This window comes from Musca domestica, unplaced genomic scaffold (assembly GCF_030504385.1).
Source record: "Musca domestica strain aabys unplaced genomic scaffold, Musca_domestica.polishedcontigs.V.1.1 22, whole genome shotgun sequence".
In the NCBI taxonomy this organism is placed as follows: Eukaryota; Metazoa; Arthropoda; class Insecta; order Diptera; family Muscidae; genus Musca; species Musca domestica.
This window is the reverse complement of record NW_026712262.1, coordinates 8,050,874-8,122,962: the sequence shown is the minus strand read 5'-3', so window position 1 is coordinate 8,122,962 and position 72,089 is coordinate 8,050,874.

Here is a 72,089-nt window from a genome sequence, read left to right as displayed (position 1 = left end):
ACATATGGTCCATCCGTATCCGGTACCGGTGTCAACAAGATACAATTCGATACTAATACGAAATCCTTCAAAAGGATTATAAGCTCTAAAGGCTGAACCACTTTACTCAGTGTCGTATCCTTTACTAACCGCACAAACAATCGTTTGTAGTCGGCTGGCACACAAGCTTTCCAGCCACTAGCTAATGGTCAAATGACAACAGAAAGAAATTACGAACTCTTTGCTGAGTGGGAAGACCAGAAACGTCGTTGCCACTTCGTGAATTCACGACCAACATCCTGCTCTTAATTCCATGAGTCGTCCCAGCATTCCAATTGAATTCTCTCATTCTCTCATGTGCATTTTCTCTCGAAAGCTTCCTTCGCTCGTTGCTGTTTGTGCACGTCTACTCTCACACTCTCTAAATTGTTTCACTTCCATCCCGTTTCAAAGGCGCCGAATAGAATTTAGTTTGTGTGGGTCAGGTTACTGGTTTACCCGCAATTATTCGTCGGAGGGCAAGCACGTGGTAAATGATGCAGCGGTAGTAGTAAACTGTCCCTCTTTTTATGGGATTTCCGCGATGAAAGACCTTTAATTAATTTTTATGTGTTATTGTTTATTATTAAGTTAATACAATTTGACCTCGGCCTTTGAAAGTTGTTTTGTTTATATTCCTTATGTACACAAACATATGTGCGTTTGTTTGAATGTGCGTGTGTAACAATTTGCATACACACACTTGTTATTCGTGATTTTTCTTAATTGTACACACATCCATACCTACATGTAAAAATATATGTAGGTGGTTATAATGAATTAAATCGGGAAAATAACAATCATTAAGGTTTTTTTTCAGAATTATTTAATATGTTATTATTAACTGTGCTTTTGAGCTACGAATTTTCTCATTTTCAATGGAATACATATAAACAAGTTACACATAGAATTTGAGTCCCTAATGGGATATAATTAGGTTGATACAGTACATTAACAATAAAATTAAACTAGTCATTATTATTAAAAAGAGAGCACACATTTTTTTCAAATGACTCCTAAAAGATATGTTTATGCCTGCAACTCACAGAATTAACCATTTTTTGTAGGTGTATTGCAAAAATGACCGGTACGGAATGATATAATTAGTTTTTATGCAGATACGGAATTTTACAATCAGAGACACGTTAAATACAAAAATGTGATTCCACCTCGACCTTTGTGAGATCCCCCAAAAACGCAGATTAATTCATGAAAGAATTTTATCCGAAATTTTGCTAAGACATTTATATTACTCCTAGAATGTTTGGTATTAAACATGGGACATATCGATCCACGTTTCGATACAGTCCGCACATAGCTTTACTTCCTGATTTTCGCTATTTTAAATGTTTTAACCACAATTATAAACCAAATCATTTGTAAATAGACATTTAAAGTTCTGAGTAAAAATTTTCCAGATTTCTCCAGTATTTGGTATAGGACCTACCTCCTAATTTTCGGCATTTTGAGGATCTCGGGCACAATTTCAATCCCAATTATGAGTAACTTGACATTTTAAGTTCTGAGCTGGCAAAACCTCTTCCTGCTAAATATGGTGACGATAAATTCACTATAATGTATTGATATTTTTATGAGAAAGGGGCCGACTTTATGATACCCTACTCCACTTTGCCAATTTAGTAGAGCTCCACATAACAATAAAAAGTTTTTATGGGAGAATTTAATCATTCACGCTATGATTGTAATTATAATTTAAAGTTTAAAGGACTAAATATGCCGAAAAATTTATATCTTTTAAATTCGGACTTGTATTGCCCATTTGGTGCAAAATTAATTTGAAATCAGATAAAGATATATATGGGAGCTATATCCAAATCTGAACCGAACTCGATAAAATTTGGCTAAGATATTTCTGAGCTGTATTTGATATATTTTCTTGAATATCGTTGTTACGGAGTGCATATTACGGCTGTGGGTAACAAATACAACAAATTGGATGAACAATATATATGGGAGCTATAGCTATATCTGAACCTGATTAGGTCGTATGTGCCGGATTCCATCCCATTTGGGCAAATATTAGACGTTTGGTGCACAGTAAAAGGTAAATCGGACGAAGTTATATATGGAAGCTATATCCAATTCTGAACCGATTTCGATAAAATTTAGCAAAGGTATTTCTGAGCTGCATTTGATATATTTCCCCGAAATATTGTAGTTACAAAGTGCATATTACGGCTGCGGAGGACAAAAATAACTAATCGGATGAATAATATATCTGAGGGCTATAGCTAGAACTAAATCCAAATCGGACGAAGATATATATGGGAGCTATATGTAAATTTTCACCGATTATCTCCGATTTCAATAGGGTTCGTCCTTGGGCCAAACAAATGTTGTTTGCAAAATTTCATACCAATCGGATAATAAATGCGACCAGCATTTTGTTCAGAAGAATACATGGACAGACGGAGTGACGTGCATAAATTAACTCAGAAAATGATTCTATGGAGATCCTCAAAAGTAACTTTGGATCTATCTCGCTTCCTTCTCCATGATACAAACAAATGCACAAAGACATAATACCCTTACCACTATGTGGTGTAGGGTATAAAACAAAGAAAAGAAAGAACTAGATCAAAGTACATTCACCGCAAAATCAGTTGACTATCTTCACCATATAATTTTCCGCGAAAAAGGGTATTTTAGTGGTTGCATTGTAATGGGTTATTATGCAAATAATTTACCTGTTATTTTGTGGTACCGAAAAATCAATGATTGTATGTATCGCCAGATTTAGATCAAATTTTTTAAACGAATTGTTAGAAATTCGGTAATTTGCAAGTGGAACTACCTCCTGTGGCACAACATTGTCTATATAGGTTTACGTTTAAAATTCGGTACTTAGGTTTTGTAATGAGTTCTGTCTTCTGTGTAGTGTTTCAGTACTTTCCGATATTCGGTATTTTGATTATATTTTTCAGTAGAATCGTTTAAAATTCGGTGTGCAGAGTTTGTAATGGGTTCTGCCTTTTGTGGCAGAAGACTGCTGAAATTGGCTCATTATTTCTTAAATCACTCATAAAGCGGTACCTCGGAAAATTTGGTACTTTGGCGATTTAAACTACATTTGTAGCAGATTTGTTAATTTGATATTGAAACTCGCAATAGGTACCATCGATTTTACGGCATTTTTTAGATTTCTATCAACCGATTACTCTGGCCGATTCTTTTATTTGTAAAGATTTTCTTTACATCATTGTGAAGGGTAGTAAAAATTCGGCCCGTATTTTATATTCTAATTGTTAAATTTATTTTACTATAAGTGAAATGTCTTCAATGTAATTTATAAGATCCTAATCTTATTTTAGTCCTAAATTAGAACCGATCGCGATTTGGCAAACATATTACTAAGTTGTTTCTAATATCTTGTACAGAATATCATTGTTATGGAATATATAGTACGTCTTTGGGGGACATAAATATATCTTGGCAAGGACATAACTCCTTTATTCGGCCTAACCCAGTCTATCAAATTCTTACAAACCCTTTTCGAGATACTTTTGATAGTGCAATGTTTCGGATGCTATCGCATTAATTTTATTTTTATACCCTCCACCATATATTAACTTTGTCATTCCGTTTGTAATTTCTCGAAATACTCATGTCAGACCCAACAAAGTAGATATATTCTTGATCAGCGTAAAATTCTAAGTCGATTTAGCTGTTGTAATCACGCTATCTTTCTTTTGCACACATGTTTGTTTTTCCAACAGGCAGTTTAAGTTCGTAAATGGGCCATCTAGGTCCAAGTTTTAATGTAGCCCCCATATTGTTTCAAATTTGGAAAATATTGTTTCAGGCCCCATATTCGGGTTGCCATATTCGACGGACCTTTGGGCCCTTTGGGCAACATTCTTTGCGTCAATTGAATTTTGTACGGGAACAGATGCAAATCAATGCGAATAATCCGTTGTAAAGTGGACCGAGCCATGCCCAACTGCTGAGAACGGCGTTTTTGGGATGTTCTTGGGGACCTCTCAACACTGGCTCGTACGGCGGCGATATTCTCGGCCGATCGCCTTGGTCGACTTTTATATGGCCTCTTCGGATTAGAAAGAGCCTTACCAGTCGAAAATTTTTCGTATAAACGCTTAATGGTGTTCTTAGAAGGCGCACTTCTCACATTTTTTAATGTCTTAAAAGCACGTTGAGTTTTCACAATTGACTTCTTCTGTTGAATGTAAATTTCAACTATTTCAGAGCGCTCGCGTGGCGTGTATTGGTTCATGGCAAAAATCTGCTTGGACTGACGCTTCAAACGCGGTATGTCATTAAACGATGTGACATCTCTGTCAAAAGTTATGGCGTTGCCAGATGGGTCCGTCGAATATGGACAACCCTGTACCAGTGCCTCCCTATTTTGACGGGTTTAGGTACTATATCCACCGAAATTGTTTGAGATGTCGTATTTGATGTTCGTACAGCCTATGACAGTCTATGCTGGTCCAGGTCTTCGCACAGCTCCGATATAACGGTACCTCCCTATACACGATATTTTTATGATTTTAGCTACATTATTCACCGTTTATTTCAAGTTCCGAATTTCAACAACAAAAACAAACAATGCCTATATAGGTCCACGTCGTAAAGACACCAATATAACGGCTATATTCGGTATTTTTAAAAATTTAACAGATTTTTTTAAGGATTTTATTTCTAAATTCGTTCCAAATGGTGGAGGGTATTCAAAGTTTGGCCCGGCCATACTTACTGCATTTTAACTTTAAAAATACATCAAGAGAAGTGCCAGAGGTTATGTGTTAGTGGCCAATGATAAGTTTTAATAATAAGTAGACAAATTATGGGGAATATTTTTTCTTTTTATACCCTCCACCATACTATGGAGGGTATATTAACTTTGTCATTCCGTTTGTAACTCCTCGAAATACTCATATCAGACCCAACAAAGTATATATATTCTTGATCAGCGTAAAATTCTAAGTCGATTTAGCGATGTCCGTCTGTCTGTCCGTCTGTCTGTCTGTTGTAATCACGCTATCTTTCGAATGAATTGAGATAGGTGGCTAAAATTTTGCACACATGTTTATTTTTCCAGTAGGCAGGTTAAGTTCGTAAATGGGCCATGTAGGTCCACGTTTTCATATAGCCCCCATATAACGGTACTTCCCTATATTCGGTATTTTGATGATTTTAGCGACATTATGTACGGGAATTGTTTCAAATTTGGTATTTGAAGTTCAAAATGGATACTACACCCTAAGACGGAAAATTATCCGTGCAGGTCCACGTCTTCGTATAGCCCCCATATAACGGCACCTCCCGATATTCGGTATTTTGATGATTTTAGCGACATTATTCACGGGAATTGTTTCAAATTTGGTATTTGAAGTTCAAAATGGATACTACACCCTAAGACAGAAAATTGTCTGTGCAGGTCCACGTCTTCATATAGCCCCCCATATAGCGGTACCTCCCTATATTCGGTATTTTGATGATTTTAGCGACATTATTCACCGGAATTGTTTTAAAATTGGTATTTGAAGTTCGTTATGGGAACTACAGTCTGTGATAGAAATTTGTCTGTGTGGGTCCAGGTCTTCGTATAGCCCCCATATAACGGTACCTCCCTATATTCGGTATTTTGATGATTTTAGCTACATTATTCACCGTTTATTTCAAGTTTCGAATTTGAATATGGTAATGGCTTATGACAAACAATGCCTATGTATGTCCACGCCGTATAGACCCCAAAATAACGGCTATATTCGGTATTTTTAAAATTTTAACAGAATTTTCTAAGGATTTTATTTTTTGAAAATTTCCAAATTCGTTGCAAATGGTGGAGGGTATTAAAAGTTCGGCCCGGCCGAACTTACTGCTTTTTAACTTGTTTTGTTTTAAGCCTACGACCCTCGTCGTTCAACGGTCAATCCAAATGTTAATACATCTTTATTAAACCATCATTCATTGAGATCTGGATCCCAGCGCGGACAAACAACACTGATGTCCAATGTTGAGTTGTGGTGATGAAGCCAATAGAACACCACCAACAACAACAGCAGCTACAACTCTCCGAACATTATGCCAACCACGTTTTGTAAAACAATTTTCAAAGTTTTATTGAAATTAGCGTTGGTGGCTTGCGCCAACTCGGTTAGTTTAGGTGTTATTCGCACATCAACGAAAAACAAACAAAATTAAATGAAATCACGTTTGTGCATGAAAAACCTCTTTGTTTTTAATTAGTAAAACCAAAAGTTATTTTAATTTTCGGTTTTGATTGAAAAACAATTTCAATCGAAATCAAATTGGAGGATACATTGCAACCGAACCTGTAGCCCATTTACCTCCCGCCACACCAGAAAAAAAACCCAACTTTAAAAAAGTAGCCCAAAAAAAAAAACAATAAATATAAAAATGAAATTTGTGCATATGTTTCAATTAAATTCAATTTGCAAACCATTATTTGCCGCATGTGAAGACACACACACACACAGTCGCCATATAAATACATGTGCCATACATACATATATAAATGAATGGAACTGAAGTCATGTACATACACATGTATGCATGTACATATGTACGTACATACATGTTCGTTGTTATTTCTAAGTTCTAGATTGGTTTTGTTGTTGGTGTTGTTTTGGAATTTAATACGTTTTCTATTTGCCGAGGAGGGCAAAAAGGCAAAAGTAAATATTGAAACATTTCCATATGGTAATTCATTTTATATTTATTGTATGATTGTGTGAGAGTTATGTTTGATCATGTCCACACTTGCCCATACCCTTTCAATCTCTATAAAAATAATATATGTGTGTACGTATGTTTGAGTGCGTATGTGTGGGTAGCTATCATGATGGGATATTGAGAGAAAAATATATATTCTAGTCGGAAAAAGGTTCAGACCTACACACTCACACGCTCAGCGTCATAACGCAACGCTTGCATTTTAATGTTAACCATCACAATTTTCTCTTTAGATAAATACTACACAGAATGTGAAATGTATGAATGTAACTGGATGTGTGACACACACACACACACACACACACACACTGTAGCTACAACAGTGATGTTGGAAAATCCACACAACAGCATTTTGTTAAGAAAAATTGAATTGAATTGCATACATGACATTTCAAAATTTGAAAACCCAAATTGAGTTTTAACGCTTTTAATAGATCTACAATTAGATATAAATTGAAAATGGGTATTGAAAATGTTGCATCGTTTTGTTCATACACGTGCATATATATTTAACACTTTAATAAAACATCTTGCTAAATTCACATCGTGGTTCTAAATTGGGAAATTTTTGCGAGAATGGGTTCAAAATGGTAAGATTTCAAAGTAGACATTAGAAACAGACATATAACCTCAGAATACGGCATTTATGTACATTACTTAAAGAGTGGATGTACATATCCCGCTAGAACTAACATTCCACTGAGGTGCGAGAAGAAGTAAACAGACTTGTCAGACCTTCTCACGAAACCTATGCCCTGTTCCCCTGTAACCAACCTGCTATAATATACTATTATTGAAGCTTTAACCATATATTGTCCTATAAATTAGAAAAGATTTCCAGTAGTTACGGAAACAGAAACCTAATGTATATAAAATATTGGGATGTGAAAAGTTTGAAGAAAATCCGTTACTTACTACATATGTTATGATAAAATGTTTTCCATGTCGGCTCCTGACTTCATTTTGATACCATGTTCTAAGGTTGGAATATTTTGGAACTGTCCCACATTTATATGAAATGACAATTGTTTTTCTGTACATTTTGATTAATTTAATTGCTTTAATATAGACAAAAATATTGGGATGTGCGAAAAATGAAGAAAATCGATGAGATTAATGCTTTAAGTTCTTTATTCCATATGATTTTTGTGGAAGTGGTACCAGAGTTACCAATATTGCCCATCTAAGCACTCGACTTAAGTTCTATAATAATATTTTGATGTACCCAGTGTGGACAAATTCGGATACTTCCATAGAGAGTTATCGTGCCCACGATCCAAAAGAGAGAGAGAGAGACTCCGAGTGCGTTAAAACGGATTTCGTCCAAAGAGATCGAGAACGAGGCACACTCTGGCCATTGTTTTTGATAACGCTATATGGCTAATATGCCAGATAATAAATCTACTCTGAACATTTCCGGCAGAAGAATTTTGTTGAAAAGAAAAAAAAAATGTGGATGCAGCTATAAATTGTACACTAAAATGTAATATATTAAAGGGAAATGAGAAACAAGTGACAAGCTGTTGATTTTGGCTGGGCTGAATTTTTAATACCCTACACCCTTTTAAATATTTAGTAGAGCTCAAGTTCGGTTAGATTGAAAAGAGTGGCGAAGCGATCGCCACATGTCCTGGTGGACATACACTTTAGCCAGCATAGACCTCTTTTTCGCTCTAGACTAAGAGTTTGTTGAGAGAAGGCGGGCAGTTAACAGTCAATTATATCTGAAATTCATTTGCTCTAAAAAAATTCTTAATTAATTAAATGTCGTCGCTCCCTAAGAATTGGGATCTGATATTTGCAAACACTGGACATTGGTAGAGAAAATGTTGTAATATATTATCATCTTGCGATTGCCCTCCATATGCTGTTTAGTAGTGCTACCCATAACAAATAAACTTATTTATGTGGAACTTGTGAGAATTAAATCACACCAACTATGATTCTAGTTTTAATTTACAGTCGGAAGAAACTAATATATGGCAGGAATACCCTCCCTCCCATCAAAAATCATAATATTTTAGCTGACATTACATAGTTAGACACAATAAAAGGGAAATCGATGAAGATATATGTGTGAGAGCTATATCCAAATCTGAACCGATTTCTGTAAAAACAGCCAGAGGTACTGATATGCTGTAGCTGATAGCTGCCTCCAAATATCCTTGTTTGGAGAGTATCTATGGGTGTTAGGGACTTAAATACAAAATCGAATGAAACATAAACTTGGGACCTAACAGATTTTCACCAAATTTGATACACTTTCTTCCTGGCTGAATTTGTTTGTATGTGCCAATGCGGGCTTACATTAACTAATTGTTGACAATAAACTTTAAATCAAGTAAAGATATATATGGGAACTATATCCAAATCGGAACCGATCTTGACAAAATTTGGCAAAAATATTTCTTAGCTGCATTTGATATATTTCCCCGAATATCGTTGTTACGGGGTGCGTACTACGGATGTGCAGGACAAAACTAATAAATTGGGTGAACAATATATGTGGGAGCTATAGATATATAAGAACCGATTCCCACCAAATTTGACATACTTGTTTTTAGGCCTAATCCTACGTGCCATATTCATTCCAATTTGGGCTAATATTACTTACACGGCTACAGAAAGAAAATAGATTCAAAAAAGCTAAGGAGGAACTACATGTCTATCTCGCTGCCTTTTCTATGTTACAAACATATGCGCAAAGACATAATACCCTGACCACAGTGTGGTGTAGGGTATAAGCAGGGTTTTGCAATCACACTTTCTGTCCACTGGAAATACAAATTCAGTTTGGAAATATGACTTAAACCCCAAATTTACTTCAAATTAGACGATACCGTTCTATAGGGGATATGGTGGGTGGAAATTAAATAATTTCAGAATACTGATTTTAGTTGTTTAATTTTTCCAGCGCCTCAACCTTACCAAAATGATGTAAAAAGTATTTTGTAGGGTGAAATAAAAATTATTACAAAAGTCAGAATGCGTCTGTGAACAATTTAGCTAAACGCAATTATTATTTGGCATCTGGTTTTTGCAAAGGATTATATATTTACAACTACTCTTTTGTGCGATTTCTATATTCTTTAAAGCCAACAATCAATCAAAATTTCGTCAGTGTCATGCTTATTTGCTCCATATACGATTTCTGAGATACTCAAGATTCTGCGATATAAAACGCTTATAAATAAATATTGTAATAATTAATACTTTTTCTATTATGCACAGGAGAGAATAAATTATTGTCTATTTTTCCCGTAATCCCCAATCTTTTGCAATGGACCCAATCGCAAAATAAAGCAATTTGAAAAAAAAATTAACTCCTTATCACAATGTTATTCAAACAGATACACGTTTAAAATGTCTATTCTGAGTTTTCTAAGCAGCTGTAAGCAATTGCAATGCAAACTTTAAAATGTGGGTTTCTCAAAATATATAAAAAGTGCAGGGAAAAAAATAAATTGTAAAAAACATTCAACGAAGAAACAATTCAAAAAATGAAAAGATATAAATTAAGATATCCATTTGCGATTTTACAACTGTTTATCTACTTGAATCTTTTTAATTATCTGTCTTGTCAAAATTGAAAAAAGCGCATAGCTTCAAACTGACATTGACACTTTGCGTAAGTAAAGTTACAAGTCGACAAGCCTAACGCAGTTCCCAATTATTATATCACTTGATAGCTTTTGCCACCACTGTAGGTTACTAAACTGTGAAGTTTGAGGGAATGAATATGGGACACACACTCACATCATTGACTCACTTGCCAGCAAATGTACTCCTTCCAGCATTGAAGTTTCCGCTTGGTTGCATAGACTGAGTAACAAACGAGCATGGGTATGCATGTTCACAACCATGCACAGTATTTGAAACGAGCAACGAAGTTGGTTTGCGATTCAAAATATTTATATACCCTCCACAATGGAAAGGTAGATGAGGTGGATGTTGAAATTTCGATACAGATAATTTGACTAGGAGTTTTAAAATTTTGCAGAAAAGATTGTGTTGTATCTGGGATGGCTATTTAAAAATGACCACCAGTTTACAACCGTTGTCAAAATATTTTCCATATTGGTCCTCGATTTAAATTTTGGTATTGTATAGATAATAATCCTGGTAGTAAAAGCAAGTAAGCAAAGGCTTTAGTCGTGCGAGGCCGACGATGTGATACCCTACAACACTATAATACTTTGGAAGCCTCCTTAGGTCCAAAACCATTTATCAGATTTCATTTTTAAAATAATGTTACGTTTGTTTTTTGACCGGGGGAACTTGCCCTATATATACGCACTCTGTCGTGCTGATAGGCATTCAAAACAATTTCACACGAAAGTTCATTGTTCATCCAAAATGTAGGACTTCTGCCCTGTCCTTAACTCTCTTCTCATGCAATGCAATCAGGAACATTTTTAATTTTTTGTTCCAGTTAAACCCTTAAATGTGCTTCTTTAAAAACAATATGCTTCAGTTCGACTCTAACCCTACTCCTATCCAAAATTTCGTGACGATCGGACGATAATTGTGACCTGTATGTGACCTCACCACATAGTGTTGTAGAATGTAAAAAAATTTAACAACATTTCCAATTCAAAATTGTAAGTCAATTTTAAAAAGTAGCATGCGATAAAAAATATGACAAAAAATGAGAAATGTAACAAAGATTCCCTTTTTATTGTCATATTTTTGCGCGATTTTGTTTGATTTTATCCTTTTTGCCAAGAGGCCATTCCGAATTGATGAGAAATGAGAATTGTGAAAATCAGTCCCACGGTTCTTGACTTATAAGCAGAATAACAAAAATCCATTTCTCTTACATATATATTGTACCTATTTTGCTATATATCCGATGTCGCTATATATACTTCTGTCAGAAGTGACCTTTTCGTGTATTTTGGTTTCGCCGGTATTAAAAATAGTCGCAGTTAAATGGATATTTTAGCATTTTCTTACACAAAAGTTATGGTCTGTTTTACCAACTAAATACTGTCCGCTGACCGCTATTGGTTTATAGTTGTGGCCTGTAGAGCAACAGGAAGTTTTTTGGTCCATTTCTACGCCTAAATATTATGGATCATCTCCAAAAACAATAGGCTTCTATTCTGACCCTAACCCAACCTCCATTTTCAATTTCGTAAAGATCGTGCCCTAAGTGCGACCTGTAGCGTGATTAAAAATTAACAGAGACAGACTGACGGACGAACATACATAGCTGGGTAGACTCAGCTCGTCGAGATAGGAAGATCCATAGTTTCCTATGTCAGGGACCAATATTTCTAGGTGTTACATAATTTTTGGTGTTGTAGGGTATAAAAATTATATATATGTATATGTCTCCGTTCTTGTAGGGCCTCCTATAACGATTCCACCTACTTAATTATAGTCTACATTTTACAACCGATCTCACTGGTATTTGCAGTTTAAAGTAAAACACGTTTGTATACAGATACTTTACATTAATTTCGTTTTTACAAAATTGTAGAGGGTATTGGCCGGACCGAAATTAACATTTTTTAAGCCTACAACGCTTTTGACAATTTTGTATGAAATATAACTAAACGGGCTTTCATTGCTAAATTATCAAAATTATAATCAAAATCAAAATATTCAAAAATATCGTGAGATTTGACATTTTGATGAAAGTGTGTTTTTAACTATGAAAATGTATGGTAATATACTTAAATTAGACTTTAAATCCTTACCTTATAGTTCGTAATCTGGTTCGACCCTTAGGGACCGGTACGGTACAATCAAAAGTGTATGATGAAGTATGATCCATTTGGGAGAAAGAATCTGAATATATATATATATATATATATATATATATATATATATATATATATATATATATATATATATATATATATATATATATATATATATATATATATCTATATATATAAAAGAAAGTTGTGTTAGTTACTACGCTTATAACTTGAGAACCGCTGGACTGATTTTAACGATCCATACAAATTCGGAATTGTCTCCTCTCCGAAAAGGATAATATCCAAAAAAATCGCGTAAAAATGTGATATATTAACATTTTCATGTTGACTTTTGAAATGTACAATAGTAATGTTTTATTTTGCATGATTTTTTCTATGTTAACTTATTTTTTTCTAATGTACATTTGTAGTGTTTTTTATATTTATTTTTGAATTCGAATATTAATACCAATTTATTTAATTGACTTGATTTCTTGAGAACTGAAATTGATGGCGGGTTGCAGGGAAGTGTAGTACCGAATTATGTGGTGGCGAAACGGAATAGATGATGTCGAAATAATTTAACGCGATCACACCAAAGTTAAAAGATAATTACTTTTTCAAAATCGCAAAAAAAAAAAACACGAAAAAGAGATCTCATTGCAAAAATTCTCAAATCGGGAAAAAACCGAAAAGAATTTTCAATGGAATCGAATTTTAAATAATAGTACATTCTATTCTATTGACAAACTTTGTAAGGATCTTTAAATATTTGCTGTAAAAAATCAGCGAACAAGTTGAAGATTTTTTCCAATTTGTTATTCTTTTGTCAATTTTTTTTCAATTTGTATTATCATATTGAATTCAGTGGATAAGAATAAAGAATATTTTTTTAATATATACAATTTTTCACCAAAAAAAAAAAATAATAAAATAAAATAAAATAAGTGCGAAATACGATGTTAACTGACATCTACCATTCAACTCCAGAGCCTTATCGTAGTTCAGCTGGAAGATGCGAACACATTTAAACAAACAAAAATGACCGAAAAAGCCTAACGGGACTCATTTCAAAACGTGGACCTACTTCTTTCATGTGACAATAATCCGTCCAATGAGAGCTCAAAATGCAAAATTCTTTGGGATTACAATCAGTAAAATACCAAATTTAAAGGGTGTAAAATAGTAGAGCGAATGGAACTTTTAGTAAGAAAAGGATTTCTATCCTTCCAGAAATTCTTCCCGAACACTCAAGATACCTTAAATCGCTTTTGCAGGTCATGATATCGATCATAACTCACGGATAAGGGTACAACCCGATTTCATATTTTTATAACCATCGTAAGATTTAAGCTATTTTTGGGTTCTTGGCCACTTTTTTAATTTTTTTGCCCTTATTTGGAATCTTTGTTTCTAAGGGGGTAGAAAACCTCTTCGCAGAAAATTTGAAATTTTCAGAGTAGGGCTCATATTGGTCTTGACCACATTCATCAATTGATTTGGCTAAAAAATTGTATTTATGCTACCCATCATATAGATAATTGCCACATATAAATTTATTTAAGTAAAGTCCCCACATTGGAGTATCCCCAAGCCCACTTTCACATCTAATGTTGGGTCAGAAAAGAAAATTTTGTATTCTATTGAGTTTGTAACCCCCAAGAGAATATTGGTTAGAAACGTAGATTTGGGATAAACATGTATATGAAATAAATTGTTGAAACATAAACAAATTACAAATATAAGAAAGTAACACGGGACCGAATATTTGTTAAATCGTCATTGAATTATACTATGATGAAACATATGGACTTTAGGGGGTCTCCAACATACAATTTAAATGGCAAATAAAATTAATTCCCATCTTACGGTAATGGGTGTAAAATAGATATATTTTTGATTTGACCTCTATTTGTCATATTGGATTATAAGGGGTAGAAGAAAGTTTTCAATGTAGGTCGATGTTTCGGAGTAGTGCCCATTTAAAGGTACCCCCTGATTTTACCATATTTCAAAGGATTTGGCTAGAAATGTATTTAGGGGGACTTATGAGGACAGAAATGCACAATCTGAGGTGTTAATGAGTTTAAAAATGTAATTAACTTTGGCTATTCTTAAATCATTCAGTCCTCAATTATGAGGAGCACAAAACACTGCTCATTTGACGGGAAAATTTTGCTACGATTTTTACCATACTAAAATAATTTGATCACTTACATGCATATAACTACGGGCCGGCAACGCGGACCGGGCCAGCTAGTATCTATATATATAAAAGAAAGTTGTGTTAGTTACTACGCTTATAACTTAAGAACCGCTGGATTGATTTTAACGATTCATACAAATTCGGAATTGTCTCCTCTCCGAAAAGGATAATATCCAAAAAAATCGCGTAAAAATGTGATATATTAACATTTTCATTTTGACTTTTCAAATGTACAATAGTAATGTTTTATTTTGCATGATTTTTTTCCATTTTGACTTACTTTTTTCTAATGTACATTTGTAGTGTTTTTTATATTTTATTTTTGAATTCAAATATTAATACCAATTTATTTAATTGACTTGATTTTTTGAGAAATGAAATTGATGGCGAGTTACATGGAAGTGTAGTACCGAATTATGTGGTGGCGAAACGGAATAGATGATGTCGAAATAATTTAATGGAATCGAATTTTAAAATAGAAGTACATTCAATTGACAAACTATATAAGGATCTTTAAACATTTGCTGTAAAAAATCAGCGAACAGGTTGAAGATTTTTTCAATGTGTTATTCTTCTTTTGTATTTTTTTTTTTTTTTCAATTTGTATTATCTAATTGAATTCAGTAAATTTTTTGTGAACAAAATAAAGAATAATTTTTCACTATATATAAATGTTCACCAAAAAATGATATAAGTGGGAAGTACGATGTTAACTGACATCTACCTTTCAACTCCAGGGCCGACATTGTGGTTCAGTTCGAAGATGCGAACACATTTGAACAAACAAAAATTACGGAAAAAGCCTAATGGGGCTTATTTCAAAGCGTGGAACTACTTCTTTCCTGTCACAATAATCCGTCCAATGTACATTCAGAAGAATACCAAATATAAAGGGTGGAAAATAGTAGAGCGAATGGGACTCTTAGTAAGAAAAGAATTTCTATCCTTCCAGAAATTCTTCCCAAACATTCAAGATACCTTGAATCGCTTTTGCAGGTCATGATATCGATCATAACCCACGGATAAGGGTACAACCCGATTTCATATTTATAACCATCGTATGATTTAAGCTATTTTTGGTGTCTTGGTCACTTTATTAATATTTTTGCCATTATTTGGCATCTTTGTTTCTAAGGAGCTAGAGAACCTCTTCGCATAAAGTTTGAAATTTTCAGAGTAGGGCCCATTTTGGTCTTGACCACATTCATTAATTGATTTGGCTAAAAATTGTATTTATGCTACTCTGGGGTAGGGAACCATCATACAGATAATTGCCACATAAGAATTTATTTAAGTAAAGTCCCCACATTGGAATATCCCCAAGTCCGCTTTCACATCTAATTGGTGGTCAGAAAAGAAAATTTTGTTTTCTTTTGAATTTGTAACCCCCAAGAGAATATTGGTTGGGCCACGGTTTTGGTATAACCCTTATATAAATGTATCCCTGATTTCAGCTGTAACCGTGGTCTTGGCCACGTTTTTCAACTGATTGGCCATTATTTGCTGTATTTAGGCTACTTTGTGAGTAGAGAACCATCTTACAGAAAAATGTCAACATACGTAAATATTTTGGAACAGTCGCGAGGCCCGCCGATATATAGTGATGTTTACCGATTGGCGGACAACAACGCGGGTATTGTTTAATCGTCATTGAATTTTACTATGAACAAGAACATAGACTTTTTGGGGACTCTAATGCGCAATTTGAGGTGCTATGGTAATGGGTGTAAAAGCGTAATTAACTTTGACTATTCAGAAATTATTTTGCCTTCCTTCCATAGTTATTTATTTCTATTTAGTCGAATCAATATTTATATTAAAATTTGTTCACCTTTATGAGCTAGATTTGTGAAATATTATGCTAGGCAAAATTTGCATTTAAGACTAAAACTACGGGCCGGCAACGCGGACCGGGCCAGCTAGTATATATATATATATATATATGGAATTTTTTCACACACTTTCGATTACTGCAAAAATATTTTTATTTTAAGTATTGTTATGAGAAATTGCTTTGGTGGTTTAAATATATACGTCGGCGGTGGTAGTAGTAGTTGTAGAGGGTAGTTGAGTTTAAATGCTGGGCTCATAACCTTTTTCGCCGTTGCAACAATATCGACTCGATACACTGTTCCGAACATTTGATCAAATTGTAACCTCGAAGTACTTCTGGATGCAGGCTTATGTAAATATAGATGAGTAAACGAGTGTGCATACACGAACAAACGTACACTTATGTGTTTATACTCACGCCACCATTCAGTTCAGTTGTTGTAACAATTGGAATTGTGAATTTTGTGACTCACGTCGTATTACAAATTCAATTACATGCTTAGGTTCATTTTCAATAAAGCAAATTTCCCTTCATTTGGTGTGCATATTCATGTCTGTGTATGTGTATGTGTGTGTACGACTGCAAATAAGCCAAAAATACACTTGTGTGGAGCCACTGATATCACTGAAAATAAGTAAGATATTTTTCTTAAAACCCCACACAGCAAAACGACGACAATGATAATAATAAAATAATAATGTAATGGTAAAACAACAGAATGCCACTTCAATTTGAATGTGACTACATCCACATCTTTTCGACATGGCTCGGAATAATTGACTTGTTCTGAGGAAATACGCTTTGTCCTCAGTTCAGAATGATACATAAGTAGTGGTGTTTTATGCAAATAAAAACAAAACCGAAGACATATGAAATCTGAATTGAAATATTAATTTTGAAATAAATGTGGAGAGTGGACTGTAAGACTTAGTCACACATACATACTTTTTTAATACAAAATTTTTGAAAAGATTTAACCCTTAACCAGATTGATATATTAGTGACATTACTATTGACACAATTATGGAGTTGTGCCAATCTAGTTCGATGGAAGGAATTAGTTCCTTATCTAGTTCTGTAGGCTCCGGTCGTTTGTATGAAAACTCTGTGTATCAGTAATATGAAATTTATGATATCACTGGACAAGATTGCAATAACTCTATGTGTATATAACAGCACAAACATGTACTTGACAAAATTACGAGAGTAATATTTTGTAGTTTTAATAAAATTCTTATTATTCAACTATTTTATTTATTTTATTGATGCGAGATTTTATTCTACCTAATTGGGAAGAAAATCGGAAACTGTTATTCGAAATGTTTACTTTTGCTCTTTTCCCACTTTATTATTAATTACAATTTTTACCTTTTGTGGGTAATATACAGTGCCGACGTCTTATAGAGGGCTTAGATACAATTTTTTCCCAGATTTATCGACCACATTTAACATACAAAAATGGATCGTTTCACGACCATGATGAATCTACATACCAACGGAAAGCATCACTGGGTTTTTACATTAGTTCTGCGTACACTATAAAGTCGAGAATGTTTCCGTAATAGCGTTGTTTAGAATAAGTAAGAAACAATTTGAAATTCTACTTACTCATGATACATTAGATGATGCATGCGGATGGTCACCAATGTGAGTAAACACTTTATTTTCAATTCAAGCAATTGTACCCATAATAGCTTTTTCCCTATATAATTGTTAATTATTTTTTGCATTCTATAATAGTTCTGTGTGCATACCATAAACATATATCAGCACAGCAGCATTTATTCATCCAAAGGTTGTATCTAAACACACAAAATTTAACCACAAGATCTACCACATCCAGTGGGTTAGTCTTCCATAGTATAAATGCGCTACTATGTAAATATTACGATGTATCAAGCTTGATCGATATTGTGTGCTTCCATAGCATAATAGAGATTTGTACATTTTGAAATTTTGTGGGTAAGGTACCAGAAGTAGTGGACCGATATAGCCCATCTCTAAACTCGATGTAAGTTTGATAAAAATATTACGACGTTCCAAGTTTGAACCAAATCGGGTAAAAACAAACATATGTAGATCGACTTTAAATGTTCCAAAAAATATTTCGACCAAAGTGGTTGAGGGTCTAAAACCGTTATTTTGTTATATACCCTCTGTAGCCATATGACTGCGGCTATAGTTATATAATCACAAAATAGTTGGCGAAAGACTACTTGTTCATGATTCATTTCAAGCTTTGGTGTAACACCATATAACGGCGCACAGAGACAAGACAGTGTCCAAAAATGACCTAAACCAAATACCTTGTAGCACAAATTCATACAAAATATATAAATTAGAAGGAACATTAATTTTAGTATTTATATGCAAAGTAGCGTATCCTACATGAGTAATTAAATCGGACAATTGTAGATAATCTGCTTGTTTGTTCTTTTTTCCTAAAATTAATAAACTATATTATGGCCAAATATTTTAAGATTTAAGTCATCGGTCGCTACAAGTGTAATTTTTAAGCGGTCTTGGTATGTAATAAACTTGGCTCCACATTTATATAATGTAAATACTGATCACTTGGTGTTTACTGTAACCCAAACATATTCATCAGATTTTTGAAAATTTTATTTACAAGGGTATATCGAAAGATTTAGTTGTTTGAGTTCTATAAATTTTTTACTCCAAAAGCAAGTTCCAGCTGCTGAGGTTTGCGGAGGAACATGTTATTCATATTTTTCAGCAACCACCTCAATAAAAAATATCATATCATCCTGAAATGAAAATGGAGTAGTGGTGGATCGGAGAAAGTCACATGTTATAGCTACACTTACAAAGCTTGATATGCCAAAATGGAAAGGCGATTAACCGATAAATAGAAAAGAGACATTATAAACATTAATAGAAAATCGTCTAAAATTTGGGAAAAATCGTTACGTCACAGTTTAAGCGTTGTACTTTTTTTTAGCAAGTAAAGGGTGTCCCAACTAGAATGCAATCGTGAAATCGTAAATCGTTGTCGCGAATTGATAAGCAGAACGAGAGAACGATGGTAGTTTTCTCATGTCATTCATGTTTTTTATTTTTAGATGAATTTCCTCTTCGAATGTGACAACTTTCGTCAAATGGCTTAACTATAGACTTCGTTAATTTATTAAAAATGTTTGTGTCTAAGTCTTCTTTCCTTAGATATTCATAATTTTCTTTCATATCCCTTCTACACTTTGTCCAATTGGTTCAGATTATTTCGGAAACTTCCAATGTTAGTTTAAACCTTATATAGCGATGGTAAATTTTCATCAAACTTCATTACCGTTTTAAACCCTCAGCCATATTTCTACAGAGGGTATATATCATTTGATACCGTCAAAACGTGCCTAGTCGAAATAACGGTTTTATACCCTAGGTCTCTTTGGACCAAATCCGTTTCAGAACAACACAAGATCTGTTATAAAGATGGTAAAGATCAAACCATTTCTTTTGCTACCTGCTATACATAGGGTTCAAGATTTTGAAGAACAAAACGCTCAAAGAGAGCGAATTAAGAATCCAACTCTCTTCAAATTTCACACATACAAACATTTTTGCTAACACAATATCTGTTGTGAAGATGCTATATATCTGCGAACACCTTCTGGTACCCACAAAGGGATACAATTTTTAATACTTTTATCTGTCATAAATTGCGAAACAACCCAGCGATTCTTTACAACTTGCTATATCTAAATATATGTCTCTCCACCAGAATCCTGAGATGAATATGGAATTAAAGATTTCCCATAAATAAATATAAATGTTCGATTTTCTTATATAGCATTTTCAGATTAAATGAAACCTTTTGCAATTCAAATGAAACTTTTTGCAGCGGAAATGAAACCTTTTGCAGTGGAATTGAAACCTTTTGCAGTGGAAATGAAACCGTTTGCAGCGGAAATGAAACCTTTTGCAACCGAAATGAAACCTTTTGCAACCGAAATGAAACTTTTTGCAAATCAAATGAAACTTTTAAATTTATAGAAGGAAAAATAACAAAACATTTTTATTTTTAGTAGTTTTTAAATTAAATCAATTAATAATTAATAATAATATAACTAATATATTGACAAAGAGGATTTTTTATTGATTATAAATATCTACATTTATTTATATTATTTTTTTAATTTTCTATTATTGTAATAACAAATGGTTCTTTATTGATTTGATATAAAATGCTTCCATATTATTAAATTCCAAATGCTTAACGCTAAAAAGAGAAATTTAAACAAATTTTGCGCTTTATAGGTATGGCCAGGACTGAAATGTGAAATTAAGCTTTACCACAATTTTTTATAGTTATAGTATACTATTAATCTTACCTAATAAAGGATTACCGCTTCGCAGCTTTATTGATTATGGAGAAAGAGCAGTCGTGATTTCAATAGACAGATAAGTGAAAATCATTAAATCAGCTATGATCATGATTGTATATACTTTATGGGGTCTACGACGAATATTTAGAGGTGTTACGAACCGAATGACAAATTTAATATATCCTCCTTTACATGGAGGAGATTATAAAAAGATACCTAATTCGGGTCCTTTGAAAAAAATACCTTGAAAAACTTTTTTCAATCTTTCTGCATCTACTCTTGTGTTTTATGGAAGCTTTAAGAAAAAAAAATTATAAAAACATAAATATTAATAATCAATAAAAATTCCTCTTTAACTATATATTAGTTATAATTAGTTAATTTAATTTTAAACATACTAAAAATAAAAATATTTTGTTCTTTTTCCTTCTAAAAATCTAAAAGTTTCATTTGATTTGCAAAAAGTTTCATTTCGGTTGCAAAAGGTTTCATTTCGGTTGCAAAAGGTTTCATTCCCGCTGCAAAAGGTTTCATTTCCACTGCAAAAGGTTTCATTTCCACTGCAAAGGGTTTCAATTCCACTGCAAAAGGTTTCATTCCCGCTGCAAAAGGTTTCATTTCCACTGCAAAAGGTTTCATTTAATCTGAAAATGCTATATATTCATAATAGTATTTATATCATATTTATTTAGGTCCGATATGAAATGGGCAATATTGGCTCATTCTTTCAAAACCCACTCCATAGAGGGTCAAGAGTTTGAAAATTCATAACAGATGTCAAAATATTTTAAATAATCCAACATTGGCTGAAGGTATACATCTGTCGGCAAAACCAACCGATACTTTTTTTACTTGTTCTTTGGATTTTATTAACAGCTGCTGCAGTTCCGATATGGATGGTTGTGTCAAGGAATCGAAAGGTATATATTCCGAGGACAGGTAATTGTTTCAATTTCCCCCTTTTCCGTTCAGTTGCGTCCGGTGTGGACGACTCTGGGGAGAAAAGAGATAATGTACAGTTTGTCGGGCGGTTCCCCGTATTAGCAAACAAACATTGGTAATTTATAAGGTTTAGTCAAGAGACCTTGTTATGTACAGTTTTAGGCTCTTGAATTAATCGAATATGTAATATACATCACTCCTGGGGATCGATCTGGATGATCTGAATCATTGGACTTCCAGAAAACGGCCATCACCAATGGCAGTCACCAATGCTAGCACCTTCTCATTGGTGCTTGAACTCGCCATTAGCGTATTATGTGTGAAAGTTTTACGGAATTGATAATGGGATATATCGGTCGGCAATGGTTTAAAATTTAGTGTTTGGAGTTCGTAATGGGTACCACCTACTATGACCGAGAATTGTCTATACAGGTCCACGTTTTCGTGTAGACTCCTATAACTGCAACTCTTGATAATTAGTAATTTGATATCTTTTGCATTATTCTTCAACGGGTTAGTTAACATATGGATACTAGATCTTGGTGCTTATAGATCTCGGTGATACTTTTTATCTCGTGGAGAGTATTAAAAAATCGGCCCGCCTGAACATAACTGCTTTTCGACCAGCTCCTTCTACAAAAAACATTCATTGGGCACACTGTTTGGCAGCATGTCAACTGCAGTTAAATGCTGACTGGATATTTTTCTGAAATCTACGTGCTTTTATTATGAGATTATATTGACATATGTGTGTGCGTGCCAGCCTGGTGGTTGTGATGTGTACGGTGCGTTATGTGAAACTTATTTGAATGTGTATTGATAACAATTTCCGTTACCTTTATTGACACCAGCTTTGTAAACTTTGTTTCATTGAATTCGAAAATTCGCGAATATCGCGAGAGCAGAAAGAAACGACTTGCAGCCTACAACCCATATAAACTCCCATGCGATTGTGGAAGTAAGCTTGTAACTATGTTTGCTTGACATCTCAGAGGCGATGATGACGTCAATTTTAAGAAGATTTCGCGTGTGTGTATCGGTGAGGTTGAAGGCAACTGTTAGATTGAGTGGATGTGAATGGCTGCGAGTCTTAGGTCTTTATTTCATTACTTACCTTTGTTCGTGAATAAAAAATTGCATTTTATTTACATCGAATCAATTCCGAAAGCACAAACACCGAAGCAAATTCTACCGTGTCAGTTATAACACATATGTATGTATACTCGCTTTGTATGAATGCTAGCTGCCACTTAACATTTTCACTTGTTTTCCTTTGTTTTGCACTGGAACGTGACACTTTTGTTGACGTTCTGTCAATCTACTATGCGAGCATTCATCTTGAGCCGCTGAATGTCGACGATGTAATTTCCATCCACTCATACTACGACGCAAGCAAACTCTTACTCATACTCAAATACATGTACATACTTGTGTGTTTACGTACACGTGCATCACACCGATAACGTGGATTGGATATAGTTTTGGGGAATCCTTTTGAATGCAAGCCCAATGGGTATTCGAAATAATTGCTCGCAGCTACTCATCGATAATAAAAGTATCGCTATTTATTTTCCAACCCATGACAACAGAGTCCAATGTCGCGAACAATGAACTACAACTACATACATACAAACGTACGACTATTGACATTGTTGCCGTAAGAGGCGAGAGACAGATGGGACTTCAAGCATTCCCTTTCTTTTGTCTGTCACAAGGATTTTTATAAATTTTTAAGATTTTCACTTATAGCCCATATCGATTACTTGTACCAGGCATCGAATTAAAGTGACTTGAAAAAGGGTAGACTTGAAGGAATGAAAAAAATTTAGTTTTTAAAGAAGTTGGATAACTCACATTGAAGTAATCTTTTTGGTTCTATGGTCATATACAAAGGAGAGCTATATTGACGCACGTTTTTATACAGCTGCCATCTCACCATTCGAGTTTCCGTATATGACAAAAAACTAGATTAATTTTTCTTCCGATATTTCCCAAATTTTTGTTTTTAGTGATTGTTTATGTAATACATATCTATAAAAAAAAGTTTTTTATTGCTTCTGGATATATTTTCCAACAAGTTTTTGGTTTATTGTCTTTGGGTGGATGATTCTACCTTCCGAAAATTACCGCTTACAATTTTTATGAATTACATTAAATTATTAAAAGAAAAAAGTCTGAACAAAAATGAAATTTTTTTATTTCTAGTATTGAGATAAAAGTCTATTGTATGTGTTTTCTGATAACGTAGCTGCTTACAAATCAACCTATGTTGTCATCACCAAATAATAGGTTTAGGATATTGAGTGAATTCCCCGACTGGGTCCCTAACTTGCATCAGTTTAATTTTACAATAAAATGAGGGAAAACGCCGTGAGTTGAACAATTTTTTTCCGGGATGGAAGTACATAGTGGGGTAATAAAACCCCGAAGATTCGCTACTACTCAAATATTTGAGTTAAGGCATGATGAATTTTTGAGTTGACATGTCTTCAGTCAAAATGTCATATAACACTGATGCTTAGAACATTTTAGGCACGGACAACTGACAAAAATTGTATATAGTTCTACTTTCGTTGACCCAAAACGGGTTTAGATATAAGGGGGCATCCAGCATATTTTAAAGTTGTAGGGTATCTCATGAACGGCACCGCACTAATATATCCTTTGATTACTTGTTTTAATTTGTTAATATTTCGGCAACGAACTGAGCTACCCTATGAACACCCGTACCACTTCCACATGCATGTTGACAGATCATTAACAAAGGAAATACATGGGAGTGTCATAAAATGCTAACAAAGGAAAACCATTAAAAGAAATGACTAATTTAAATTCGCTTTCATTTTTATTCAAATATACATTCATAGTTTCACTGTTGAAAGATTCGATTCGATTCAAAAATGTCCCCAGTCACGCTTTTAAGGCAATATCAAGTTAAACCATTAAGAACGGTGTCAAATTCGAATGAGATGAAAATTATTCACACACACACACATACACCAATGTATATGTGTACTTATGTCACCAATACAACGACCAATATCGTGGGGAAATGTTTTGCTTAAAAATTTTAAAATTTAAAATTCAAACTCAAATACTGCGAAAATTATTATTTGGCTCTACATTTGGGTCTAGAATGGCACTATAAGTTGTTTAGACAGGTTATAATATAAAAAGTCGATTTTTGTACTCTTAATGACGCGATTTTTATACCCTACACCACAAGGTGGTCAGGGTATTATGTCTTTGTGCATTTGTTTGTAACAGGCAAAAGGAAACGTTATAGACACATAGTTACTTTTGATGATCTGCATAGAATCACATTCTGAGTCGATTTATGCATGTCCGTCCGTCTGTCCATGTATTTTTGTAAACAAAGTACATTGAAATTGGAGCTAATCGGTAAAATTTTTGATATAGCTCCAATATATATCTTCGTCCGATTTACCTTTTATTGTGCACCAAACGTGTAATGTCAGCCCAAATAGTATGGAATTTTGCACATACAACCAAATTCGGCTTGAAAATAAGTATGCCAAATTTGATGGAAATCGGTTCAGATATAGCTATAGCTCCCATATATATTGTTCATCCGATTTACCTTTTACTGTGCACCAAACGTCTAATATTTGTCCAAACGGGATGGGCACTTACGACCGAATTGAGTCTAGAAGCTAGTATGTAAATTTTGGTGAAGATCGGTTCAGATATAGCTATAGCTTTCATATATACTGTTCATCCGATTTGTTATATTTGTTGACCACAGCCGTAATATGCACTCCGTAACAACGATATTCAGGGAAATATATCAAATACAGCACAGAAATATTTTTGCCAAATTTTATCGAGATCGGTTCTGGTATGGATATAGCTATCATATATATCTTTATCCGATTTCAAATTAATTCTGCACCAAATGGGCTATATTAGTCCGAATTTAAAAGATACAAATGCTTCGGCATATTTAGTCCTTTGAACTTTAAATTATAATTATAATCGTAGCGTCTATTGTTATGCAGAGCTCTACTAAATCAACAGGGTATCATAAAGTCGGCCTCGCCCGACTTTAAGACTTTCTTAACTGGTACCAATTACATTTAAATATCGAACATGTAAAATTATATGAATTTACAATTTGTTTTCGAAAATATTCAAACATCACGGTTTAATTGAAGCCAAAGTCAGAATTAACTCGGAGGAGAATTTAAAGCCAAATTGTAAAGCTAAATATTTACGATTAAAAGCATATTGAAGTCTAATCTACTTTTATTAACATGTTTCAAAAATTTGAAAGATCAAAAAATAAATTACAAAAAGCTGTTTCGCAGTTTATTCATAGTTTTTTGATCAAAATTTGTTGAAGCTAATTTACACTTGAACTTTTCCAGAACCTTATCGTAGTAAAACTTTTAAATTCTTGCCGGCTCTGCTACAGAGCAAATATGTAAGTTTCATAACCTGCAACTTAGTACTAATTGCTACTAATTGGTATTTTAAAGAAAAAATCGACTTTGGTAGTGAACATTTTTAGTTATTTCAACTTGTGGAAAAGAACAATTATTGGTAAGTATTGTATATTAAAAATGTTTTTGTGAAATAATATATCTATCTATATCTATAAAACCAAAATTTTTGTTTATGTGTTTGTTTGTAAGCTGTTTTTTTAGGAATTCGTAGGGAACGTGGAATTTCCTACATGCCCCTTCTATAAAAGCTTATCTTCTAAACTAATGAGCATGTCGAATTTGTATAGGCTAATGTGATATTACGATATTGTGTATATTTTATTTTGGGAATAAATCTTAAAACTTGGTAGGGATAACTTCAATAATAGTTTACTTAATCTTAACATTCTTGTAAACGACCACAGCCACTTTTAGAAACCATCAGTATCTTCTTTTGTATCTATAAAATAGGCAAATGTTTGTACGTTTGTTTGTTTGTAATTTATAGACTCAAAAACTGCTGAACAGATTTTCCTGAAGATTCCCAACTATACTATAAGCCTGAAAGTAAATTTAAAATTCAACTTGGAACGGGAACTGTAGCATCAGAATCGGAGGTACCTCCAGAAAAATTAGTTTTGGGATGCACATATCTATTGGTCGATTACAGATATATTCTTCAAACTTTGAGTGCGTAATATAATTTGAAGCAAAATTGAAGTCGGTTCAGATTTGGATATTGCTCCTATATATATTTTCGGCCGATTGCACCAAACGTGATATGTATGTCCGATTCCAATGAATTCGGATTGAGTAACGGAATTTGGTACAAAAATAAATTCGTAAGTTTATATTCAAATCGGTTCACATTTGGATATAGCTCCCATATATATTTTGGCCGATTTCACATATTTGATGCACCATACTCGATAAATTTGTCTAGTTCCAATGAAATTCGGAATGAATGGCAGAATTTGCTACAAAAAAAAATTACTTGTCAAATAATATTGAAATCCGTTGATATTTGGATATAGCTCCCATATATACATTTGGCCGATTTCATGTATTTTATGCACCAAACACGATATGTATGTTCGATTCCTATGAAGTTTGGAATGTGTGGCGGAATTTGGTACAAAAATTAATATTTAAAATTATATTGAAATCGGTTCAGATTTGATTATAGCTCCCATAAATATTTTCGGCCGATTTCACATATCTGATGCACCAAACACGACATTTAGCCCGATTCCAATAATATTCGGAATGAGAGACGGAATTTGGTACAAAAAAAAAAACAAATTTGTAAAATTATATAAAAATCGGTTCAGATTGATACAGCTTCTATATATATTTCCGGCTGATTTCACATGTTTGATGCACCAAACATGATATGCACAGGGTGAGATAACTGCAACAAAGTCAAACGCCATAATTTTTGCATTTTGTTTTTAAATTTCATTGAATGAAAGCAAAACATGTCGGAAATAGCATCAAATTTTTGAATAAGTTTAGATTTGTTCGAATTGGTCACCCTTGGCACGAATTATGGTCTTCAAACGGCCAATGAAACCGTCACATGCTGCCCGAATGTTGCTCTGCGGTATTTTGGCCCATTCCCGACGAAACGCTTGCTTGAGGTGATCGACACTTCGGTATTTTTTAGTGTCAAAATACTCCAGACACAATAGTCCAACAAATTGGTATCCGGAGATTTTGGTGGCCATTATGCGTTGGAAATGAAGCGAGGTACCTCATTTTGTAATCATTCTTGGGTGGCGCGTACTGAGTGCGATGGGGCTGAGTCCTGTTGGAATGCCCAGACCTGTCTTAAATAAACGTTCTCAGTATGTTTTTATGTCACATAATTGAAGACAGGATATTTCAAAACTAAAACAAGGGGCCAGGGACAAAGACTGTTTCAATTAGTTATTAAAAAGTACAGACGACGACATAACCAGTATGATTAAAATTTCATACAGAGAATGAAGTAGCTCATAATAATGCAAAACAAGTAAAAAAGGTGTTATGTTAAGCAGGGCCGAACTTTTAATGCACTCCACCATTTTGGAGGTTACGAGTCCAGAGATTAATTGAAAAATGAAATTCGTCTTTTGGAATAAATGTTTTTAAACTATTATTGAACACTAAATTCTACTTCGGTACCGAAAATTTCAAAGTCATACGTTGTTTAGTTTTTTAATTACACCGTGGCATAATATTTCACTTTTTCGCAAGAAGAAGGAAAAAATTTGTCTTTGGTTTTTTTTGACGTGCTATTTTGAGTTTTTTCATCAAAAGGTAGTTATCAGTGTTTTAGAATAAAAAAGTTTTAAAAATAATGATGTAAAAATATTTTAAAAATTAATTCAAAATAATACCATATTTTCGCCATATCCAAAAAGCATGTGGAGTTTTAAAAAAATAATATCGAGGAGGTCTTAAAATTTTAATTTTGTATTTTAGTATGGAATGTCATTATTCATAATCAACAAAAAACTCGTACCCTTTTTGCCATTTTTGTTTAATTTAAAAAATGGTGAAAATAGTCAACTGATTTTGCGGTGAATGTACCTTGATCTTGTTCTCTGTTTTATTTGTTTTTTTGTTGGTCTTTCTAAAGAAGTTTCTCTTGGGGTTTTATCCTGTTATTAACTGGAATTCTAAACTATATATAAAAATATACATAAAAGTATTTCATTCTCTTTAAAAAATCAGTGGTGAGGTTACTTATTTCAGCCTCAATTTTGACTGATGGTCCAATTTAAGACAATAAGAGAGATGTAAGGGAGGATGATAAGGATGATTTTTTAAATGTCACTCCCATATATTTTTTATACCCTACACCACAAGGTGGTCAGTATTATGTCTTTGTGTATTTGTTTGTAACAGGCAAAAGGAAACGAGATAGACCCATTGTTCCTTTTGTTGATCTGCATAGAATAACATTCTGAGTCGATTTATACATGTCAATCCGTCGCATTTATTATCCGATTGAGATGAAATTTTCCAAACAACATTTGTTTGGCCCAAGGACGAACCCTATTGAAATTGGAGATAATCGGTAAAAATTTAGATATAGCTCCCATATATATCTTCGTCCGATTTGCCTTTTATTGTGCACCAAACCTGTAATATCAGCTAGAATAGTATGGAATTTTGCACATACATTAGGCCTGAAAATAAGTATGCCAAATTTGATCGAAATAGGTTCAGATATAGCTATAGCTTGCCCTCCGCAGCCGTAATATGCACTCTGTAACAACAATATTTGGGGAAATATATCAAATGCAGCTCAGAAATACCTTTGCTAAATTTTATCGAGATCGGTTCAGATTTGGATATATCTCCCATATATAACTTCGTCCGACTTACCTTTTATTGTCTAACGTCTAATATTTGGCACTTACGACCGCATTGAGTCTAGAAGCAAGTATGCCAAATTTGGTGAAGATCTGTTCAGATATAGCTATAGCTCCCATATATATTGTTCATCCGATTTGTTGTATTTGTTACCCACAGCCATAATATGCACTCCGTAACAACGATATTCAGGGAAATATATAAAATACAGCTCAGAAATATCTTTGCCAAATTTTATCGAGATCGGTTCAGATTTGGATATAGCTCCCATATATATCTTTATCTGATTTCAAATTAATTTTGCACCAAATGGGCAATACAAGTCCGAATTTAAAAGATACAAATCCTTCGGCATATTAAGTCCTTCGAATTTTAAATTATAATTATAACCATAATTATGGGAGAATTCAATTGTATAATTGAATTCTCCCATAAAAACATTTAATTGTTATGTGGAGCTCAACTAAAGTGGTGCAGGGTATCAAAAAATCGGCCCCGTCCAACTTTAGGACTTTCTTTACTGATATATTATAAGGTTTTAGTCTATTTCAGAAAGGAAGGCTTAATTGCCAGCCAATTTTGTATATATTTTTTTTATAATTATTCCTTTCCTCATAAAAGTATGTGGTATTTTTGTCTTCAGATTTAGAAGGTTTTACAAAGGATAAATATTTTTTGGCTTAAATCAAATTTTGGATTTATATAGGCAATTTTTGTAATATTTCCGAATTTTTTTGTAATATTTACCAAATAATAAGTTTGTAAAAAGCTCTGTCTGAAACCCTCAAAATACCTAATATAAGGAAGTACCTTTATATATTTTGCAGGGAGAAATTCCCAAAATACATAAAATTTGGAATACTTAATATTGGATTTATCTTCTCAAAATTTAGCAAGGAGAGATTTTGTCCGCTAAGAACTCAAAATGTCAAGATACTCATGATTGCGTTTGAAATTGGGGCATTTTTAATGGCAAACATATTAGAGGTAATATGAATGTCTGAGTAAAATTTCAGAGCGATAAAATGCTTCCCTGAATTAATCTCTGTTTTTGGGCATCTCACCCCATTGTGCGACGTCCATCCGTCTGTCTGTCTGGCTGGTGCGCACGATACCTCTCGAAGGGAGTACGCGATTTGATCCAAACTTAGTACATCGTAATATTTTTATCAAACTTAGATCGAGTTTGGAGATGGGTAATTTCGGTACACTCCTTCTTGTACCTCCCCCACAAAATGTCAACATTTTAAATTAAAATAATTTACTGCAGAGAAAGAAAAGAATAATCCAATTTGACTCCAATGGTGCAGCAGGTGCGAGAATGGACAATATCGACCCATTCCATCCAATACCTTACAAAGGGTTAACATTTTGAATAATTATAACTCTTATAAAATGTGATATTAGAGTCCGATTGTCTTCAAATTACACGCATCACAATATTTATTTATTTATTTTATTTATAAACCTAAGGTCTGGTGTGAAGATGGAATATATAGATACATTCCTTCTAACTCATGAACCGGGAATTTAACATCCGATTCCATTCGGACTCAGTACATCTCAATATATCCATCAACACAAGATCTGTTATAAGGATGATAGAGATCGGACCATTTCTTCTGGTATCTCCCCCACATAGGGGGAAGGTTTTGAAAAACGAAATGCTCAAAGAAAACGAAACAAGCACCCAACTCTCTTCAAATTTCGCACATTCAAATATTTTTACTAATGCAGGATCTGTTGGGAAGATGATATATATCTGCCAACCACTTCTCGTATCTCACCCACAAAGAGTCACAATTGTCTATAGTTTTATCTGTCATAACTTGCGAAACAAGTTGATGATTATTTACAACTTGCTATATCTAAATATTTCTCTTAACCAGAAATCTGATATGAATATTTAATTTATCGAAATTTATGATTTCGAATAAAATTTGATATAACTGTTCGATTTCCTTCAAATTTCGCCCATACCAAATTTTTTATCTGCATTAGATGACTTATAACAAGTAAAAAAGCTGTAAGTTTGGCCGGGCCGAACTTTTAATACCCTCCACCATTTGGTACAAATTTGGCATTTTCTAATAAATAAAATCCGTTAAAAATTCTGTTAAAATCTTAAGAATACCGAATGCTTATACGACGACGTGGGCCAGCATAGGCAACTTTTGTCATAAGTTATTACACTATTTAAATGCGAAACTTGAAGAAAAATCTGTTTATAATCTAGCTAATATCATTAAAATACCGAATATGGGGGATACCGTTATATGGGGGCTATACGAAGACATGGACCTGCAAAAACAATTTTCTGGCATGGGCTGAAGTATCCATTCCGAAATTCACATGCGAAATTTGAAACAATCCCGGTAAATAATGTCGCTAAAATCATCAAAATACCGAATATCGGGGGGTACGGTATATGGGGGCTATATGAAGACTTGGACCTATATGGCCCATTTTCTGTTTTATGCTGCAGTATCTATTACGAACTTCAAACACCAAATTTGGAACGATTTCGCTGAATAATTTCGCTAAAATCATAAAAATACTGAATATCGGGGGGTACCGTTATATGGGGGCTATATGAAGAAGTGGACCTACATAGCTTATTTTTTGACGTAGGATGTAGTATCCATTACGAAGTTCAAATACCAAATTTGAAATGATTCCGGTAAAAAATGTCGCAAAAATCATAAAAATACCGAATATCGGGGGGTACCGTTATATGGGGGCTACACGAAGACATGGACCTGCACAGATAATTTTCTGTTTTAGGCTGTAGTATTCAATACGAACTTCAAATGCCAAATTTGAAACAATTCTGGTGAATAATGTCGCTAAAATCATAAAAATACTGAATATCGGGAGGTACAGTTATATGGGGGCTATATGATAACTTGGACCTACATGGCCCATTTACGAACTTAACCTGCCTACTGGCAAAATATACATGTGTGCAAAATTTTAGCCTTCTATCTCAATTTGTTCGAAAGATAGCGTGATTACAACAGACAGACAGACAGACGGACAGACAGACAGACAGACAGACACACAGACAGACAGACGGACATGGCTAAATCGTCTTAGAATTTTACGCTGATCAAGAATATATATACTTTGTTGGGTCTGACATGAGTATTTCGAGGAGTTACAAACGGAATGACAAAATTAATATACCCTCCATAGTATGGTGGAGGGTATAAAAATGGAATACTTCGGTCCGCTATATTTGTTACCTCACGCATATTGCCCCATTTTAAAAAATTTGCACATATCTCATATGAAGTATAAGAAGTAGTCGATATAGTTCAAATCTGGCACGTTTTATTGGTCAATATTGGCTGACTGATTCGGAACCTTCCCCATAAAGGGCCAATGGTTTGAATCATAAGTCAAGGCTGGGGTATACATCTGTCGACAAAACCGATTTATACTATTTTACTTATTTTGTTTTTATTTTACCATTCCAGCGTAAGTTGACCCTCTAGATCCTTTCCACCTGGGCGCTGATGACAAGTCTGATAGTATCCAATCACCTGCCACTGCAATATGAATTTATATGGATTGCATTAAAAGTGATGTATGTTTAGATACCGAATGGAAGAAAACTATAAGCTATGTTAATTGAACATTATTTAATAATTTAATATGGCATTTAAAACATTAAAAAACGTAAATTATTAATTAACGTTTCTCGATTAACATTGGAAAACATGCACACGGTATGAAATGTTTGTAAGCATGTTTGCGCCGTAATGTTACAATCAACCTTAAATTACAATATTACAAAACATCATTTAATTTGATTTAAACCTAAACATTTTCACATTTCAAAATGCATAAATTACTGGAATTTAATACCTTAAATACTTTCCTCTATTTTGAAATTTAACGAATTGTGCTTTAAAGAGAAGTGAGCGAATTAGTACGTATGGGTTGTTGTCTGGACTCCATCGACCATAACCACAAACATATTCCTAAAAATAAACAGCGTGCATGCTCGGTTGTGTAGCTGGACATATGAGCACAAATATTTCGTAGCAATGTGCAGCCATACGGTGAGAGTGGAGTGCTAATGTATTTGTAGTGGTTTAGTGCATAGCCACAACACGCTGGAATGAACCAATGTCTATCGAACCGATTCAGTTGATCATAATTTAATGCTTTAGACCAAAACGTTGTTTGGTGTTTTGGTAAAATGCGTAAATTAATATGTTGTATTTCAGTGAGTGTGTTTGTGTGTGTGTGTGGGTCTTATACATATAAATACTAGTCGAACCCGGTGTGCTTCGTTACCACGATACGGTTTCCTGTTCAACATCCACTATTAACGAATCTTTATTAAATTATTAATTTATTAAATTTATTAAAAATATTCTCATCAAATTAAAGCTCAAAATCTCTACATGTCCGTTTGGTATCCCACGCTTTTGGCTACTGAAGGTATGTATCATTTGATACAGGCTTAATGTGCTAAATCCGTTTCAGGAAATTTGGAGTCGATCTAGTCAATGCAGGTCGGCAGGAGTACTTGTACTCACGGAAAGAGCATAATTGGTACAAAATGTGCCATTATTTACATTCCACTCCTTTGGAACTTTCCAGAAGAAGTGGAAAAAAGGATATCTATCATTAAATGAGAAATAATTCCCCACAAATGTCTTTCGAAATTGTTGCGTAAATACCGAAGATCTCAAAGAACTGTTACGTGGGGTGTACATTTAATGGGCTATGCCCATTTTGTAATCTAAAATATTTCATTTCAAAAACAAAAAAATATTTTGAATATCAAATGGAAAAAATTGATGTACAAATGGAATAAATGTTTTTTTTTTTTTCTGAAATACAAGGGACAAAAGTAGATCGGGGCCAACTTTATGTTTAGCATTTCTATCCGTAACACCTATACGTTTGCATTGGAAATCAGTGGGAATTAAAAATCATATGACCGCGTTTTATTGTTTTTGAACGGTTAAAATTTGAATTCGGATGGAGCTAATGTATGGAAGATATCTCAGATTAGACATAAGATGAAACATATACATAAGTGCTATAACTATGTCTGCAACTTTGCAGACTTTACTTAACTCAGAACTCGTTCGTTTGATTTGAAATTCATCCTAATTAGATAATCGTAACATAGTTGATACATAACATTTATTAAGTTAGAGGGATATATTTATCGGATATATTTATATATATATATATATATCCGATAAATATATTTATATATAATGGTACCTTCCGATATTCGAAGATTTTTCTGATTTTAGCCATATTTCTCAACGGAATTATCTCAAAATTGGCATTTGGAATTCGCAGTGGGCTTTCTCTGTCAGATAATACGCTACACAGGTCTACGTTTTCGTATAGCTCTCATGTAACTGAACCACCCAATATTCGGTATTTTCATAATTTTAGAGGCATTTTTTCTACGGAATTTTTTGATATTTGAAATCTATTTCCAAATGCTGAAGGGTATTAAAAGTGCGGCGCAGATGAACTTAGCAAAAGCAAATTACACACACAAATCATTTTTGGATTTCAATTTAAACCTGAACAATTCTTTAGCCGGTATAGTGCACATGTATCAGCAAAAGTAGGCTTAAATGCGTACATACACACATATCCAAAGCGTTAGGTTTGCTACAGGTAATAGACAATTTCAATTCTACCAAATAAAACTTTTATTGGAAAATACACAATTTTGTTTACATTTCGATTTGTGTCCATTTGCCTCCGATTACCATTAACTGCCGTTAAGCATACTGGTCTCCTTGTGCCTGCATACGTGCATACATGTAGTTGCGTGTGTAGTTGTACACATTTGCAGCAAATGAATATCCGTAGTTATTTATAATTTAAGGATTTCCCGTTTAATCTCCTAAGCTGAGGGGACCGATACGACTGCACTCATGCACACACACACACGCGCGCGCTCTTTGCTAATGAATAAGGTAACAATTTTGTCGAACATATTTCTGTCTCTCCCTCACATTGAATTATGGTATAGTTTTTAAATCCTCAGCTACAGTCTAAACAAATGGTTCTATAAATCTATCCAAAAACATCTGCAACATTCAGCCCGGACAAAGTAATACCGGTATCTTTACAAACCTGCATGTGACCTCAACATCGACTGGCAAAAAGAGAAAAAAACTGGGCCACATAACTTACATGTATATTGTACCGTAACCCATTTGTATTTGTACAATCATATGATCTCATCCATAGCCCTGTGATTTGGTTGTGGAATGAATGCATTCAAATTCGCCAAAGCAAGGATGAGCAATTTGTATGACAGTGTGTTCTGTTTTTGCTATTTTGCACATCAATGTTTGTAACAAAATGTCATCTTATGGGTTCCATTTGATGTAATTTTGGAAAGTACAATTTGACAAAATGAAATGAATTATCAATTTATTGTAATACGAAATCTAGATCACTAAAATATGAGATAGAAAAAGTTTCCATGGCCTAAAATTTACAATTGTATCTATTTTATACGCCCGCCCTAGGGGCGTAGAGAACGCGTACACTCCGAAGTCCGGACCAAGGTGAGATAGCTTTTGTTTCACACCAGTTACAGAAAATCTCAGCCAGTTAATAAAATAGAAGAGATATTTTGGAAATTTCAGAAGACATATAGAAAAAGTAGTAAACAAAATTAAAAAAAAAAAACACATTTCTACAAACGCTGCTCATTGGCTGCGTCTACTATTCCGCTTAGGGGATTGTAGATCAAGAGCGAAAGTAAAAGTAAAACAAACTTTCAATTAAACATTTACAACTGCTAATCAAATTTCAAATATTAATAAAAATGAGCTAAAAGTGTTAAGAAAAAATGAGTAAAAAACGTTTAGTTCGGCTGGGCCGAACTTTCAATGTCCTCCACCTTTGGGCAAAGAAATCATTTTTACATAGAAGTATCTGAATTCAAACGTGTTCCAATTTAAACTACAAACACCAGTAAGTCCGTTTTGATAATGCTGTTAAATTTTCAAAAAAACATTAAAGTGGGTGAGCCCGATATTGGGGCCATAACAAAATTGGAAACCTCCTTAGACAGTTTTGTACTTCAAGGATTGTCATCTACCAAATCTTCTTAAATATTAAATTTGAAACAATTTCGTGGGTAAATGTGACTAGGATTATCAAAATACCGAGTATCGGTGGCTATCGTTATATATGCCCCGCCCGACTTTTGACTTTTCCTTACTGGTTATTTATTTAAAAAGCTTTTTTTCCAATGTTGATGATTGAGGATCATATTGATAAATATGTTGATTAAAAAAAAAACAAGTGAAGACTTTGGAAGTAATTTGCAAATTTTCAAAAAAAAAAAAAAATCCATTGAAAAATGCTTGCAAAATCATAAAAATGTCGAATATATGAAGATATAGTTATATTGGAGCCATTATGATTTCAAATACGAAACTTGAAACAATTCCGGTGAATAATGATACCGAATATAGGCTGGAACCGTTACATGGGGGCTATATGAAGACGTGGACCTGTGTGGGCAATTTTCTAGCATAGGATTCAGTACCCATTACGAATTCCAAATTTGAAATATTTTCCGTTAAAAGTGTGAAACAGCCCACAGTTATATTTGGGCAATACCAAAACGGGCATATATATTTAGTCCATTTTTAATTACAAAAGTCCTGCGGACCTAACACACTCCTGAGATATATTTAATCAGCCAATTTCATTTCGTTCGGAAGCTAGAGTGTTTTCCACAGACGAACGGACAGGCAGACGGACATACATCTCTAAATCTACATGGAATTTTATACTGATCAAAAATATATATACCTCTGTTGAGTCTAAAATTTATATTTCGAGATGTTACAAACGGAATGAAAAACTTTATATGCCTTCCATACAATACTCAATACTAGAATATCTGTCAGAATTTCAGCAAAAATATTTCGATATAATTGGGAATTTTTAGGCTATTCGCAACTTATCCACACTCTTTTCCAAAGTTCAATTAAGATCTCTTCCAGCTGGTGACCAGGGTATAACATTTTTTTTGTTTCCTGGAGAAATGCGCACACAAAATATCTATATATATAACAAGAAAGCAAAAGCTACAGTCGAGCGGGGCCGACCGTTCAATACCCTACAACACTATAATAAACCATACAGTTTATTAGGCGAAATACTCGACAGAATTCCACAAGATATTGTGACAAATAATAAAAGAAAACCATCAGGTTCCGTTCTCTAATTTTCGAATAATAGCAACTTAAACTAATTTGCTCATTTCCAATTTATTGATAGATGTTGCACGTAAATGGTCTTCCTAGATCTAGAACCAATATTTCCCAAAGACCTATAATCTCTCAGAAGTGGCAAAAGATTAACATTTATTATTGGTTTTTGACTGAAACGCATCTATATGAGATACAGACATTTGACTATAATTTTCAACGAAATCAGCGTTAACGAAATAGTCAGAAGTGCGTCTTTCCTGTATTTGTGAATTCTCCAAAAAGTCACTGGAATGTACATTTTCGTATTTTGTCTCCAAAAGTTGGCAAACTATTTCACACATTGAATATTTTTGGATGGCCATCCGAAACTGCTTGGCTTTTGCAATGTGCGGTAACTAAATGTGCGTGAGGATCGGGCGATAATTACGACCTACCGACAATTTTGCAGTTTTTTGGTTCATTTCAACACCTAAATATATGGCGATCATCTCCAAAAAGAGTAGGCTTCTATTCTGACCCTCATCTTATTCCCATGCAAAATTTCGTAAGGATCGGGCCATAAATGCGATCTTTATATGATATTCTGATATCCTAACTACTTAGTTTTGTTAGCTGTAGAAATATTACCAAATGTTTAATTCAAAATGAAAATATGCCAAAATTGAAAAAATATGAGAAAATTTTACAAAATCAATATTTTCCTCTTTAGAGAGATATTTTTATGCGATTTTTTAGACGTTGTTTCTTTCCTGCCAAGAGGCCATTCTGAATTAATGAGAACTGTCGAAATCAGTTCAGTCGTTCTCGACATATAAGAGATCTTTCAAGCATATCTTTTTTGATAGACATATATATCACACCTATTTTGCTATATATCCGATTTGTTGGATGCTAAGATCAATGTAAAGGTCAGAAGCAACATTGTGATGGCTTCGTGATTTCGCAGGGATTTAAAGTATTCATGGTTTAATGACAAATTTTGATTTTTTTCAACACAAAAGATATGGTCTATTTTACCCGCTAAATATTATCCGATTACCACCCAATTTGGTAGGCTTCTTCCCCGCCCTAAACTCTAGCTACATGCGAAATTCCGCGTAGATTGGTCTATAATTGCGACCTGTATAGGTACTGCAAAATCCGACATTTTTTCAGTATTTGGTCCATTTCAACCCCTAAACATTTGGCGATCATTTCCAAAAGAAATAGACTTCTATTCTGACCCTAACCCCACCTTCGTGCAAAATTTCGTAAGGATCGGGCCATAATTGCGACCTGTAGCGTGATTACAAATTAACATGGACAGACGGACGGACGGACATACATAGCTAGATCGACTCAGCTCGGCGAGCTAGGAAGATCCATATATACTTTCCTATATGGGAAACCAATATTTCGAGGTGTTACATAAATTCTGGCCCAATCAAACTTATAATACCCCCAACACATAGTGTTGTAGGGTATAAAAATCAATTGTTGTTTGTTGGTAACGGAATCAGTTGAAAACGGCTAGACCGATTTGCATAATTTTTTGTACAAACGTTTGTCATACTCAGAGTTAGGTTTTTAAAGAAAAAAATATTGACCACGCCTCCTTTTACGCCCACTATTTCGATTTATCTAAAATCCTTATATTTCCCAAATAAACAAGATATTGGTTTAAAAATTATTACACGAGATACTGTTGACCTTCCCTCCAACCCTAAGTATTTGTTTGGGGGCTGAGGAACTGACCACGAATACTTTTTAATCTATCTATACATCTATATTTTTAGATGAAAGTTGTGTTAGTTACTACGCTTATAACTTAAGAACCGCTGAACTGATTTTAATGATTCATACAAATTCGGAATTGTCTCTTATCCGAAAAGGATAATATCCAAAAAAATCGCCTAAAAATGTGATATGTTAACATTTCCATTTTGACTTTTGAAATGTACAATAGTAATGTTTTATTTTGCATTATTTTTTCCATTTTGACTTACTTTTTTCTAATGTACATTTGTAGTGTTTTTTATATTTTATTTTTGAATTCGAATATTAATACCAATTTATTTAATTGACTTGATTTCATGAGAACTGAAATTGATGGCGGGTTACATTGAAGTGTAGTACCGAATTATGTGGCGGCGAAACGGAATAGATGATACCGAAATAATTTAATGCGGTCACACCAAAGTTAAAAGATAATTACTTTTTCAAAATCGTTAAAAAATCACGAAAAAGAGATCTCATTGCAACAATTCTCAAAACGGGAAAATATCGAAAAAAATTTCCAATGGAATTGAATTTTAAAATAAATATACATTCTATTGACAAACTTTGTAAGGATCTTTAAAAAGTTGCTGTAAAAAATCAGCGAACAAGTTGAAGATTTTTTCTATTTGTTATTCTTCTTTTGTCAATTTTTTTCAATTTGTATAATCATATTGAATTCAGTGGATTATTTGTGAACAAAATAAAGAATAATTTTTCACTATATACAATTTTTCACCAAACAAACGAAATAAGTGCGAAATACGATGGTAACTGACATCTACCTTTCAACTCCAGGGCCTACATCGTGCTTCAGCTGGAAGATGCGCAGACATTTAAACAAACAAAAATGACCGAAAAAGACTAATGGGGCTTATTTCAAAGCGTGGCCCTACTTCTTTCATGTGGCAATAATCCGTCCAATGAGAGCTCAAAATGCAAAATTTTTTGGGAGTACAATCAGTAAAATACCAAATATAAAGGGTGCAAAATAGTAGAGCGAATGGGACTTTTAGTAAGAAAAGGATTTCTATCCTTCCAAAAATTCTTCCTGAACATTTAAGATACCTTAAATCGCTTTTGCAGGTCATCATATCGATCATGGTAGAGAACCTCTTCGCATAAAATTTTCGGAGTAGGGCCCATATTGATCTTGACCACTAAAAAATTGTATTTATGCTACCCTGGGGTAAGGAACCATCGTACAGATAATTGACACATAGAAATTTATTCATGTAAAGTCCCCACATTGGAGTATCCCCAAGTCCACTTTCACATCTAATGTGTGGTCAGAAAAGAAAAATTTGTATTCTATTGAATTTGTAACCCCCAAGAGAATATTGGTTGGGAACGTAGATTTGGGATATACATCTATATGAAATAAATTGTGAAAACATGAACAAATTACAAATATAAGAAAGTAGCACGGGACCGAATATTTGTTGAATCGTCATTGAATTATACTATGATAAAAAATATGGACTTTATGGGGCCTCCAATTTACAATTTAAATGGCAAATAAAATTAGATCCCATATTAATGGGTGTAAAATAGTATTTATATTTGACTATTCTGAAATCAGTCTGACCTCAATTATGAGGTGGATAAAAGTATTTTTACTTATCTAAATCACGTGATTTCTTTTCTGTTTGACATGCTTTGTTGTTCTGCTATATTTTCGATTTGGCCTCTATTTGTCATCTTGGATTATAAGGGGTGAAGAAAGTTTTCAATGTAGGTCGATGTTTCGCATTTTACCATATTTCAAAGGATTTGGCTAAAAATGTGTAATAGGGGGGTGAAAATCTTACACTAAAATTTCAACATATCTACAAATTTTAGAATTTTCTCCATGTAATAGTACCCCCTCAAGTCCACCTTTTGGGGGACAAACAGACCGACACGGTTAGGGGGACTTATGAGGACTCTAATGCACAATCTGAGGTGCTAATGGGTTTAAAAAAGTAATTAAATTTGGCTATTCTTAAATCAATTAGCCCTCAATTATGAGGTGTACAATGTACAGTAAATTCCAAATTACTGCTCATTTGACTAAAAATTAAAAACTAATCGACCTGTACGTGAACATTTATAACATTCATATCTTTGAATAATAATGCTTTGACAAATATGCATAATAGACAAAAACTACGGGCCGGCAACGCGGACCGGGTCAGCTAGTTATTAAATATAATGTTTTGTTGTTTAAAATTCGTTTTTGCATACACATTAATATATTTTTAATAATTTTTAACTGGATCTCTTAAAACCAATGAGTTATTCTACAATACTATATTTGCGCTATAATCAATTCTTAATCTTTGTGTAAGGGAACACAAGGGCACCGACTTGCACAACTTATAACAAAGCGACACAACTTGAGTCATCTTTTTCCATAGAAATATATTCTGGATCAGCGTAAAATTCTAAGTCGATTTAGCGATTTTCGTCTGTCTGTGTAGCCCGCCCATATTAGGGTCTCTCCCTTTATTCGATATTTTGATTATATTTACGACATTATTCACCGGAATTGTGTGCATATTTGAAGTTTGAAGGGATTTTTTTTCTTATTTTTTTTCAAGTTTCTTCCAAATGGTGGAGTGTATTAGGCATGGCAGATCTTACCTCTTTTAAACTTGTTAATTTTATTTTTTAATTATTAATTTTAATTATTTTATTGCGTAAACTCCTCAGTGTAGGCGTAAACCAATCAGAACCCTAATCTTTATTTTGCTTAACTGAAGGTACAGGGGTAGATAAAGCAGAAGTAGGTTGTTCATAAAATGTTGAGACACATGAGCCAATATCGTCGCTGAGACGCACAATAGAGGAGAACAAAGTTGGACATGATTAGTTTTTTCAAAGTCACGCCTGCCAATTGAAACATTAGCAAAAATTATATTAAGAGAAGAGGGCTTTAATTCGAGATATAAATATCAACAACGTAAGATTATAACTGTCCTCAGGAAGTACATAAGAAGCTCATGTGGCTTTATTATTTAATGGATGATTTATTTGATTTAAAATTAAAATATCTTATTCCTAAAGACATAAAATCCAATTGGCTATATCGAGGTTACAAAATGTAAAATATTAGTACCTGAAAAATTCGAATTATGAACTGCTATCAAAACACCGCCCTCATATTTAGATTGTGTGGATATATTATCGAAAAATTGGGCAATATTATATATGCCATATTTAACAACATTAAACGAATCCACCGGAAGTATTCATATTTAGTAAACATTGACGTGCACCTCTCTCGTACCCAAATTTGCACATCATCATCCCCAAAAAGACCACACACATTATTTCATTATTTCGAATGCACACCACATTTGATTTATTTTTATACCCTCCACCATAGTACGGAGGGTATATTGAATTTGTCATTCCGTTTATAACACCACGAAATATACATTTTAAACCCCACAAAGTTCTTGATCAGTATAAAATATTATGTCGTCTGTGGAAATCACTCTAGCTTCCGAACGAAATGAAGTAAGTTGATAAAAATTTACTCAAATGTGTATTATTACGAACTTCAAATACCAAATTTGGCAACATTATTTACCGGAATTTTTGGTATTTGAAGTTCGTAAAACATATGACAGCATAGGACAGAAAATGGGCCATGTAGGTCCACGCCTTCGTATAGCCCCCATATAACGATACCTCCCAATATTAGATATTTTGATGATTTTAGAGACATTATATACTATTTAAAATTTGGTATTTGGAGTTCGTAATGAATGCTACAGCCTATGACAGAAAATTGTCTGTGCAAGTCCACGTCTTCTTTATAGCCTCACCATAACGGTACCCCCGATATTCGGTATTTTGATGATTTTAACGACATTATTTACAGGAATTATTCCAAATTCTTTATTTGAAATTTGTAATGGATACTACAGCCTATACCAGAAAATTGTCTGTGCATGTCCACGTTTTATAACCCCTATGGTACCTCCCTATATTCGGTATTTTGATGATTTTACCTACATTGTAAACAGATTTTTTTTCAAGTTTCGCATTTGAATATTGTAATAGCGTATAACAAAAGTTGCCTATGCAGGGCCCAGTCGTCGTGCATGCCCTAATATACGGCTGCATTCGGTATTTTTAAGATTTTAACAAATTTTTTAACGGATTTTATTTTTTTGAAAATTGCCAAATTTCCACCAAATGGTAGAGGGTATTCAAAGTTCGGCCCGGCCGAACTTAGAGCTTTTTTACTTGTTTTGTCTAAACTTGTGAAATGCTTTCAGCTTTATGTTTATTGAAAAATTAGTCTTTCGAAAAATCGTTATCTTATAAATAATGGCAGTGTTCAAATTAAAAAACTAAGGTCCTTGCTCCTTACACATAAGAGTGTTTAAAAAACCCAAAAATGCATAATTTCACCTATACCCATTCATTCAATATCAGTGGTATCATTAATACTTTTCGAACACTATGACTTCAATTTTTAAAACCACCTGTGAAACTGTGGCCTTAGTAGGAAATGGTAAATGTTAAAGCCTATATCTCAGATATTCAAGAATGATGTAACGTAAAAGGTCAATAATGACGTAAAGGTAATAATTTCCCCTTGTGATTTTTTTGTTACAATATCGATGCAAATATTGTCAATCCAACCAGGCTTATTTTTGTGCTAAAAGTATTTGAAATGAAGAATGTTTAATTCATATTTTTCCATTTAATATATTTTATTTTCACATTTTCCTAACACAAGAATTGAGTATTTATGCTCCTATGTCTTTGAATAAGTACAAATAATGTCAAAGAAAAAATGTATAAATAACAGGCATATACTATAGCAGCCAACATAAATAAAACAAGTAAAAAAGCTGTAAGTCCGAACTTTGAATACCCTCCACCATTTGGAACGAATTAGGACATTTTCAAAAAATAAAAATAAGATCCATTAAAAATCCTGTTAAAAACTCGGAAGGTGCCGATATATGGGGGGATAAACGATATTGTGGACCTATATAGACAAATCTATGTCTTTAGATAAAGTAGTCACAAATAACTCCTTGTATAGAATTTAAGACAATTCCGTTTAAAAATGTGGCTAAAATCATCAAAATACCAAATATCGGGGGTACCGTTATATGGGGGATACACGATATCATGGACCTATATAGATAATTCTCTTTCAATGAATAAAGTACTCACAAGGAACTCGTTGTGCGGATTTTCAGCCCATTCCACTGGAAAATGTGGCTAAAATCATCAAAATCCCGAATATCAGGGGATACCGTTGTATGGGGTTTATACGATATTTTGGACCTTTGTAGGCAATTCCCTTTCAGGGAGTAAAGTGCTCACAAAGAACCCCTTGTGTAGAATTTTAGACAATTCCGTCGCAAAATGCGGCTAAAATCATCGAAATACCGAATATCGGGGGGTACCGTTAATAGGGGATATACGATTTCGTAGATCTATATAGACAATTCTCTTTCAGGGGGTAAAGTGACCACAAAGAACTCCTCGTGTGGATTTTTAGACTGTTCTATTAGAAAATATAGCTAAAATCATCAAAATACAGAATATCGGGGGGTACAAACGGAATGACGAACTTAATATACCCTCCATACTATGTATGGTGGAGGGTATAAAAATAATAAATAATTCAAAAAATTTTAAAAAAAATCATTTAAATCTATTCTTGTTGAGAAAAAAATCATATACCTTCTTAAAGAACGTGTTGTTACCTCCATACATGAAATAATATTTTCTCTATTCGGTGATTTAATCTTACTTTAGTCACAGATACGAGCTTTTGTGCTATATGCAAACCAAGATGATATTATACCCTCCACCTTGGAAAGGAGGGTATATTAACTTTGTCATTCCGTTTGTAACATCCTTAAATATTCGTCTTAGACCCCATAAAGTATATATATTCATAATCAGCATAAAATTCTAAGTCGATTTAACGATGTCCGTCTGTCTCTCTGTCCGTCTGTCTGTTGAAATCACGATACAGCCCACATTATTTGACGTAGAGCGCTTAGATTTAGCAGAGCTATTTGCATTATGTCTAGGATGGTTGGTATTGAAAATGAGATATATCGGTCCACGTTCTGATATAGTCCCCATATAGCGGTACCTCCCGATATTCGGTATTTTAATGATTTATGCCACATTTTTTCACGGATTTGTCTGGAAATTGGTATTTATAGGTCATAACGGGTCTCTGAGCGTGTGGCAAAACATTGCATGTATAGGTCCACGTTGTGGTATAGCCCCAATATAAAGGTACCTCCCGATATTCCGTATTTTAGTTTTTGTTGCCACATTTTTCACGGATTTGTCTAAAAATTTGTATTTGTGGGTCATAATGGTTTCCAGCTCCGGTGGCGAAACATTGCATGTATGGGTCCATGATTTGGTATAGCCCCCATATAACGGTACCTTCCGATATTTGGTATTTTGATGGTTTTTGCCAGATTTTTTCACTGATTTGTCTAAAAATTGGTATTTGTGGGTCATAATGGGTCCTAGTTCGTGTGGCGAAACATTGTAATTATAGGTCCACGTTTTGGTATAGCCCCCATATAACGGTACCTCCCGATATTCGGTAATTTGATGATTTTTGCCACATTTTTTCACGGATTTGTCTGAAAATTGGTTTTTGTTGGTCATAATGAGTTCCAGCTTCGGTGGCGAATGATTGCATGCATGGTTCCATGATTTGATATAGCCCCCATATAACGGTACGTCCCGATATCCGGCATTTTAATGGTTTTTGCCACATTTCTTCTAATGTTTCTTTTACCCTAAGGTGAAGGGTATTAAAAGTTTGGCCCGGCCGAACTTAATGTTTTTTTCACATAAATTTAGTTGATTACTCATGCCGCTTTTAAACATCCAGCCAATTTGTACATTTTCTCAACTGGCCCTTCACCATTTGCTGTGGAAAACCGCAGATATTTGAATGATCATTCATTCAGCATCAACATCCTCAGTTAGAATAATTTTGTGCGGCTGAATGGTGACATGGTCGAGTAGTTAGTAAGAGTTGATATGGCCACTGGACTCACAAAGCAGTTCAATTCTATTCATGCTAGCCGATGAAGGAGATTAGTAAAAACGGTCGGCAAAAGATAATTTGCCTCACATCTTCGCTAGTTGATTACCAGCCATTCCTTCGTATTACAGTGGAAGTTCATACTAATGACACACTCGTACACTAAATATCCATAGAATATATGTATAGAAGGCAAACGACCGAGGCGTAGTGGCTATGGGTGTGAACTGAATGGGATAAAGATAGTTACAGTGCTATGTTTCACATACGTACATGTTCAAAAAACATGTATGTAACACAAATTTGAATTTGCAAATAAAAATTAATTTAAAATTTAATAAATGTGGAAATCATACACGTAAGTATAGTTTGTCTTATTTCGTACACAAAAAAAATAATAATAAATAAATGATATATAAATGTATATAGAAGGAAATTTAATTTTTGAGTATTAATGCAACATGCTAAAAATTAGTAAAAATAATTTGAATTGATTCAATTGAGAAATATTTCACTTCAAATTCCAGAACGTTCCTTCTCTTTCCGTAAGCTTCACTACATCCACTGCACTGTGCGTATATCATACCGCAGTGCGTACTTATTCATCGGTTATGGATGTTGGCTATTTGCATACACATGCAGATACCGTGTTAACCCAAACAAAGTGTGGTGAAAGAAGGAAAATATTTGGAAAATATGCAAGAAGGAATATTAGTTTATTTGGGTTTTCTTTAAATGCTAAATTTAACCACTGACGATGTAATGAATAGTAAAAAGTGCTTAAGATAGAACTAGTAAAAAACGTTAAGTTCGACAGGGCCGAACCCATTATAAATACAGATTTTAAAACAAAACCGATATAAAATGCGGCCATCATTGTAAAATTATGGAATATTTGCAGATAGCCTTATATGGGGGCTATAATAAAATACATACTAAGTTCAGCCACCAGAAGTAGAACCCGTTAGAAACGAATAAGGCAGAAAATATCATTATATCAGGGCTATAGGAAAACGTGCATCTATATAGACAACGTTCTGACAATGGAGATAGGAACCACGTGGTTTTCATCCCAAAAATACCGAACATCGGGAGGTACCATTATATGGAAACTATATTAAATCGTAGACCTATAAATACAATGTCGAACGAGGTAAAACCCATTACAAAATTCAAATACCAAATGAAGAAAAAAACATGAACAAATTTAGCTTTAATGATCAAATCGGGAGGGTGCTATAGGAAAAGGTAAACCTATATATACAATGTTCGGCTACCGGAGCTAGAGCCCATTATGAACTACAATCACCAATTTTCAGACAAATTCGTTAAAAAATGTGGTTTCAATCGTCAAAGTTCCGACCATCCGAAGGTACCGTTATATACGTGGTAGAAAAATGTGACTAAAATCATAAAACTAACGGAAATCGGGAGGTACCGTTATATGGGGTTATAAGCAACGGTGGACCGGTGTGGCTCATTTTCAATGCCAATCATCCAAGTCACAATACAAACTTTAGTGCCAAATTTCAAAGCTATACGTCTAACCAGTAAGGAAATGTCAAAAGTCGGGCGGTGCCGACATGATACCCTACACCACTATGCGTATTTAGTAGAGCTCTCGTAACAAAATAGTTTATTTGAAGTAGATCCTAACACCTATCAACATTTGGGTTTAGACCAGTTATAGTTTGGTTTCAGAGGGAACTAATATATAGGAGGCATATCCAATTCTGAATCGATCTTCACTAAATTTGATAGAGACATTTTAATCTTTAATACCAAATAACATTGCTATAGAATGCATAATATCACTTCGAAAAAGATAATATTAAAAAATATATCGGAGCCGAATTCCACAAAATGGAAAAGTCTCGAAATACACTCCATTTGGGCTGATATTAGTCATTATTTGCACAATAAATCTGAAACCGAATTAAGGATATATATGGGAGCTATCCAAATTATAGAAATCGAACCGAAATCGGTTGAAGATGTATATGGGAGCTATCATTGTTGTCGAATGCATATTACGAAAGTGAGGGACTTAAATACCAAATCGGACGAAACATGTATATGGGTGCTATAGCTATCGCAATAAATAAATATCGGATAAAGATATATATGGGAGCTATATCCTAATCCAAACCGATCTCAATAAAATTTGACGGAGGTATTTTCGAGCAGTATCTTATGTCCGGTACCAAATATCATTCTTGTGGAGTGCATGTGAGGAACTTAGAACCCCTAATCGAATGAAACATATATTCTTTTACGTGCTTGCTTTCAGACTGAGTTCGGTGGAATGTACCAAAATTCAGGTCAATTGGACTTATATTGACCATTTGGTGCACAATTAATCAAAAATCGGTTGAAGATATATGGGGAATATATCTAAATCTGATCCGATTATCACTTACATCAATGGGGAAAATTTCAGCTCAATCGGATAATAAATGCGACCTACATTTTGTTCACAAAAATACACGGACAGACGGACTGACGTGCACAAATCGAGTCAGAAAGTAATTCTATGAAGATCATCCAATGTAACAAATGCACAAAGACATAATACCCTAACTACTATGTGGTGTAGGGTATAAAAATGTTGACTGTATCGAGATTTCAACAGACAGGCAGAAATTTTAGGCTGATCATGATTACGTGCTACAAGCAGAATGACAAATTAAATATACCCCTCTTTTCAAGGAGGAGGTATAACCAGTGGGAAAAAGATGGATTACGCCACTTTTGATACTCCCCCCATTTGGAATACTTTGGAAAAATCCATTATGCTAATTAGGTTTGTATTGAGGATTTCTGAAATTAAACCTTACCAATCATGATTGCTACTGCTTATCGAGGAATAGCAGTTCACTTTCCATCATCATCATAAGAACACGTGAAAAATATTTCTCATTCACTTAACCAGGCTGGTGAACTATATAGTCTTCATTTCGGTTGAAGGATGAGGCTCGATACTCCCAAAGTAGCTTAAATGGTATGTGGTGATTTTGAAATCATTCACTGTCCTCCCACTAACTGGAACTGTTAGCTGGAATATCTTACACCTGGCTGTCTTTCAATAACTTGAGTGGCCAGAGTATTAACTTAGAGTTAATAGTAGACCGTGGCATAGCCCGACTAACTAACCTACGAGCACCGAACGAGTTCCCTATCATCTACTTCTCGTACATGACTCGAATACTTGTGAGCTTAACGCTTTTTACTAGAGTTCCCGATTATAACCCGAGAAGCGGCACGTCTACCGATTAATCAGATTTTCCTATTATAACCCTATACAAACCGATTCTTATCATCGTGGTCCCCGACAGGAGTTACCGATTTTAAACCGAGCAGCGTCATCATCTATTATCCGGGCGTCATCCTTAAATTCTTATTACAAGCCGACCAGTCTACTAGCCGAACAACGAAATCGTCTACAACCCGAGAGTCATCATCGCGGACCTCGACCTGAGTTCCCCATAATACCAGAACAGCGACAACGTCTATAACCGGACGTCCTCGGACACCCGACGTCCATTTATCAAAGTTCCTGATTATCTTCAAATCGTCTACAACCCGAACGTCATCATCGTGTTTCCCGACAACCGGTCACCAGAATTCCCGATTATCCTCGTATCATCCGTAAGACCGACCGTTGTAAAAAATCGTTGTATAACAACTAACCGCGAGTAGTTTGTAATTTAGTATCTAAATCAATATAACGTCCGATTTTTAACCCCAAGAATGGGAGAATTCCACTATTTTCATTTCTTAAGGTTTAGTGGAGACCCTGGCAGCGACTGGACTTATACCAGCCGATGAGAAGACCACGTTACACTATGTATGATTAAAAATTGATTTATTGTATTGAAATTTACAACTAGCCGCTAAATTTAAAGGAATCAAAAAGCTGAAAAAGCCGAGTGAGCATTCCCCCTCGCCGGGATGAAATCATGATAATGGTAGCGATCAGAAAATATTGCAAAGCTGTCAATTTCGTTTTGAAGAACATTGCTCTCTGTAATAGAGAATAATATGAAGTTTATCCAATGGGGGAATGCTCCAGACTTAAGCAATCAACTGACTGAATCGTCATCAATAACAAAAATAATTTCAACAATTTTATTAAAACTAATTGAAAGTTTTTTTCTTTTTACTAAAAGTATACAGAATTTCAAATAAGACTAACTTAAATTTAATGTAATAGTAAATTTGCATTACCAATGCCTAAGCTCATAGAATTTTAAACCGTTTTTGCTTGTCAATTAATTCTCAATATTTATATTCGAATACCAATCTAGCCATTATTACTTTCAAATTGTGGGATTTTAGACGTGTACCTATATGTATATTTAACAAAATCAACACATGTTAGAACACCCAATCAAATATCAACCGCACACATAAAATTATGTAGAAATCACATTAAACATGCAACCTCAACAATGTGGAAAGGAGTCTTCCTTGTGTGTAGGTGGCGTTACTCGATATACAGTGCTTGAGCAGCATATATGAAGCTGATGAACACATTGAGTCGGCATGTCTCTGGCCCAAAATGAATGAGAGTGGAGGAAAACAAACGACCTAATCACATACACGTCGAGATCATTTATCAAACCAATCTTATTCGCCATATCGCTATGTTAACGCCTCCTGCCATGCTAAACCACTTTCTCAGAAGGGCCTACACTCGTCACACATGCATGCACACACACATGAATGTATCCCCCATGAACGTATCAACACATACCAACGTGGTTATTGTGTGAATATAGGTCAGAGAGATAAATACACATACACACACACGCACTTTGTCTCTAACGCAAATTTGTGGTTTCCTGAAATTTTAATGCGTTCGGTGGCGATAACGTGTTTCCGACAATGCCTCTGAAACAGCCTCCTGACTATCTAGTTGGTGTTGCATGGATGCGGGGGCACATCCCTGAGGCTTAATTTGAATTAATTAGCGCGTGAACAATTGTTAAGACTTCGATCTGCCAATAGAGTAAACGGGTTTTCAAATTCAATTAACCCCAAAAGCGAGTACTTCAAATTAGGGGAAAATCGTTCCGAATAACTCCGATGTATATGTCACACCAGATTTTATTTAAGGCCATGTCCAAGTCATTCAACATCAATTGCAGTGATATTTGTTACACGAGGTCACGTATTTGTCATTTGTCGAGGTCGAATTGTCATCATTATATTGTTTATACAAGCATTCTGGTGAGAATTTTCCAGAAAAAAGTTATTCGTGATGGAATTCAAGGGTGATGGTGTGATTTCTTTATATTTGGCTGATAACCCACAAGTGGCTATAGCTCTCCAGCATTTAAATGTAAATAAATTTTTTGTGTCTCGTACCATCGCTCGTTACCATGATACTGGTAGCGTAGCCCGACGTCAAGGAAGTGGGCGAAAGAAAACAGCAACATTAGCAGAAATGCTTCGAAAAGTAAAAAACCGACTTGATCGAAACTTGGCTCTATACGGCAAATGTTGAAAAATGAGCTCAGGGTAAAGCCGTTGAAATTAAGAAAAGTGCAAGAGTTGCTTCGCTTCGCTTCTCCGATGAGAAAACATTCGTTGTCAAGCTGAAAATTTGCACCTTCGGTTGGCCTCCAGAACTCAAGTGCCGGCCATAGTGATGGTGTGGGCCGCTATAACAGCCGATGGTCGCTCTCCTATTAATCGACCGTGGCATCAGAATAAATTACGAATATTATTGCGAAAATATTCTGGAGGGTGTATTAAGGCCTTGGGCACGCAAATATTCTGGTCGCAGACCTTGGACATTCCAACAGGACCCAGCACCATCGCACTAAGCACGCGCCACCCAAGAATGGTTACAAAATGAGTTCCTCGCTTCATTTCCAGCACACGGTGGCCACCAAAATCTCCGGATACCAATCCGTTAGACTATTGTGTCTGGAGTATTTTGGAAAGCAAGGTTGGCACTAAAAAATACCAAAGTGTCGATCACCTCAAACAAGCTCTTCGCCGGGAATGGACCAAAATACTGCAGAGCAACATTCGGGCAGCGTGTGATGGTTTCATTATTTGAAGGCCATAATTCGTGCCAAAGGTGACCAATTCGAACAAATCTAAACTTATTCTAAAATTTGATGCTATTTATGACATTTTGCTTTCATTCAATAAAATTTAAAAAAAGTGTAAAAAGTATGGCATTTGACTTTGTTGCAGTTTTTTATATCACCCTGTATATCATAAAAATTGCTTCAGCCACTTTGGCGGAATTCGATTACGAATAAAATACAACGTCCATATGTTGGTTCCATTCGACAAATTTAAACCGGCCTAAAGCCGCATCTTCCTATTAAATAAAGTCATATTTGGTAGTACTTAATTCACATAAATTATAAATACATATAAACATTTATTTGTTAGTAGAGCTACGATGCATAGTGGGGTATGGACTTTGGTTCACGGTTCAGTTCATTTATAGAAGAAGTTCAATCAGTTATACCCTCAGTTATATGATACATATCATTTGATACGGTCAAATGTGCCTCATCAAAATAACGGTCTAGGTTTCTTAGGACCTAATCCGATTCAGGGTAGTCGGAGCGATGTGCGTCTGTCTGGCTGGCTGGTGCGCATGATGCGCATATCCGGTACATCGCAATATTACTGTCAATCTTGGATTCGGAGATAGTCAATATCGTCCCACTCCTTCTGGTACCTCTCCCACAAAAGGTAAAAGTTTTCATAAAAAATAATTCAATTTTGTACATCCTAATATTTGTATCAGTGCTAGGTTGGTCGCGAAAATGCACAATATCGGTTCACTCCATCAAATACCTCGATTACAAGGAGTAAAATTTTGAATAAGTATACTATTATAAAATGTGAAATAAAAGTCCGATTGTCTTTGCACATCTCAATACTTCTAAAAGCACAAGATCTGGTCTAAATATGTAATATATCGGACCACTTCTTCTTGTATCTCCCCCACAAAGGGTCAACATTTTGGTGACTTAAAACCCTTATAATGATGTAGCTCAAACTACATCCTCCTCAATTCGACATTGAGCTCAGCAAATTGGTGTCTCCAAATCCAACAGCTGACAATGGATAGCGAAGGGACTTTGCTATTTGGGTACTGAAGAGCCAACATTAAAATGTTAATTTTCCCGAGACCCATTTCCATCTTGATGGCTTAAAAAATAGGTTGAATTTTCGCCTTTAAAGTGAGGAAAATCCTTTGAGTGATTCACGAGAAGTGAATGCATCCTCAAAGTGCCACTGTGTGGTGTGGTTTTTGGGCTGAAGGATTCACTGGAACGTTTTTTTTTAATGTAGTAGGCAAACAGTCAATAGTATTCGGTGTCGTGAAATGAAAATCAGTTTTTTTCTTACCAAGAATTGAAGATATGATCTTGAAGTGCATGTAGTATCAACAAGACGGAGCCACATGTCATGCAACCAGAGAAACAAATCAATTGCTGCATCAATTATTTCCAGTCGTGTTATTTCGCGTTTTGGAGACCAAGATTGGCTGCGTAGATCGTGCGATGTAACGCCTTTGGGGTTTTTTTGAAGTCGATGGCTTAAGTGAATAAGCCCACAACGGCTCAGACCTCAAAAGAGGAAATTACACTTGCATTTATGCAAAACGGTCATTAAAAATTTTATTAAAATATAGTGTGTGCCAGCAAAGCCGCGACGGTCATTGGCGCTATACATACGAAGCCTTATTCTATCTACTTTACTATTAAATAAAGATTCACGATTTTTTAAATATCTGTGTTTTATTTAAAATTTAGTTCTAGTTCTAACTACAGTAGATTCAGGCGCATAGAATCAAATTCTGAGTCGGTGTAAGTATGTCCGTCCGTCTGTCCATGAATTTTTGTAATTAATCTATAGTCCGATAGAGACAAAGTCTTAGCATAGTTTGTTTGCTTTGCCTACCAACCAACCTGATTGAAAATATTTGCAATTGAATCGGATTTGTAAATAGTTTCATATATATCATCATTAATATAGAATATTGTGTTATATGTATATAATCTATGTATATAAAATAAAGTTGTTACTACGCTTATAACTCAAGAACCGCTGCACAGTGGTCGAGGTCGTATGGGAATAGCGGCCAAAAATACTTTCTGTGCAGATATCAATATGAATCTTTGGTTATAGTACCTTGATGGGATAAAAATAGAAAATGTGACAAAATGGATATGGTCGATGCATGTTTTGGCATGGTCCCCCTACAACGTACCTCCCGAATAAGGGTTATTTGTCCAATTTTTGTCACATTTCTACACTAGATTGTTCGGTTATTTGATATTTTACGTTCTAAAGAGCTAAAAAATAGTCTTACTGAAAATTATTTGGAACGGCCCACCTTCAGGTAGAGTCCCCCTGTAAAGGTACCTCCAAAAATAGAAGTATTTTTTATTCAAATCAAAATTCCAAATTTGATTATTTTTTGTAAACAAAATAGACAATTTTTTTTGTAAACAAAATAAACAATTCTAAATAAAATTAAATGAAAGTTATGGATATTTATAAATTTCAGTGTTGTTCAAGTAAAGCAAATGCGGATTTTAATAATATATATTTTTTATTGATTGGTAACGTTCGCTGTCCCGTTATAAAAGGGTCAGAGCTCAGAAGAAGACGATTAATAATTTTTTCGGGTATTATTTAGTCGAAACTTTTATATATCTTTGTTTCTAGACTCCACGGCCACCTCCTATAATTCTCCAATCGATACAATGACAAATTTATATGTATTAAAATTTTGCAAAGGCTTTAAATTTTTGGACATTAATATTATACCCAGAAGACAATGCAGGCAACATTATTGAACACCCCTCAATTATATCCTTATCAATCCTTATCAATTCTATGCCACTAGCACCATAGAACTGACGAAATTGGAGCGAAGTCACTCAGTATAACATACAAATGTGACAAAATCTGAAAGTTAAATTAGCACTTCTAGAATCTTAGAACCATTACTAATGGCGTGAAAAAAATCACATTGGAGGATTCAGGGGGGGAAAACAATTAAAACTTTAACTGAATTCCAATTTTATTTTCAAAATTAATCTTAAAGGCAACTCAGAACACTCACATCGTCTATATTATACACAACTACTAAACACACAAATTACTGCACTAAAAATAAGTCAATACCTTGCTTTTCAATAATTATGCCAAGAATTGTCATTTTAAAATGTATTTAATTTTGTAATACAGATCTTGTACAAAATACTTTGTACATACTTTTGAGTGCGGTTGAGGCGCTGGGAAAAACTAGCAATAAACAATCAATATTCAAAAATTACATATTTCCCAGCCGCCATAAAATACCACATGTGAACAATTCGGTGATCTTGTGCGCTGACGCATACGATAATGTGTCAGATAATAAAGGTTATGACCCACACGCACAGATATCGATGCGCTCAGTAGATGCACAAGATCACTTGAATGAAATGTAAAGCAGCCCTGCAATGTTCTCCATTCAATATTAGAATAGATAAGAACAATTGTGTGGCTGCGACTAGGTTAATTTAGATTAGTTTCAGTAGTACGTAAGGAAAATATTTTTGAAATAAAACTAGAATTGAATCAACAGCCAAACCTTTCGGTTGGTTTTCTTTTCTCATTCAGATCTATTTTTACTCTTTTTTTTACTGATCCCACTAAAAAAAGCAACTAACTACATTTTCTCTTTTTTGATGCTATTTTCGAAGTGTCCCGTTAGAATGAAGCCAAGATTATTATGTTTTCAAAAAAGCTTAACCTTTTAAGAGTTCATGTGTACACATTTGGCAATAAATATCTGATTTTCATTTTTTTTGAATTTTGGCCAATGGCAGCGACCACTGTGCGCTGGTCTGATTTTAACGATTCAGACAAATTCGGAATTGTTTCTTGGCAGTAAAGGATAAAATCGCGTAAAAACGATAAATTTAAATCTATTCATTTTGATGTTTTATTTTGCATGATTTTTTCTTTACTTTGACATACTTTTTATACCCTACACCACAAGGTGGTCAGGGTATTATGTCTTTGTGCATTTGTTTGTAACAGGCAAAAGGAAACGAGATAGACCCACAGTTCCTTTTGATGATCTGCATAGAATCACTTTCTGAGTTGATTTATGCATGTCAGTCCGTCTGTCCGTCTGTCCGTCCGTCCGTCCGTCTGTCCATGTATTCTTGTGAACAAAATGCAGTTCGCATTTATTATCCGATTGAGATGAAATTTTGCAAACAACATTTGTTTGGCCCAAGGACGAACCCTATTGAAATTGGAGATAATCGGTTAAAATTTAGATATAGCTCCCATATATCTTCGTCCGATTTGCCTTTTATTGTGCACCAAACGTGTAATATCAGCCCGAATAGTATGGAATTTTGCACATACAACCGAATTAGGCCTGAAAATAAGTATTCCAAATTTTATCGAAATCGGTTCAGATATAGCTATAGCTCCCATATATATTGTTCATCCGATTTGTTATTTTTGTCCTTTGCAGCCGTAATATGCACTCTGTAACAACAATATTTGGGGAAATATATCAAATGCAGCTCAGAAATAGATTTGGATATGACTCCCATATATAACTTCGTCCGATTTACCATTTATTGTGCACCAAACGTCTAATATTTGTCCAAATGGGATGGAATTTGACACATACGACCGAATTTAGTCTAGAAGGTAGTATGCCAAATTTGGTGAAGATCGGTTCAGATATAGTTATAGCTCCCATATATATTGTTCATCCGATTTATTGTATTTGTTACCCACAGCCGTAATATGCATTCCGTAACAACGATATTCAGGGAAATATATCAAATACAGCTCAGATATATCTTTGCCAAATTTTATCGAGACCGTTTCAGATTTGGATATAGTTCCCATATATATTTTTATCCAATTTCAAATTAATTTCGCACCAAATGGGCAATACAAGTCCGAATTTAAAAGATACAAATGCTTCGGCATATTTAGTCCTTTGAATTTTAAATTATAATTATAATCATAGCGTGTATGATTGAATTCTCCCATAAAAACTTTTAATTATTAAGTGGAGCTCAACTAAATTAGCAAAGCGGTGTAGGGTATCAGAAAATCGGCCCCGCCCGACTTTAGGACTTTCTTTACTGGTTTTTTTTTTTTGAGTTCGAATAATTCGAATATATCGACGACGGACAAACTGTTATTTATTGATTTTATGTATTTATTTGCTAAGAGGATCTATACGAATTACATCATTTCAGAAGAGGATAAGATATGAAAAAACAACAATATTCTATCTTCATTAACTTTATTGAATTGACTCGATTTTTTGAGAACGGAAATTGCAGTCGGGTTACATTGAATTGTAGTACCGAATATTGTAGTGGCAAAACTGAATTGATGATATCGAAATAATTTCACGCGGTTACACCTAAGTTAAAGAATAATTACCATTTTAAAATCGCTAAGAAGTAATGAAAATGCAGACAATTGTATTGCAAAACATATTAAAATCGAGAAAAAAGGTTCAATGGAATCTATTTTCAAAATGATAGCCCATTATATTTGATGTAACAAATCCGCGAACAAGTTCGAGCATTTTTTCTTTTCTTGTTTTTTTGTCAATTTTGTATAATGTACGATTTTTGCCAATTTGACTTATCATATTGAATTCAATCATTTTTTTTTTAACAAAATAAAGTGTTATTTTTACCATCTATATATTGAAGAAGTTTGTGTTAGTTACTACGTTTATAACTCAAAAACGGCTGGCCTGATATTGACAATTCGGAATGATCTCTTGGAAGAAAAGGATAAAATAAAAATTTTGTGTAAAACTACAAGAAAAAAATTGTGAGCTAAAAATTGTTTGTGATATATATTTTTTTTTAATTTTTCATAATTTTTTTTAAATATCCCATGAAATGTTTTCAATTTGACATACTTTATTTAAGTTAACATTTTTTATTTGTTTGTGTGAGTTCTGAATTTTATCTAAAGAAAATAAGATTAGATATTTTACTAGGGCACAATACGATAATAAATTGTGATCTTTTGCAAACAAACAAAAAAATGACCGATACAGCTAAATAAGGGTCATATTAAAACGTGGATCTACTCCTTTCATTTGGCAGTAATACGTTCATTTGGCAGTAATACGTTCAGCGGCCGGCCGAACTTTGAATACCCTCCGCCATTCTCAAAAACAATAAAATCCGTTAAAAAGTCTGCTAAAATCTTAAAAATATCGAATGTAGTTGTAACATTAGGGTCTATACATTTAGGGTCCATATGTATAGACCTAGATTATAAGCCATTACAATATTCAAATACGAAACTTAAAAAAATCGGGAATACCGTTATATGGGGGCTATACGAAGACGTGGACCTGCACATACAATTTTCTGTCGAGGCTGTAGTATCCATTATGAACTTCAAATATCAAATTTGAAACAATTCTGGTGAAAAATGTTCCTAAAATCATTAAAATACCAAATAAAGGGAGGTACCGTTATATGGTGGCTTTACGAAGAGGAGGGGCTCCACAGACAATTTTCTGTCTTAGGCTGTATTATTCATTACGAACTTTAAATACCAAATTTGAAAGAATTCCGGTGGATAAATTCACTAAAATCATCAAAATACCGAATACCGGTAGGTACCGTTATATAGGGACCAAAACGTGGACCTAGATGGCCCATTTTCAATACCTGCGGACATAACAAACATTTGAGCAAAATTTTATCAATCTACTTCAATTAGTTCGGAAGCTAGAGCGATTTTCACAGATGGACATCGCTAAATCGACATAGAATTTTATGCTGATCAAGAATATATATACTTGTGCGGTCTAAAATGTGTATTTCGAGGTGTTACAAACGAAATGACAAACTTAATATACCCTCCATACTATGATGGAGGGTATAAAACCTAATATTTTTGCAAAGATACGAGTTAATAGAAGTTACCATTGACATTTCTATGTCAAGATTTATATGAAATGATGCATGATTTTCAGCTCAGAAATACTTCAGTCAAATTCGCGTTAATCCAAAGCCTCAAACTTAAGCCGAAAAATAAGCAAACTATACATGTGAATTTAGATGTGTTTACAATAGATAATTGTACCTTTAGTCATATGGCCAGAGAGGGTATACATCACTTGATACTGTCAAAACATGACTCATCCAAATAACGGTTTTAGACCCTAGGTCTCATTCGACCAAATCCGTTCAGGACATTTGGAGTTGATCTAGCGATGTCCGTCTGTCTGTCACGAAGGGGGTATTCGATTTGGTCCAAACTTGCTACATCGTAATATTATTATCAAACTTAGAAAAGGTCGAAATTTTCATAAAAATTTATTTTCTGTACAGAAAGAGAAACGATAATCCAATTTTGCTCCAACTTTGCAAATCCTAATATTTGCGTCAGTGCTAGGTCAGGTGCGAAAATGGACAATATCGGTCCACTCCATCAAGTACCTCACCCACAAAGGGTCACAATTTTGAATAATTACAACTCTTATAAAAAGTGATGTAACAGTCCGATTGATTTAACACATCCAAATATTTTTATTAACCCAAGGTCTGGTGTTAAGATGGAATATATAGGTCTACTTCCTCTGGTACGTCTTCCACAAAAGGTCAACATTTTCAAAAAAATATATATTTTCTGCAGAGAAAGAGAAGCAATAATCCGATTTGGCTCCAACTTTGCAAATGGATAAAAAGTCAAAATTTTGAGTAATTTTAATTCATATAAAAAATGATGTAAGAATCCGATTGTCTTAAAATTCCAAACTCAAGATCTGGTGTTAATATGAAATATATCGGTCCACCTCCCCCACAAAAGGTCGAAATTTTGAATATCCATTACGCTCATAAAACGCGAAATTAACATCCGATTTCATTTAGACTTGGCACATCTGAATATTTCCATCAACACAGGATCTGTTATAAAAACGGTAGAGATCGGACAAACGGTCAAAATTTTGAATATCCGTGAAGGTCATAAAACGCGAAATAAGCATAAGCATCATTTATACACAAGATCTGTTGTAAAGATGGGATATATCGGTCCACTCCTTCTGGTAACTCTCCCACAAAGGCTCAAAGTTTTGAATATCCATGAAGCTGATAAAAAGCGAAATTAACATCCGATTCCATTCCAGACTTGGTACATCTCAATATTTTCATCAACACAAGATCTGTTATAAAGATGTACTCATGTTAGACCCCACAAAATACAATTCTAAATCGTTTTATCGATTTGTAACCACGCTATCTTTCGAACGAATTTAGATTGAAGGCTAAAATTTTGCATGCATGCATAGTTTACCAGTAGGCAGGTTAAGTTCGTAAATGGGCCATGTCCATGTTTTCGTATAGCACCCACATAACGGTACCTCCCGATATTCGATATTTTCATGATTTTAGCGACATTATTTGCCGAAATTTTTTTCAAAATTTATATTTAAACTTATAATGGGTACTACAGCCTATGATAAAAATTTTTACATGCAGGTCCACGTTTTCGCATAACCTCCATATGACGGTATCTCCCGATACTCGACATTTTCATGATTTTTGCGACATTATTCACCGGAATTGTAAAAAATTTCTTATTAAAAAATCTTAATGGGTTCTACAACCTATGGTAAAAAAATTCTTATGCAGGTCCACGTCTTCGTATAGCCACTATATAACGGTATGTTTTATACCGTTACCACAAAAGATCACGGTGGACTATATCTAGTAACTCACGCACATTTGAACATTTTCTAAAAATTATAGCATACCTCATATAAATAAAGGAGGTAACCAACATAGTCCAAACCTGGAACTTAGCAATATTTATATCATATTAATTTAGATACGATACGAAGTGGACAATATTGGCAGAGGGTCAACAATTTGAATAATCATAATAGAAGTCAAGATATATTTAAATAATCGAACATTGGCTTAGGGTATACATCTGTCGACAAAAACGATAGATACTTTTTAACTTGTTTTCTTCTGATTCCGATTTCAAACATAAGCAATTTGATATGAACACTATCGGAGTCCTAATACACACTAAAAAAGTGCATCCAGATGGGACGACACGCGTATTATGTTTTCGATAGAGACCATATTATGTGTTCCAATATTTATTTACGTAAATATTTAAATATAAAGAATAAAATATTCCATCCAAATGTTTTTACGAGTAACTGTTTCTTTTTGCTCCATCGCCCGCAGCCACGCAGTTTGTAACATATTCCAGGGTAGATTTCAAGTTACAAATTTATATGAATTTTTTTACGCAACAATTTGTTTGTCCTTTCAGGACAAATTAAATAAAGAAATTATGACCCAACCGAGTTGACGACAGAAACAGGGGAAATAGAGAAAACTGAAGTTTAATAGAAAATATCAACAAAAACATGACACAAAAAAAAAAAACTTTTTTCTATTTTATTGCACAAGTTTACAAACTCGTTAGGGAGCAAATGCATTTTAATTGATTTGCAATGTTGGTCAAAAAGAAAGAAGAACGAACCAACGAAAGACTGCCAACAGAGAAGTATTAAACTTTCGAGAAATCTTGTGCAACAGAATAGAATAAATGTATTTCAAAAACTGTCTCGTGAATTTTTATGATGATGTTGCACACTTCCAAGAGGTTGTGATGAAGCGTATTTCCCTCTTGGTACAAACATCGCAGATTGGGGATGATAAAAAATACCAATAGCTATTTGACTCGACATGACTCGGTAGGGTACAAAATAGATGTGAACTGACTGATACGAAATGGTGTGCAAACAGTATACATTTATTCATGTTTTACAATATTCTATACAACAATTCAAATGCATACTCGGCACACTCTAATGTACAGTTTAGCCAGTTTAGCTCAAATGAGTCTAAGGGATTTTGTCAGATGTGGTGCAGATAGCGAAATCAATGGTCGCTCCAATGTTTATTTGGCTTTGGCAACACTAAAAGTTATTTGCCAATAAAAAACTTTTAATCTCGTACAACATAAAGCAACCAGTCAGCTCATAGATCTCTGCTATCCCACAGATATAAACACACTAACATCAGCTATACTATCAGCGGTAGCAGCAACAATCACGACAACAATTGAAACTATCGAAGAGCTCAAGTAAAAAGTTTAGTGCAATTGGCTTAGGGAAAGATATCAGCGAACAACTACAAGTTGTGCGTGCAAGAGGAAAGTTTGGCGAATTGTTGTTCATCGGCGATGTAACCCCGGACGATAATAGTTAATGTTAGACATTACACAGATAAGCGGAGAATGCCAATAACATCAATGAAGCCAAGAATATCGAAAAAAAAAACGCGAATAATAATAAATAAAAATAAATCAATCAATGATTTTTATTTATAAATATGATGGTCCGGTTATTCAACCTTATTCTATTATTTTTTCCGAATATCAAAGTAATGTGTAAAAATTATCGACCCATTTGCTGAATTGACTCAGACAATTGTTGCAACCTCTCTTGATTGAACATATATTTAACGTACTATGCGTCCCTCCCAGTAAAAAAGTAGGAACCACATGAGCGAATTATCCCAAAATAAGGTAATGAAAAAACAAACAAATTTTCAATGCCAGTAGTTTGAAAATAATAATGGTCTTTTAAATATCTATATATATAAAAATCAATTGTTGTTGGTTGGTAACGGAATCAGTTGTAAACGGTTGGACAGATTTGCATAATTTTTTGTACAAACGTTCGTCATACCCCGAGTTAGGTTTTTAAAGAAAAAAATATTGACCACGCCTCCTTTTACGCCCACTATTACGATTTATCTAAAATCTTTATATTTGCCAAAATAGTGAAGATATTGGTTTGAGAATTATTACACGAGATGCTGTTGGCTTTCCATCCAACCCTAAGTACTTATTTAGGGGTTGAGGAACTCGCCTACTTTTAAATCTATCTCTCTATATGTAAAAGAAAGTTGTGTTAGTTACTACTCTTATAACATAAAGACCGCCGGTCTGATTTTAACAATTTAGACAAATTCGGAATTGCCTGGCAGAAAAGAATAAAATCCAAAAAAATCGCGTAAAAATGTGAAATTTGAACATTTTCATTTTGACTTTTAAAATGTACAATAGTAATGTTTTATATTGCATATTTTTTTCCATTTTGACTTACTATTTTCGAATGTACATTTGTAGAGTTTTTTTTTTTTTGGAATTCTAATATGATGTGTAGGTTTTTTTTATAGATTTTATGTATTTATTCGTAATACCCAATAAATACATAAAATCTATAAATAACAATTTTATCCGTTGTCGATTTATATGAAAATTCTAAAATCGGGAAAAATCTACAATTTTTCAATGGAATCGAATTTCAAAATAATAGTACATTCTACCGACAAACTTCGTAAGGACCTTTAAAACTTTGTCGCAAAAAAATCAGCGAACCAGTTAAAGATTATTTTTCTTTTTTCTATATTGAAGTGTACATTTTTTTATTAGTTTGAATTCTGAATGAATAATATTTAAAATGAAATGAGGGCGCAATACGATGTTAAATGCCTTCTACTCCAGGACCTACATCGTGCTTCAGCTGGAAGATGCGAACACATTTAAACAAACAAAAATGACCAAAGAAGCGTTATGGGGCTAATTTCAAAAAGTGGACTTACTTCTTTCAATAAATTGTCAACTGAGAACACAAAATGCAAAATACATTGGGACTGCAATCAGTCAAATACCGACTATAAAGAACGCAAAATAGAAATTCTACCTAAACATTCAAGATACCTTTAATCGCTTTGGCAGGTCATGATATGGATCATAACCCCTGATAACGGAACAACCCGATTTCATGTATATTCTACATTTCAACCATATTTTTCGTACTAATTTTAGCTTATGTTGATAATTTAAGAAGAAACCATCTTTGCAAAAAATTATCACGTTTTGGTATCACCATCATATGATTTAAGGTATTTTCGGGGTCTTGGTCACTTTTTTCATTTTTGGCCCTTATTTGACATCTTTGTTTCTAAGGGGGAAGAAAACCTCTTCTTATAAATTTTTATTTTTCGGAAAAGCGCGCATCTTAGTCTTGAGGCTACCTGGGGTAAAAAACCCTGGGGTAGAAAATCATCTTACAGATAATTATCCTCATAGGGATTTATTTAAGTATAGTCCCTACATTAGTATACCCCCAAGTCCACTTTCCCAACCAATGTGTGGTCAGAAAAGAAAATGTGGTATTCTATTGAATTTGTAACCCCCAAGAGAATATTGGTTGGGAACGTAGATTTGGGATGTACGTCTATATGAAATAAACTCCGAAATGTCAATCTGGGACTCATTCAGTCGGAAATTGTGGCAGAAACATGAAAAAATACGAAATTATAAAGTAACTTTATTGGATCTCCACCGCAAAATTTAAATGACAAACAATTAATGTCCATCTTACGGTAATCGGAGCAAAAGAGTAATTTTTTTGGCTATTCTGACAACATTCTGCCTTCAAGTATGAGGTGGACAAAACTGAATACCACGCAGTACGGGATTTTAAACGTTGGAAATACAAATTTCAAATTATAGCTCATTTGAATGCTTTTTACAATATCAAAAATTGAGCTGAATTTTCACATGGGGATATTATAGATGTTCTTTATCATATAGGTATTTAACACTCAAATTAAAGCCTATAGCTGAAAAATAAGATCAGGCTATTCAAAATATTTAAAACCGACCGTGATTATAATTTTTGCCATGAATATTAATTTATATTTAGTCATGGAGGTATTACTCATAATCAAGTCATTACTTATAATCAAAATTGGAGTAATTATAATAGCGTCATTACTTATAATCAAAATTGTGCCGCCTACATAAGTCAGATCTGTAATTTATTATGCTTTAAAGACTAAAAGTACGGGCCGGCAACGCGGACTGGGCCAGCTAGTTTCCAAATAAAATTAACTTGTTATACCCTCCACCATACATAGTATGAAAATAGTCAATTCAGACACTGTAGTAGACATCTTCCAGATTAGCGTAAAATTCCGATTTACATACATCTGTCTGTCTGTGTACATGTGGTATTCAACCAATATTTAAGTATTCACCTACATATATGCGCAAAGTCATTAAAAGCTGAAGAAACTGGATGAACAAGAAGTTGAGCATCTTACCAAACTCCTCACCTTGCCCTATCTTACAAAACTCCTCACATTTTCCCAACCCAAATAGTTGCAAATACCTGGAAAATGGGTATAGATATCCAGCTATTGAAGCCAGGCAAGTATGCCAACAAAAGTGACTCATATAGGCCGATATCACTTTTGTCTCCAGTAGAAAAGACGCTTGAGGCATTACTCCTCCCATGCATAAGAGAGTGTTTCCCAGTAAATGACCATCAACGCGGATTCCGGAAATTGGATAGCACAACAACAGCTTTACCCGCCATTTCCACACATGTCAGTAGAGGACTCCACCAGAACATGCAGTGCAACAGAACAGTGATGGTGGCACTTGATTTATCAAATGCATTTAATACAGTCAATCAATCACGCCATACTGTTTGAATCAATACCCTCGCACACCACTCTCCGGCCAAGTTGGAAACGTTGGAGGTATAAGAGATTGCTTCTAGATCAACACTGACGCGGTCACAGTCATATATGAACCAGTAAAGACGGTAGGGCGGGGTCGACTTTATGATACCTTACACTACTTTGCATGTTTAGTAGAGCTTCACATAACAAATAAAAGTTTTAATTGGGAATTTGTGAGAATTAAATCATACCAACTATGATTATAGTAATAATTAAAAGTCCAAAGGAACTAATATATGGGGATATTGGCCATTTGGTGCACTATTAACCAGAAATTGGTTGAAGATATATATGGGACCTATATCCAAATCTGAACATATCTTGATAAAATTTGCAGAGGTATTTATGACCTGTATCTGATAACTGGTACCAAATATAATTGTTGTCGAATGCATATTACGAATGTGAAAGATTTAAACACCAAATCGGATGAAACATATATACGGGAGCTATAGCTATGTCTGAACCAATTTAATGTACTTGCTTCTAGACTGAATTCCGACGGAAATGGCAAAATGCAGATCATTTAGACTGATACTGGCCATTTGGTGCACAATTAACCCGAAATTGGTTGAAAATTTATATGGTATCGATATCCAAATCGGAACCGATCTTCTAGACTGAATTCGGTTAGATGTGCAAAAATTCAGGTTATTTAGACTAATATTATTTTTTGAGGCCAAATTAACCCGAAATCGCTTGAATATATATATATATATATATATATATATATATATATATATATATATATATATATATATATATATATTGTTGCATTTTGTTCACAAAAATACATGTACAGACAGACGGAATGACATACATATATCGACTCAGAAAGTGATTCTATGAAGATCCTCAAAAGTAACTATGAGTGCACAAAGACATAATACTCTTACAACTATGTAGTGTGGGGTATAAAAAACAAGTAAAAAACATTAAGTTCGGCCGGTCCGAACTTTCAATACCATCCACCTTAAGGTAATGTAAACATTTTTACATTAAAGTATCTAAATTCAAGCGTGTTTCACTTTCAACTTCATATACCAGTAAAACCTTTTGCATAATGCAGTTAAATTTATCAAAAAACCATAAAGTGAGTGAGGCCAAAACGGGGACCTCTACAGGCAATTTTATCCTTCAAAGATTGTCATCTATCAAATCTTCGAAAATACCAAATTTGAAACAAATATTTGGGTAAATGTGACTAGGATTATCAAAATACAGAATATCGGTGGGTATAGTTTACATGTGCGCTTTAGGAAAACGTGGAACTAAATATTCAATTTTCTGCCACCGTTATGAACTGGAAATACCATTTTTTTATCAACATATCGAATATAGGCAGGTACCGTTATATGGGGGCAATACCAAAACGTGGACCTATACATACAAACGTGGACCAATATATCTCTCAGGGTAAAAAAAAGTTGAAAAATACTGCTAAAATCATAAAACTATATATAATTGGGCCAATATATATTGGGCTATACCAAAACGTGGACCAATATATCTCTCAGGGTAAAACAAGTTGAAAAATACTGCTAAAATCATAAAACTTTATATAATTGGGCCAATACGAAGACGTAAACTGGTATATGCAATAGTGGTTATAGTCCATTACGATATTCAAATACGAAACTCGAAACAATTCCGTTGGATAATCTCGCTAAAATCATCAAAATATCAAATAAAGGAAAGCACCGTCATATGGGGACTATACGGAGACGTAGAACTGTACGAACAGTTTTCTGTCATAGGTTGTAGTGTGCATTAGTAGCTTCAAACTTTAAATTTGAAAATTTTGCTTTTAAGTTTGACACAAATCAGCAACATACCGATTATCTGGAGGTACAGTTATATGGGGACTATACCAAAACTTTGGCCTATATTGACAGTTCTATGTGAGGATGTTTGTTATATGATGGGAACGCATTCTGCCAATTTCCTGTAAATTGGGTTAAAATTTTAACTGCAACACCCGAAAACCTTATGTCTGTCAGTACAGTTATATGGGGGCTATTCCAAAACATAATCTCATATAGCCCATTTTTAATACCAAATGTCTTGACCTACCTAAAATCTCACCTTATTTCGTGCGGAATGAAGACGGACGACCTCGCTAAGTCGGCATGAAATATTATGATGATATATACTTTGTGGGGTCTAAGATTTATAATTCAAGGTGTTACAAACTATGTTGGAGGGTAAAAAACATCAACCCCATATTTCTTGACGGTGGAATATAATTAAAAGATTTTACAACTCAGTGCATGAATTGTTGAATTATGCTGAATTCTATTTGCTTTACCAACATTTTACATTTAGAAGTTATTTTATTGTAAGTTTCTACCATAACATTTTCATTTTATAATACCGAATAATAAAATAATGTGCCTGGTTTGTATGTTTGTTCTGTTTGCACCACTCAAATTGCAGTGCATTAAATTGAAGAATTATTGAGTGACATTGATGATGAATCAAGCGATGACGTTGAACCTATTATCCTACAATTGTTAGATACGAGCAATCAGTTCATTAGCCGCTACGAATGCACTAAATTTTTTTTATCAAAATCAGAAAAAATGTTTGGAATAGTTCTCATTTGCAATGTCTAAATCGCCTACAAAGTGAAAATATTCTTTGCACAAAAATCCTGCGATTCATCCATCCACCATTTGGAACGATTTTGACAATTTTCCAAAAATGATTTTTGCGACAATATTCATCGGGAATGTTTCAAATTTGATATTTGAAGTTTGAAATGAATGCTACAGCCTATGACAGAAAATTGTCTGTGCACATCTTCCCATATAACGGTACCACCGGAATTGTTTCAAATTTGGTAGTTAAGTTCGTAATGGATACTACAGTCAGTGACAGAAAATTGTCTGTGCAGGTCCACGTCCTCGTATAGCCCGCATATAACAGTACCTCCCGATATTCGGTATTTTGGTGATATTAGGTACATTATTCACCGATTTTTTTGTTTGGCTCGTTTTGTTAAGTTTCGCATTTGAATATTGTAATGGCTTATGACAAAAGTTACCTATGCAGGTCCATGTCGTCGTATAGACCCTAATGTAACAGCTACAATCGATATTTTTAAGATTTTAACAGAATTTTTAACTGATTTTATTGGTTTTGAAAATTGCCAAATTCGTTCCAAATGATGGAGGGTATTCAAAGTTCGGCCCGGCCGAACTTACACCTTTTGTACTTGTTTTCATTATATTTTCTAATAGGTCCATCGGTTCATACAGCTGCCAAGACTTTGCTAACATGTTGCAAAAAGTAGTGAGTGTGTTTGTTTTGGCATACGGGCCATGTAATGGGACCTTCAAACTTTAACTAGTTGCAATTTATTCTTATTTTTATACCCTCCACCTTGGAAAGGAGGGTATATTAACTTTGTCATTCCGTTTGTAACATCCTTAAATATTCGTCTTAGACCCCATAAAGTATATATATTCATAATCAGCATAAAATTCTAAGTCGATTTAACGATGTCCGTCTGTCTGTCCGTCTGTCTGTCTGTTGAAATCACGATACAGCCCACATTATTTGACGTAGAGCTCCAAAATTTAGCAGAGCTATTTGCATTGTGTCTAGGATGGTTGGTATTGAAAATGAGATATAACGGTCCACGTTCTGGTAGTCCCCATATAACGGTACCTCCCGATATTCGGTATTTTGATGATTTATGCCACGTTTTTTCACGGATTTGTCTTAAAATTGGTATTTGTAGGTCATAGCAGATCCCTGAGCGTGTGGCAAAACATTGCATGTATGGGTCCAAAATTTGGTATAGCCCCCATATAACGGTACCTCCAGATATTCGGTAATTTGATGATTTTTGCAACATTTTTTCACGGATTTGTCTGAAAATCGGTATTTGTTGGTCATAATTGGTTCCAGCTTCGGTAGCGAAACATTGCATGCATGGGTCCATTATTTGATATAGCCCCCATATAAAGGTACCTCCCGATATTCGGTATTTTGATGGTTTTTGCCACATTTTTTCACTGATTTGTCTAAAATTGGTATTTGTGGGCCATAATGGGTCCTAGTTCGTGTGGCGAAACATTGTAATTATAGGTCCACGTTTTGGTGTAGCCCCCATATTACGGTACCTCCCCATAATCGGCATTTTAATGGTTTTTGCCACATTTCTTCTAATGTTTATTTTACCCTAAGGTGGAGGGTATTAAAAGTTTGGCCCGGCCGAACTTAATGTTTTTTTACTTGTTTTTACTTTCAAAAATTCGGACCGGTCATATTTAACATTTTCACTAGCTTGTAACTAGCTAATGCATTTATCTTAAATTGTGTTATTTGAATGCGTTTCAATTTTGTATCAACTTATCGTTATTTAACACTTTATTTGCCCTAAACAAATCCTAAATCGAGATAACTTTCCTTTTAAATCTCTATCTACAGATAGTAATGTACCACACCTCCTACACATAGAAACATTCGAATAGATTGGAAGATATTGGATGGTGGTGCTAAAATCCATTCATGCGATCAGTTGTAAAGGAGGTCACAGAGTCACAGCAAAGGTGAATTTAGTTAATACAACATCAAAATTGTTAAAATACAGTTCGGTGAACACAACTAAAGCCACAGGAATCACACACACACACACACACTCAGCCATACACGTGGCAGATACATGATATTATATTAACCTAAAATGCTGCTCATTCATTCGAGTCGGTGCCTTTGCTCCGCATTTGTGTGTGTATGTGCGTGTGTAGGTTGCTCTGTGCAATGCTGCTAACATTTTTGTGCATCAAAATAAAGAATGGTTTATGAACGGTCCGCAACAGGGGCAGAGAGGGAGAGAGATAGAGAGGAATATAAATATGTGTGAATTGATTGTTTTCAGAGGAAGGATATTAAAACCTGTATAGATAAACTTACTGCTCTTTATCCACATGTATGTTTGTATGTGAACCTATACGTACATATGTAAGTGTATATCTGGGTAAAGCATAACCACACAACAGCTTCCTTTGTGGATATTTATAAAGTTTGGTGAGTATGTGCATGTTCGGATCATAGTAATGAAAGGAATGTGCTAAATATAAGAACGGATAACAAAAAGGATGCCATCACCTACACCTACACTCACACACACAGAAGCATATGGGCCAAGACCAAGTTTGGCAGTTGTTGCGACAGAGACTAATAAAGCGTCCAGCATGCATTCAAGGCGCTCACATGGAAGACGAAAAAGGCATTTGTAGACAGATTGTTCTGGTTTAAAACATAAACATATTAATTAACAAATGTTATACGGCAGTTATTTATAAACACGCACACATACACATATACACACAACCGAACAAAGGCCGGGTTGATCAAAGTGTATTTAGTTTTGAGTATAAATCCCATTGTTCACCTTAAGCCATTAATTCCATTTAAATTTTACAGGAAATTATTTGTGTAAGAGAGCGTGTCTAATGCTTCCTTGCACCCCGACATATTCCAAATGTTCGGTTTAAACGTACATAAAAGGTTTGAACGTGAATTTAATAAACTAATTGGGTATTAGTATCATATAATCCATTGTAATTATGAAGGTAATCCTGTGAAAACAGAAATCCGAATGGGTAATATGTAAACTATCAGAATATGACACTGCCTTGTATTGGGTATTAAGACTTTAAGTAAGGCCATTGGACCAAAACAATATCTATCCATTACAGTTGAATCAATGCTGAACTCCATGCAGGTTTTTATTTCTAATATATATGCAGTATCGAAATACTTATCCGATGGAACTTTTTCATTGCCAGCATTTTGTTTGTTCAAAGGAACATTTAAGTTACTTGGGTTAAAA